Source organism: Aythya ferina, assembly GCF_964211825.1.
Source record: "Aythya ferina genome assembly, chromosome: 29".
In the NCBI taxonomy this organism is placed as follows: domain Eukaryota; kingdom Metazoa; phylum Chordata; class Aves; order Anseriformes; family Anatidae; genus Aythya; species Aythya ferina.
In genome coordinates this window covers 1696484-1761111 of record NC_140326.1, presented here as the reverse complement: position 1 = coordinate 1761111, position 64628 = coordinate 1696484, and the positions used below count along the sequence as shown (strand labels likewise).

General features: G+C 65.3%; 6 protein-coding genes across 10 annotated transcripts; 3 read left to right on the top strand and 3 right to left on the bottom strand.

The window, feature by feature from the left end:
* Nucleotides 1-13917: 13917 nt before the first annotated feature.
* RHBG (Rh family B glycoprotein) lies at nucleotides 13918-19507 on the bottom strand. Of its 2 annotated transcripts, none has more exons than XM_084500288.1 (10): nucleotides 18865-19507; nucleotides 17574-17760; nucleotides 16683-16833; nucleotides 16438-16585; nucleotides 16033-16199; nucleotides 15710-15850; nucleotides 15424-15557; nucleotides 15189-15310; nucleotides 14952-15025; nucleotides 13918-14419 (listed from the first exon to the last, which is right to left on the bottom strand). In XM_084500288.1, the coding sequence occupies exons 1-10, from the start codon at nucleotides 19046-19048 to the stop codon at nucleotides 14354-14356; spliced, it is 1374 nt and encodes a 457-aa protein (XP_084356414.1). In that variant the 5' UTR covers nucleotides 19049-19507; the 3' UTR covers nucleotides 13918-14353. The 2 variants fall into 2 exon arrangements, with proteins under 2 accessions (XP_084356414.1, XP_084356413.1); XM_084500287.1 differs by having other exon boundaries at nucleotides 15710-15847; nucleotides 18865-19272.
* A 979-nt stretch (nucleotides 19508-20486) lies between these two features.
* HAPLN2 (hyaluronan and proteoglycan link protein 2) lies at nucleotides 20487-22675 on the top strand. 2 transcript variants are annotated; one of them, XM_084500804.1, is made up of 6 exons: nucleotides 20487-20671; nucleotides 20872-21092; nucleotides 21267-21617; nucleotides 21816-21932; nucleotides 22106-22291; nucleotides 22387-22675. In XM_084500804.1, the coding sequence occupies exons 2-6, from the start codon at nucleotides 20888-20890 to the stop codon at nucleotides 22668-22670; spliced, it is 1143 nt and encodes a 380-aa protein (XP_084356930.1). In that variant the 5' UTR covers nucleotides 20487-20671; nucleotides 20872-20887; the 3' UTR covers nucleotides 22671-22675. The 2 variants fall into 2 exon arrangements, with proteins under 2 accessions (XP_084356930.1, XP_084356929.1); XM_084500803.1 differs by having other exon boundaries at nucleotides 20487-20785.
* Nucleotides 22676-23686: 1011 nt separating this feature from the next.
* Nucleotides 23687-36979, bottom strand: BCAN (brevican). 3 transcript variants are annotated; one of them, XM_084500791.1, is made up of 15 exons: nucleotides 36801-36979; nucleotides 32415-32510; nucleotides 31914-32306; nucleotides 31558-31732; nucleotides 31277-31404; nucleotides 30342-30635; nucleotides 28839-29282; nucleotides 28172-28345; nucleotides 27530-27997; nucleotides 25647-25754; nucleotides 25334-25492; nucleotides 24797-24879; nucleotides 24340-24484; nucleotides 23970-24152; nucleotides 23687-23867 (listed from the first exon to the last, which is right to left on the bottom strand). In XM_084500791.1, exons 2-15 carry the CDS (start codon nucleotides 32500-32502, stop codon nucleotides 23842-23844), a joined length of 2868 nt encoding a protein of 955 aa, XP_084356917.1. In that variant the 5' UTR covers nucleotides 32503-32510; nucleotides 36801-36979; the 3' UTR covers nucleotides 23687-23841. The 3 variants fall into 3 exon arrangements, with proteins under 3 accessions (XP_084356917.1, XP_084356918.1, XP_084356919.1); XM_084500792.1 differs by having other exon boundaries at nucleotides 28172-28333; XM_084500793.1 differs by lacking the exon at nucleotides 28839-29282.
* A 2549-nt stretch (nucleotides 36980-39528) lies between these two features.
* On the top strand, nucleotides 39529-47544 carry NES (nestin). The gene is made up of 4 exons (XM_084500559.1): nucleotides 39529-41289; nucleotides 42231-42355; nucleotides 42950-43023; nucleotides 43672-47544. The coding sequence occupies exons 1-4, from the start codon at nucleotides 40411-40413 to the stop codon at nucleotides 47073-47075; spliced, it is 4482 nt and encodes a 1493-aa protein (XP_084356685.1). The 5' UTR covers nucleotides 39529-40410; the 3' UTR covers nucleotides 47076-47544.
* Nucleotides 47545-53272: 5728 nt separating this feature from the next.
* Nucleotides 53273-59933, top strand: LOC311425020 (dnaJ homolog subfamily A member 1-like). The gene is made up of 8 exons (XM_084500486.1): nucleotides 53273-53333; nucleotides 54475-54622; nucleotides 54721-54925; nucleotides 56214-56318; nucleotides 56416-56643; nucleotides 57291-57521; nucleotides 57663-57763; nucleotides 59047-59933. Exons 2-8 carry the CDS (start codon nucleotides 54491-54493, stop codon nucleotides 59272-59274), a joined length of 1230 nt encoding a protein of 409 aa, XP_084356612.1. The 5' UTR covers nucleotides 53273-53333; nucleotides 54475-54490; the 3' UTR covers nucleotides 59275-59933.
* A 3426-nt stretch (nucleotides 59934-63359) lies between these two features.
* Nucleotides 63360-64361, bottom strand: LOC311425213 (cellular retinoic acid-binding protein 2-like). Its single transcript, XM_084500820.1, has 4 exons — nucleotides 64321-64361; nucleotides 64014-64192; nucleotides 63627-63743; nucleotides 63360-63522 (listed from the first exon to the last, which is right to left on the bottom strand). The coding sequence occupies exons 2-4, from the start codon at nucleotides 64179-64181 to the stop codon at nucleotides 63472-63474; spliced, it is 336 nt and encodes a 111-aa protein (XP_084356946.1). The 5' UTR covers nucleotides 64182-64192; nucleotides 64321-64361; the 3' UTR covers nucleotides 63360-63471.
* Between the last annotated feature and the right edge of the window lie 267 nt (nucleotides 64362-64628).

Here is a 64628-nt window from a genome sequence, read left to right as displayed (position 1 = left end):
AGTCCCCCACCCTTGCGCGTGGTACCAGCGACCAGCATTGTGCACCGCTCTCCAGCTCTGCTCGGCCTTTTGTCAGCCCCCTTTTCTGTGTCAATCAGATGGCTTTTGTCAGGTCCCAGACATGTTGTGTCCACACGCACACAAATATCCCCGCGCAGAGCGTGGGGAGCATGGTGCACATTCAGATCATGCACTGCACCCTCCCGTGCACGAACACACACACACGCGGGCGCACACGCATGCTAAAGAGCCGCCACCATCGCTCCCTCCCTGTTCTTGGGGGGATTTGGGGTTTGGGGACAATGGGAAGCAGTGAGGGTGCTACTCCAGGCGATGTGGCAGGTGTCCGTGCATCCTCGGGGGCTGTCTGTCCCCCTGGATGGAGCCAGGGGCTGCTGGCACCTCTCTCCCTCACTTGACTTTCCCCCCTCGTTTTTTCTGTTGCTTTTTTTTCATTTTTTCCCCATGTTTCTTGAGCACGGGGTAATGTTCAATCAAGTCCGGGTGGGTGTGTCAAGGTGTTCCTAGAAAATATATATTTTGCAGTGCTGTTTTTGTCAGTCTGTGTGTAATTCTTGGCTCCAGGTGACAGCAGCGATCTCAGAGAAAACAGAATTTGTGTTCAGGGCAACACCCCACATCTCTTCCCACCCAGACCCCTGGGCTCCACTCCCTCAGCTGCCCCAAACCTCCCAGTTTCACAGGCACTTTTGGGACCTTATCTTGCTGAAACTCAGGGAAATCTGGGGCTAAATCCCATCGCTTTTGGATGCTCTGTGATGTGGGGCAAGGCTGGGGACCTTCCTTGTGTTGCCAGCTCCATTCCTTGGCTGCTAAAACGGATCAGTTTTGCAGCTGGCCCCTCATAGCATGGTCCTGACCAGCTGGAATTGAGCCTTTTACCCCAATCCCCATGGTGTGGCCATAACCCCAAGCCACCCTAGACCCAGGGCGGCCATAACAACCACCCATGCCTTGACGGTGCCCGCAGGTCCCGATGGCACCCTCAGGCCCCCACGGCCTCCGGGGCCTGGCAGAGGACACAAGGGACGAGGAGGAGGCAGGAGGGCGGCATGGCAGCGGGCTCCGAAAACCCGCAGCAGCCGCCTCCCTCCCGGGGCATCCACAAAATGGCGGCAGGGGCTCCCAAATGGCGGCGGGGCCCCGGCGGGGAAGATGCCGGCGCGGTGCCAGGGCCGCTGCGGAGGGCACAATGACTGGCACATAACGGCCCCTCGCCGCGGCCGCCCCTCAGCCGCGGCGGTGCCAGCTGTAGCCCCCCTCCCCTCCGCCTTGGCACGGGCAGGCGGCCCCGCCATGGCCGCCTCTGAGGAGGATTAAGGCCGCAGTTGTGTCTCCCTCTTTCTTTCCCCCTCAGTGGCTGAGAACAGGAAACGTGAACCTATCTGAGACTAATTGACTTGCAAATTAATCGTTTGTCCCTGTGCCTGATAATTAGTGCTAACGATTTTTACACCCCCCCAACCCCCACCCCCCTTTTTGCCTCTCCTCCTCTTTATTTTCCATGGGGCCGTTTTCCCTTTCTTCTTCTTCTTCCCCCTCTCCTTTTCCATCCCCAGCTGCCCCCCGCCGTGGGGTGGGGATGGCAGGGGGTTCGGGGGGCCATGGGGCCCGGTGGGGCGGCCGCGCCAGCACCCACAGCTGCTGGTTCGCTTCCCACGACTCGGTGCCAGCCCCGCGTCTGCCCGCCAAGGACAATGAGCGGGGGGCCGGAGAGGGGGGCTTGGGGCTTTGGGGGGGCTGCAAACGAGCTGGGAGACGGGCGGCGGGGATGTGGTGCCGCTTTGGATGTGGCTGCAGGGCAGCACATGCTTCCCACCTTCCCAAATCAATGGGGAAGGGGCGTCAGAAAATATAAAGGATTGCATCAGTTCGCGAGGAAGATGCTGGAGGAGGGGGGGGGGTGTTGTTCCCCAGCCTTCCCTCTTGCTCTATTTGGGGGGGATACATCTCTTTTTGCACGTCGGGAGGCGTTGATCCTCAAGGAGCCCAGTGATGCTCTGGTTCCTTGGATCCGCGAGCAGCGGCTGGTGGGGCTTTGTCCAAAAGCCTCACCTGGACCAGGAGTCCTGCAGGGCATGGGTGATGCCGCTGCTGGAGCCTGTGGTTAGTAGGGGATAGAGGGAGAAAAGCGTTTTTTGGGGTCGTTTCCATGGTCCACAGTGCAATGACTCCTCTTGGCGCTGTCTTGTGCCTGAGCCTGGGAGCAGCATCTGCTTAGGGCTGCAGGGAGAGACATGCTCCAGTTCGCTGGTGATATTTCAATGGAAAAAGCAGTTTTGCTGGAATCGACACATTTTACAAGAGCGTTTTTCCTGTCAGCAACAAAACAACCCTGCTAATATATTGTTCTAATTCTTTTATTGAGGACTGGTAACGTGAAATGCCACAAAGTACCTTTATTTTGATTGTTTCGTTCCAATAAACTTTTGCTGGGTGCTGTATCTCTAGTCAGACTGCACTATGTAAATCACTGGGATTTCTGTATGTCGTCTTCTGATACAATTCAAACCAAAATGCCCCGCTGCCTCTACACGGGAATTCTTGAGAAATCCCACGTGCCAAATTTCATTTTCTTTTCCCTGTCATAGGGAAGAAAGAGATATCATTTTGGGGGAGTGCAGGGGGCTCCCCTTTCCCTGCTGCTGGACAGGGTCTGTGCCCTCCCCGCTGCTGGCTGCGGGTGGGAGCCCTGTGCCCACCTTCCCCCCGCTCTCCTCCAGCCACATCCTCCTCTGCTGCCCCACCGTAGATAATTAAAGGGATCCTTTTCCTTGCAGCTTGCCTCCCCAAGTGCTTCTGGTGCCTGACACGATTTGTCAGCTCTACCCCTGCTGTAATCCTATTTTTGCCACCCCCTCCCTGCCCTGCTTTGTGTCCGGGGCTCTCTTCCCCTCTCGTCTTGCAGCTCCTGCTGCTCAGCCGTTCCCTCTCTGGCCGGTCCCTTCCCTGGGAGCCTGCAGTCTATCAACCCCAGTGCAGCTCTTCAACTCGGCGCTTATCAACTCGGCGTGTTTGGTTTGACCAGAGTTAATTGCACACAAGCCCCGGCCGTCGGCACACAGGGGCTCTTTGTTCCTGCAAGAATCGCCTGCCCTGCAGGGTCGTGGTGGCCACGACCTGCCATCCCCGAGGGTCGCTCCACCGACGTGCACTGTCGATTCAATCGGGCACCGTGGCGGAGGGTGGGATGGTGTGGATTGCTGCGGTGAGAAAGCCGAAATAGGGAGAGGGACAGCCAGGAGCGGGCATTGGAGCCTTTGGGGTCAGGTTCATTGAAGTAATGCAATGATTAGCAACGACCATCGAGCTTTATGGCTGAGGAGAGAGGGTGACAAAGAAGTTCAGGGTGGATTAACCCCCGTCAGACCTGTACAAGAGGTCTCCCAGATTAAGTTGAAGTTCAGTGGTCTGTGAAGGCTCCCTTTTCACCGGGGTGCTCTGCTGGAGCAGCTGTGGGGCTGGGGATTGCTCTGCAGCCCTTGGCTGTGGACCAGGCTGTTGTGGCATCTCAGTTCCCTGCTCCTGCTCACCAGGTTCAATTCCCCTTAACTAACACCCTGTGTCTTTAGGGACCTGAGTCCCCACGTGGCTTTCCTGGGGGGCTTTTCAAGCTGCTCGGAAGCATCCAGTGAACTCTTATCTGTCTTGTGCGTTTCCTCCAACAGCCTCGCGTTGTGTTCTCATCAGTACGGTGCTAACAACATGAGGACCTTCGCTGTAAAGCACCTGGCAAGCCATGGCAGCCGGGGCCTAAGGCTCCTGGGTGGCACTTGGTGCTGCTCAGAGCCAAGGGAGCTGGTCAGGGATGAGCCACTTTGCTCTCCTGCCATCCCTTGGGGCTGGGGTGCCTGGTGGTGGCTGCTAGGAGGTACCAATGCAACCAGCACTCATACTGGTGAAGTCTTGGTGCCCCTGGGCCAGCAGAGCCCTCCATGGGGACCCTTGCTGACCTTCCTCATCCAGCCAGGTCCTCCTCTGCTGCTGCTGGGGAAGAAAACCTCATCAACAGCCCCTGGGCTCCACCTGAGTGAGCTCCAGAGAAAGGTCAGGCTCATTTCGGAGGGCGCAGGGGACGGTGGCTGGCAGCAGCAGTGGGGATGAGCCCCTTGTGAGCATTTCCTTGGCCCTTCGGAGCATTTTCTTAGCCCTTGTGAGCCTTTCCTCGGGCCAAGCCATGGCTCAGGCAGGTGGGAACGGCCCCGGAGCGGCGCGGGCTGGCGAGACGCTGCCTCGAGGCGGTTTCCCAATCCCGCGCACCTGGTACTCCGTCAATGCAGCCACTTGGCTAAATGTGGGTCATTGTAGGAGGGTGCAGCCACTCGAGCAAACAAGCCTCAATTGCCCACTGATTGGGGTGGCTGAGAGCACCATCGCTGAAATTTCTGAGGGGGGAGGCATTAATAATCCCCATTCTGTCTCTGCAGCCCTTGCCCCCTTGTTATTTCTCTCTTTGTGTCTTAATTTGGCCCATTATTATTATTTTATAAAAGGGCCCTTTCTCCACCCCCTCCCTCTTGAAGACACTCCTTAGACCGATGGGAAAATGGCAAGGAATAATTATGAAAAACATCAGTGGAGAGAGGGCCATCTGAGAGGGATTAAAGGATTACAATTAAAACTCATTTTAGGGAGGTGATGTGACATTAGCGTTTTCATTCTTCCCCCCCACCCCCCTTCCCCAAACACCCTCCGGGCTATCTGGGTCTAAGTTGATTAAATGACAAACTCCAGCTCAGAGGGAAACAACAACAAATTAAAAAGAGAGTAAAATGAAAAACAACAACCCCCCCAAAAAAAAATGATTTGCGAAATTAAAGCAAAATTGAGGTCACTGAGAATTACGGCAAGTCCTGGCAGCAGCTGGAAACGGGGTGGACAAAGCACCTGCTGCTGATCGCGGGTTCCTGGCGGTGGGAGCATCTCCCCTCTGCCTGGTCCAGCGGGCAGGGGGAGGTCTGCGAGGGGTCTTCCCCAGGAGCTGGGCTGCAGAAACGCCTCGCAGGCTTGCGTCGTGTTTTTGTGCCCACCCTCTGCTCCACGAGGTCTCGTCCCCACGAAGGGGACACGGGGTTTGGCTGTGGGACCCTGCGCTCGTGGTGCTCTTCCTCCGTCAGCTGCAGCCTTGCAGCAGGGAGCACGGCCCGGGAGAGGCGAGCGTGCAAAATGCTGCCGAGGGCCGTGGAGCCCTCGTTTCTGCCTGGGTGCTTTCCCTCCTGCCATCGCTGCCTGGCACGTTGTTCTCTGCTCTGGCTGCTCAGATTCGCACTTTGCAGCTCCTACTAGTGGCTGGAGCCAGCCAGACCCTGCCTCGCTCGGGTGGGCTTCGTGCCGGCCGCGGCATGGTTCCGACCCTTGGAAAAAAAAAGCAGAAAGAGTGGAGGGCAATGAGACCTTCCCTCTCCTCCTCGCCCATGGGTTTCCTGCCCCTTCCTCCTGCTGATGGTGTTCCTGAGAGCAGGAGCTGCTCATCGTGTGTTGGCTCAGTGCTGCCGTAAATCAGGGGCGGTGGGAACGCTCTGGGGAGCTGGCGTTTCCCCGTGCTGGGACTTCATTTCGGCAAGGAAAAGGAATTATAGGCCGATTGCAGGCCATTTGGGCTAATGGTGATGAAGCTTGGGATGGGGGATTTCCCTCCATAAATCAGAAATGCCTACGAATCAAGTGATTCTGATGACGGGGGCACCTAAACCCGTGCTGGCAGCCCCATTTGAAGGGGAGACGATGGGAAGACGCGAGGCAGAGCTGTGCAGCTCTGATTCACGATGCTTTTTGGGCTGCAGGGCCCCAAGCCCACGTCCTCTGCCCTGAAAACACAGATCCCACTGCTCAAATTAAGGCAAGGAGGCCTGCGAGCACCCGAGCTGAGGTTGCTTCTCCCCAACCCGTGCGTTTCAGCGGTGGGAGCAGGGGTCGGGCACGGAGAGGCTGCGTCCCACGGCCTGGCACGGCGGGCGCCCCATCACGTGGATGCACACGTGGGCACGAGTCCTTGTCATGTGAGGTGCCACATCGTGTCTCGTACGGGGAGGCAGGGAGAGCTGCAAAAAGCTTAACGGAAGGGAAACTCCCCCTCCTCCTCCTCCTCCTCCTCCTCCTCCTCCTCTCTCCCCCCCCACTAGATCCAGCCTATTTTCTTTCCTCTCCTTTTGTTTCTGGTTTCCGGAACTATGCGGCAAAGCAAAGCGTGGGGAGAAGAAAGAGGCTGAAGAGAGCTGGCATCTGGCAGGGAAAAGAACAAAATAGCGGAGCAGGGCTCTGGGCGGAGGTGCAAAGGGCCCCGGACCTCGCCAAGCAGCGGCTGCCCAGGACCTGGGCGAGCCCCAGGAAAAATCAGGGTCTGAACAGGGGACAGGCTCCCGGGGAGGTGCAAAGCAACACGGGGTCAAGAGCTCGATGGGTGATGGTGGCAGAAAGCCAACCCTTGTATTTAGGGGCCGTGTGGGCACCTCTCTGGGTGCCCCCCTGCATCCATCCCCCTGTGCCACACGCCTCCCCCAGCCCAGCACCCTTAGGTGCGCCCCCAGCAGCTCATTTTTGGGTGCTCCCAGCACCAAGGGGCCGGTCTTTAGGTGGCCTCATCCTGCACCCGTGGCGAAGCAGAGGAGGAGGAGGCGGAGGCGATGCTGCCGTGGTCGCTGCCTCGGCTGCGATGGTCGGAGCGGCGTGCGTGCCTCCGCGATGTCCCTTTTACAGTCGGGGTGAGAGATGCCTGAATTTGTTTGATTCCTGTTTTTTTTTTTTTTTTTTTTTCCTCCGTCCCGGCCAGCACAGAGAGGTCTTTGCATACAGCCCCAGTGAAGATAATGTTAATTGGGTAAATTAATTAGAACCAAGATGCAGTGTTTTCCCCCTGAGGAGGAAATACAGTAAACTCCATTTTTTTTTTGTGAGCTGTTTTATTCAGCCAGGGGGGTCGCGGCAGAATAGCGGTGTCAAAGGAGCTGCCACTTCCAAGGTCCTTGTGTCCCCCCCGTGCCGCCCCAGAAAGGGAACAAAACTCTGTTGACAGCAAAGTCCCAGCAGGAGCCCTGGGCTGAGGGGCACGGGGCGGCGAAGCGGAAAGGGTGCCAGGTTTCCGAGCGCCGTGAGGGAACAGCCTTTGGTCTCCGGCATTTCAATGGGGCCGGGGGAAGCAAAATCAGCCCTTTCAGGGCCGATCGCGCTGTTCTCTGTCCCTACAGGGGACAACGTGCTGCTGGCAGAAGGATGGGGTGCAAGGGATAAAGGGGGAACGGGGAGCGGGCACGGTCCCACCTCGGGATGCTCCCGGAGGCACCCAGACCCCGGTGGCTGGGCACGGGGAGCAGCCCCGGGAGTGGTTTTGCAGCACCCATGGGTGTTTCTGTCCCGACACCTTTGTTGTGCTGTCCTTCGAGGTGCACAAAACACCTCCAGTGCATGGGCACGGCTGCACCACGCTCGCTCACTGACCCTCTCCTGCTGCAGCCCTCAGATTTGCAGCTTTTTAGGCATTGGACCCCAAAATCCCCCGACCAAGAGAGCCCAGCCTGGACATGGGGTGTTTCTGAGTGCCTCCACCCCCCTTGCTGTGGGACGGGAAGGTTTGGGGCTGAGCAGCGGTGGGTTTGGGGATCTTCACACCGGGCGCTGCTGCACCCTGGGGATGCTCAGGACTGGTCCCAGTGGTGCTTTCCCAGCGCTGCCCCAGCACCACCGCAGCATCACCTCCCGACAGCATCCTCTGGCTCACAGGGAAGTGCATCCTGGGAATTTCCTTCCCCAAATACCTTCACCCCAAGCCCGGTCGGGCAGACAACCTTCCGTCATCATATTTAACTCCCCCTCCCACTGCTGACCAAAGCCAGGATGAAAGCAGCTTTTTTTTTTTTCTTTCTTTTTTTTTTTTTTTCCCTCTTTCTTTCTTTCCTTTTTTTTTTTTTTTTTTTTTTTTTTTTAATGGCGTTTCATTAGCCTCCAAATCAGACAGGCTAAACAATGGCGTTCTGTCAGCGATGGGCTTTCGTGCTGATTTCATCTCCTCTCTCATCCGTATGCAAACCAGGCTCCAGCAGGCTTTGGCCATGCCATGGAAACCGAGGTGCAGGCCCGGAATGGGGGTTCTCGGAGTGAGAAATCTCCCGGTCGCTTTTTCCCATTTGCATAATGCAACTTTTCTTCCTGCAGACACTGAGGCGCTTTTGTTTATAGAGAGCCCAGGGAAAGGGGGGTGCCGGGGCCGGAGGGGGGCCTTGGGGGAGCGGGGAAGAGGAGGACAGCGCTCGCCAAAGGAGAAAGGAGCGGGGAGACTGGAAGGGAATAAATATGAGGATGGGAACCGGGAGATGGGGCAGGGACGGGGCCCCCCTGGGTGCTCCTTTGGCCTCTCGGTGGTGGCTGAAGGTTTTGGGGTCCTTGGGGTGCCGGGGAGCGGGGTGTGCGCTGGATGAAAGCCTCTGGTTGTGAGAACCCCTAAAAGGGAGCAGGAGCCTTGTTGAGCCCCCCGTGAAACGCCTCGAGGGGTTCGTGCAAGGAGCCTCCAAACCTCAGCTGGGGGAAACCGGAGAAAGCTCGGGGAGCGGCGACCTGGGGGTGAAACCGTCCCAGGTTTACGCCCAGGGATGTGTGGGGACAGAGGTTAAGTGCACAAAACCGCAGCCCTTGAAGCGCAGCAAGCTCCAAAGTCTCAAGAGGAGGTGGAGGAGGCAAGGATCCAGCCCGAAGTCTGCTTCCCAGCGGTGTCCCTCGTTTTTTTGGGGGATACTTGGAGCAGTTTGCGTCCTGTCGTGCTCCTCTCCCTCTGCAAAGCAGCAATCCAGACCTCCTGAGATCGAACCGGGGAGCAGGGGGTTGCTCTGACCGCTCTCATCGTCCCCGATAGCTGCGTCCCCTAAAAACGAGCCCAGGCTCCATCCCGGCCATCGGAGCATCTGATTTATGGGTGGGATGGGTGCGTGTCTCACAGCAATAATGCCAGCAATAATCGCAGAGAAACGTATTCATCAGCGACACACGACAGACGTGGAACCTGCAGTTAGGAGTGTTTGGAGAGGTGTAAAAATCCCTGGGAATGATTCTGAAATGGGGCGCGGGAGCTGAAGCAGGCATCGGTGGGGATATTTGGGGGTTTAGCCTCAAAGTGGGGCCGCGCTGTTTTTAAGGTGATTCGGTGCGAGTTGGGTGGAGATCAGGGGAAAGTCCATGATAAAAATGGAGTTGGTGCTCCGAGGACGGGCATGGGACACGTCACCAGAGCCAGCGAAGCTGCCGGCAGGAGCCTCGGCAGCACGTGGGCACCACACGGCTTTGATCTGGAATTGGATCCAGCCCCAATACCAGGGCCGTTTGTGCTTTGGGGTCTGGTTGCACACACGAGGGGGGACCCAGCGCTCCTCCATCCCCTACAGAGAGCAGCTGGGATCCATCTGAGGTGACCCACCTGATGTAAAACACCAAATCTCAGGTGGGCAGCACCTTCGTTAGCGCAGCCGCGTGTCACCGGCGTGGCTGCGATGCTGCTAATGCGCTGTAAGAGGGATGGGGATCTTGAGGAGGCTGGTCTGGGGCTTTTGTTTTTGTTGTTTTCAGTCTGATTCCTGCAGAAAGTGAGATCTCTGCGATCGCAAGGACGCATCTGTCGTTTCTCACCTCTCTCCCAGGAGTTTCTGAAATGGGGCGACTTCAGCCCCATTCAGCTCGGTGCCGTTTCCCGATCCCCAGCCAGCAAGGACTGTTTTGGGGATTCGGTTGGGTTTATTTTTCAGAAGCTGGTGTCTGGTGTTAGCTCTGAAAAGCAGCTTTTGCTTCCACACACAGGACTGGTGAAGGTCTCAGCCCAAGGAGGCTCCTCGGGATCTCACCCCAGAGGATCCCTGCTTTTATGGGTGCTCCTGCCCGCGCTGAGTGCCCTCCTCGTGGAGCAGGGAGGTTGCCCGAGCACATCACGGGCAGTGACACAAGGGGAAAGGAGCCCGCTGGAGTAAAACACTCGGCTTGGGTGCAGGGGGAGCTGCTTCGCACGTGGCCGTGCCAGCAGGGGAAGGGGCAGCTCGCTGCGGCGCGCCGGGCTCCGCCGGAGCAAGGAGAGGGCTCCCCGGCATCGCTTCCACCCTCCGGCCCACTGGTCATGCCAATTTGTCACCAAGCTGGGATTTCAATTAAACCCCCAAAGGAGGGGTCAGGGGTTACGCAAACACGGTGGCAAAGGCCACTCGCCTGGAGGGGGCTTCCCCGGGGCCGCCGCTGCCGGCCCCTCGCTTTACACAGCCCCAATTGACCCGGGCTGAGGGCCGGCATTGTTCCCCCGCGCGCCATTCAAGAGGCCGTTTGTCAATAAAATTGACCTCTGGGCTCCCAGGGATGCAGCCTCCTCCTCTTCCTCCCTCTCCCAGCGGCTCGGAGCGGAGCCACCAGCACCTCGGCCGCGTCCCCGTGCCCGGGGGGGAGCAGAGAGGGGCGAGCTGGGGGGCACGGCAAGGCCCCCAGTGTTGTGCCGGGCTCTGCCCTTTGCTCCCTCGCGTTTGACCAAAACCATTTGGCGATTTCCAGACAGAGCAATGGGCGAATTCATCTCAAGCACCGGCATCACCCGTCCCCAGCACCGGCATCATTCACCCTCTCCGGTTCTCCTCTCGCAGCCGTTCCTGCGCCCCTTCCCCACGAGCACCCCGTGATGGTTTCCCACTCCTCTCCTCCCGTTGACGCAGGGACCCAGCTTTTTTTTTTTCTTCCTCCAGCAGAGCCTGGTCCTGTTTCACCCCCAGCAGCATCTCTCCGTACCTGCCTCACTCCCCTCTGTTTTTTTGGGGTACCACGGGGCTCCCTTTGGGTTTGGGCCCTGCTTGTGCCAGGCAGCGTGGCGAACAAGCGGTGCTTGAACCTGCAGCCGCTCGGACAAGCGGGTATCGCGGAGCAAGTGGCAATTAGCGTGGGTAAAGAGCCCCTTAGTGCCTGTCCCTTACATAACACCTTTGTTCCCAGCCCTCCGCTTCGTATTCGCCCCGTAAATAGACTTGACTCCCGTTTTTTTTTTGTTTGTTTTTTTTTTTTTTTTCCGGGGGCCTTTATTCCCTCTTGATTTTATTTTATCGTTCTCGGGACCTGGCGGAAGAAGGAGCCGATTGTTCGCCCGGTGCCACCAGCGATTTTAATTGCTCTGCCCCCGGTGCTGGCACCCGGGGGCTCGTTACGCCGCTGGCACCGAGCAAACGGAGCTCCGTAATTGCAAGGGGTCAAAGGGGTGCTCCTGCTGGGGGGGGGGTTGGCAGAGGGTCCGGGCTTTGCCCCCCCAGGGTTGGGGTCAGGGAGGGATCCTGGGTGGCTCCGGGTTGGGATCAGTTCACTCCGTGCCCTCTTGCCGCCAGATAACGCAGGGGTCCAGGGGGATTTGCACCCATGGGTGGTGCCGGGGTGCCATGGGGCGCTTTGGGGTGCTGGTGTCAAGCACCGGGGGTGCTGTCGGGGCTCCCCCTTTGTCACGGCACCGCTGGCGTTCCCGAGGCCCCGATGCCAGCACCGGCGGTGCCGCGTGGCCGCGGGGAGCCCTCGGGCGCTGCTCTTTGTTCGGAGCGGGGATGCTCTGCTCGGGCCCCTGCTCCTCTCCCGAGCCTCCCCTCTCCCATCTGGCACCCATTATCGGGCGCGTGCCCCAGCCCCGTCTGACACGGAGCTTTACAGGTGTCGCTCAGATAACGATTCACACTCCCAGGAAGGTGGGAAAGATGATTAGCTGGCTTTCTATCAACCCGCACACGGCATCAGCTGGGCCTGGGGGGGGGGAGGCGGCGGGGGCCGCCGATGTGTAAGGACACGTCGGGAGCCCGGGCTTTGTCCTGCCCCTAATTCCAATGCACTCGTGGGCACCCCTTTGTGTGCCTTAGTTTCCCCAGCTGTAGCGGAGGGATGTTGTTATTGCCTCGCCGTGTGAAACACCCTCGGAGCAGCTGATTGAGCTCAAAAAAAAAAAAAAAAAAAGAAAAAAAAAGGGGAAAAAAAAGAAAAAAAAAGAGGTGATTCAGGCAGGGCTCTCGGCAGCTGGCGCAGTCGGGGCTCCCGGGGGACAGGGCTGGGAGCAGGGGGGGTGATGTGAGTTAGATGAGCCCGTGGCTATGGCAAACAGCAAAATCAGCTTTTTTTGCCCCATTCTTTGTGTGCCCAGGCCTTGGGGCATCCCCCCGGGCTGGGCTGCGGGTTGTGAGGGGTGGCAGAGCACAGCGTGCCCTGCCAGGTGGGGAAACTGAGGCACGAGGGGTCTCGGGGCTGGAGAGGCATCGGGGTGAGGATCCAAGGCTGCTCCCCGCGGGGCTGTGACCGTCACCCCAACATCACCGCCCGTCCCGGGGCCCCGGTGCCGAGGGCAGCGCCGGCGCTGCCTCTCCCCGCAGAAGCGGGGCTCCGGGATTATCCGCTCAGCCTCGCCATCTGTTCGCCAAACTGCCATCATTATGTTCGACTTGGGAAGAAAACGGCCCCTACAGAGAAGCAATTTGTTCGCTGACGAAACCTTTCAGGCTCTCGCCGTCCCACCCGACCCTCGCCGAGAGCGCGCGGGCGAGCTCTCGGCGCGCTCGCCGGGCTTAAACAATCCTGCGGGGAGCGCGGCGGCGCGCGAGCCGGCCGTGGGGAGGGTGCAGGGCTCCCTAATCCGATTACCAAACATAACAGCCCTCGGAGGGGCCGGGGTGGGCGAGGGGAGGAGGAGGAGGAGGAGGGAGGTGGGCTTCGCGCCCGACCCTTGCGTCGGAGGGTCTCGCAATGATCTCACTGGAGGGGCTTTTCTTCCCCTCGCGGTGGGTTGCTTTTGAAACGTGGCGGGAGGGGATGAAAAAGGGGCGAGGGGCTGCCTGGGAAAGAGAGGGGGGGTGGGAAGGTGGGGTGGGAAGGGGCTGGGGGCTGCCGGCCGGAGCCCTGCCCTGTTGCTGCTTCTCCATCCCATGTCCCTGCGTGTGCCGGGGGGGTCCTGGCCATGGGACGCGTCCCCCCTGGTGAGCAGAGTGGGGCCGGGGTCTCTGCGTGGAGCGGGGGCAGCAGAAGCCCCCCAGTGGCCGTGGTGGCAGCGGGGATGGAGCCGTGTGCCCCATTGCCGTGCGCTTTTTTGTGGGATTTCGGTGGCACCGAAGCACCAAACTGCCACGGGGTTTCACCGGGTTTTCTGTAAGGAACGACCCCAAACCCACGGGAAGTTTGGGGCAGGGTTTGATGTGTGTCAGAACCCAAAATTGGGAACTCCTGCTCTGAAATGATTCCTTTCCTTCCACCTTTGACGCAACCGTTTCAGGTGCTCCGAGAGCAGCAGGAGTTAACAGACAGCGGGGCCGTGCCGGGTGGGCAGCAGGGCGCAGAGCCCCGTCTCCCACCGGTGTCACCCCCCCTTCCCGCTGCCCCCCACCCGGGTGCCATCCCTGGGTGGGATGGAGCTGCCCCCCCAGCACCTGGCGAGCGCCAGATTCTGGCACCAGAAGCGTGAAAGTGCCTGGAAGCTGCCAGCAGGATGAGGCCCCCCCAGGCACCCTCCTGTGGGGGACCCCGGCACGGCCACCACGGCCCCCCCAGGAACCCCCGGATGGCCATGGGAGCAGCCCTGTCTCCAAGGGGGGGCTTTTTTCTGGTTTGGAGGTCTTCTGCTCGGCCACAGCCCCTGTTAGAGGTGCGGGGTGGGAAGGGGGACTCAGGGGCCACCTTGGTGCTGGGGCCCCTGGTGTCACCCTGGGCTCTCCGGGCCCGTCGCACCCTCTGGTGGCGAAGCTCTGGAGGATTCCCCCTGCGGGCGAGGATCAGAGCAAGGCACAAAACCCACAGGGCCTGACTGGGACCCCACAGCATCGTCATATGGGGTGTGGGGGGGCGCTTGGGGGCCTTGCTTTCCTCCCCGGAAAGAAACCCGAAGGCAAATCCGCCAGCAAAACCGATGCGTGAATTTATGGGGAACGCCTGAAGTTACGAAAGGAAAAGTATTTTAATTGTGGCGTTCCAAAGCGTCCATAGAAAAAAATCTCTGCTGCTTGCCTTTCCCCTAGGCACACCCCTTCCCCTAAAGAGAAGCCCCAACCCCGTGGCTCTCCTCTCTCCCCCACGTCTCAGAGAGCAGCGGGTGGGGAAACTGAGGCACGGGAGCGACACCTCTCACGCTGAGCAAGGTCTGGCTCCGTGTCACCTCCCCGGAGCGAGCTGGGCCGTGCCTTCACCCCCAAAAATGCTGCAGCATCTCCTCGCCACGCACCCCGCTGCTCCCCAGCCGTAGGGACCGGGTGCTGGTCCCATAGGGGGACGAGCCCGGCTGCCGGGGCCGGGGATTTGGGGCCACCCGGTGCCGGTGTTGCTGCTGGAGGCGTCAAGCCCGGTGCTGCAGGACCTCAGCGTGGCCTCGGGGCCGTCAGGCGAGGGTGCTGCCACCCAGCTCCTCGTCGCTCGCCTCAGGGTTGAGTCCGTCCTCGGGCACCTGCAGTGATGTGGAGACGTGGAGAGGGATGTGGATTTGGGGGGGGCTTTAACGGAGCTGCCTCCCACCCTGGGAAGAGGGAGGGTCCCCACCCCAATAAACCCACAGGGTCCCTACCCCAATAAACCCACACAGAGGGTTCCCATGCCAATAAGCCCCCACGGTGCCCCCAAATAAACCAACAGGGAGTCCCCACCCCAATAAAGCCCCATGGAAGGTCCCCACCCCAATAAACCCTCAGGGAGGGTCCCCACCCCAATAAACCCATAGGGTCCCCACGCCAATAAACCCCCAGAATTCCCCCAATAAACCCCTAGGGAGAGTTCCCATCCCAATAAACCCCCAGGATCCCTCCTAATAAGCCCCCAAGGAGAGTCCCCACCCCAATAAACTCCCCAAATCCCCCCCCACTAAGCCCCCAGGGAGGGTCCCCACCCCAATAAACCCCCAGCATCCCCCCAGGAAACCCCCAGGACGGGTCCCCCACGCCCCCAAACCCACCGTTCCCCCCCCCAGTGACCCCCCTCTTTACCTCCCTCAGGACCTTGCTTTCCATCTCCGGGCTCTTTGGGGTCGATCTCAGCGCCCTGGTTCCCAGGAGGGCTCCTGGGGACGGTCGGAGCCGGCCGGGGGCGCACTGAGCGCGGGGGTCTCCTTGCGCTCCCCGGGCTTCCCCTGCCACCTAGCGGCTACCGGGGGTGCGCACGGCCGCGGACACGCGTGGGGGGGGGGGGGTCCCGGGGAAGGGGTTCCCGCAGGAGAAACTCACCCGTGAGGCTGCCCCCGAGGGCGGCCAGGATTAGGGTGAGGGGCAGGGCGCAGAGCTGCCACCACGCCTGGCCGCTGGCCGTGCGGCTGCCCTGGGCCACCAGCGGGAACACGCTCTCCATCCTGAGGGTGGAGAAGGTGCGGGGGGGGGCTCTGCTCGTGGCCGGAGAAGCCCCCAGCTCGGGGGTGGTGGGGCAGTTCCCTCCCCACCCACCCAAAATTTAGGGTCTTCTCACCTGCCGCCGTAAGCGTCGGCGGTGGCCAGCCCCGCCAGCAGCGTCCCCACCAAGGTGCCCAGGACCCCCGGCAGCCCGTGGACGTTGTGGACCCCGCACGTGTCCTGGATTTTCAGCCTGGAGCTCAGGATGGGCTGAGGGGGGGGCACAGAGAGGGGGGTGAGGGGGGATGCTCGCCCAGGGAGGCTGCGCTGCCGCTCGTTTTGGAGACGATGCAGCCCCCCCAGCGCACCCAGAGGGGGTCCCCCACGTCCCCACGTCCTTGGTGTCACGGAGGGGGACTCACCGAGAGGAATCTGGAGCCCAGCAGGGAGAGGTGGCTGGCCAAAAACCCCGCCACCATGGCCCCGAAGGGGGTGAGCAGCATCTCCCCGGCCATCCCCATCACCGCCGCGCCGACCAGGGCGGCGTCCTGGAGCTGGGCCTGCTGGAGGACACGGTCAGGGCACTGCTCCCGTGGAGAACGTCACCTTTGGGCCGGGATTTGGGCTGCTTCAGGGCTCAAGCTGGGTCTTAACGAAGCCGAGGGAGCCAACAGCATCCCCTTGCCCCTTTACGTGCCCCGCGGGATGGGACAGGGGTTTGGGCTCGGCTCGGGAGCGGACCTACCGCCTGCAGCGTGCCCTCCTCGTAGAGGATGGGCGAGAGGACGAAGGCGGCCAGGGTGCTCGCTGCCATCGAGAAGTAGACGTTCAGCACTGCCCAGGGCTCGGCGCCGTCCTGCGCCGTGGTGGCCGAAGCAAAACTGGGCCAGAAGATCCAGAGGTAGAGGGTCCCTGCGGGGAAGGGGGCCAGGAAGGTTTTGGCACCGAGGCCGCACCCTCGGGACGCAAAACGGGACCAGGGCCCCATTTGGCAGTGCAGGAGGGTCACGTTGGGCAGGAGGAAAAGCTTTTTCCCCCGTCCCCGGAGAGGTGGAGGCTCCTTATCCTCGGAGATTTGGTGGCCTCAGGCTGCCCCGTCCTCCCAGCACCGTCCCCGTGCCCCCGGTGCCGTCGGGCTGGAGCTCCGTACCCAGCACAGCGAAGGCATCGGGCTGGCGCCCCGATTCCTGCTGCTCCCCCCACTCATCCACACGGGGCTGGCGCAGGGCTCGCGAAACCATCAGGCCGAAATAAGCTCCGAAGGCGTGGACGGTCAGGGAGCCCCCGCTGTCGCTGATCTGGTGGGTGCAGGAGACACGGACGGGGTGCGGGATGGGTCCCGACGGGGGAGGCAGGAGGCCCGCGGCCAGCCTGGGTTTGGGGGGGGCCACTCACCCCCAGGAGGCTGAGCAGGATGAATTCGTTGCAGGCGAAGAGGGGAACCTCCAGCAGGGTCATCAGCAGCAGCTGGATGGGGTTTACCCTGCCCAGAACGGCTCCGGATGAGATGAGGACGGCGGCGGTGCAGAAGTCGGCGCTGACCATGCTGGGAAGGAGAGGAAAAGGTGTGGGGATGGATCCGGGGCTGCTGGCTGCGAGTGTGGGCACCACAGGAAGGGCTGGAGGTGAGCCCGAATCCTGCATCCCAAACCCTGAATCCCAAATCCTGCATCCTGACCCCTACATCCCAAATCCTGCATCCCAAACCCTATATCACAAATCCTTCATCCCAGCCCCTACATCCCCCATCCTGTGTCCCAACCCCTACATCCCAAACCCTGAGTCCTGACCCTGCATCCCAACTCCTACATCCCAAATTCTACATCCTGACTACATCCCAAACCCTGCGTCCTGACTCCTGCATCCCAAATCCTGCATCCCAAATCCTGCATCCCAACCCCTACATCCCAACCCCTACATCCCAAACCCTGCATCCTGACCTCTATATCTGAAATCCTGCATCCCAACCTGTATATCCCAAATCCTTCCTCCCAACCCCTAAATCCCAAACCCTGCATCCCAACCCCTACATCCCAATCCCGCACCCCGCACCCCGCTGCTCCTGCAGGCTGAGCAGGTGTTGGTGCCAAGGGGACAAGGTGGCTCGAGGCAGACAGGACCCCCCCGTGCCCCCTAAAACCCAGCTGGCGGCTCCCAAACCAGGTCCCTCTTGGCCTCCCCATCCTCCGGAGCACAGCGGTGAGTTTTACAGAGGAGGGAGCCAGCGTGCAAGGGATGGAGCCGGCATCGAAACCGTCCCGGTGGCGGCACCCTTCCCCGCCTTACCTCTGTGCGCCCACGTAAATCTTGCCCTTTGGGGAGAAGTAGAAAAGCCCCTGGGCCAGGAGAGCCCACTGCACGGCGAAGGCCACCACCAGGAGGCTGGTGGCCACGCTGCCCGGCCCGTAGCGGCCGAGGAAAGCCAGCAGGAACCCGAAACCGAGGAGAGCCTGGAGGTGGGCATCGCGGAAACCTGGCGGGGAGAGGCACGAGGGGGGATTTGGGGCACAGGGGGGCAGGCGCGGGGTCCTCTCCGTGGGCGGTAGCGGTGCTCGCCCAGCCTGCTCGGTCACCTTTTGGGGTTCAAACAGGTTTTGGGGTGCTGGAGCCTTCAGCCTTCCCCGCCCACGTGTCCCAGCGCCCACGGTGGATGTGTCACCGCCCTTGGAGGTTTCCGGAGGGGACCGTGGGCGAACGCCTGTCCCTGCCCGACGTGTCCCTTCCAGCTCACCCCACGTGCGTCAGCCCCACGCAGACAGCAGCCTAAACCCCACGTGGGATGCCCCACAGCCTGGAAGCTTCCCGGGGCGGGTGACACGGGCGCAAAGGTGACCAGAGGAGAGGTGCCGGCCACGGCTGGGGACCCCCCTGCTGCCCCTGGAGACATCAGGGGGGGACGAGGGGACCCGAAATGCAAACACCCATGGATGTCACCCCACAGCTGGCAGCAAAACCCAGCAGGGGGCACCTGGGTCTCCCTTGGGGGATGCGTCCTTTTGGGGCTGGGTGCTGTGCCTGCCCCGCAGGGACCGGTGACTCAGCGCCGGGTGCGGTTACGCGGTGGAACTGGGCAAACCGGCCAGCTGCCATGGGGCCGGGGCAAAGGGCTGGGCCCCTGGGTGAGTTTGAATCACCCGCCTGGCCCCGCTGCTGCCCCAAAGGGGCTGTGCAGGGTGCTGAGCCCCCCCTCCGTGATGGTTGAGGGGTACGGTCAGGATCAGCCCCTGTAAAGACGAAAACCCCATGGCGGGGGCTTGGGGCGGTTCCCTCGGTGCTACGAGCCCTGCGGGTGGTTTTGCAGCCCCCCCAAGTGCTGGGAGCAGCCCCTGGGCTTCCCATCAGGGGGTTGGGGGCACGATTGGGGCCACCAAGATGTGGGTCCCCCACCAGCCATCCCTGCTGAGGGCTTACCCACCTGGGGACTTGTGCCGGGGTCAGCAGGTGCGCCTCCCAGCCCCTTGGGGAGCACACAGCACCCCGGGGAGCCCCACGTGCCCCCTGCTCCCCTTTTAGGGTCCGGTTTGGAGCATCCAGCAGCACCAAGAGGTGCTGCACCCTTTGGGGACGGCGTACTCACGGGGGTACCCCGACCCGGGCTCGGGGTCTCTCCGGCTGCAGTTGGACTGCGGGGAGCAGAGGCCGGGGTCGCTCTCGGGGCCGTACCGGACAAAAGCGGCGAAGAGGATGATGGTGAGGAGCTGGAGGAAGAAGCACAGCCCGGCCAGACGGAGCCTCGAAGAGGCAGCAGCACCCTCAGCCATGCCGGGGGGGGCAGCAAACCCCGAATGGGGCAGGCAGCTCCCTGCAAACCCCTCCTGCGGGGCCGCCGGCTCCTGCCCGCACCCGGAAGGATCGAGGCAAACAAGGGCGAGGAGAGGAGCCGGAGGCTGCTGTTGGCAAAGGAAAATTGGGGGGGGGGTCCCCTCCCGGCCGGGCCAGCTGGAAGGCGAGGGGTTTGTTTGCTTTGCTCTCCTCCGCTCGGCTTTCCGTTGGCTGCCGCCGCCGGGACGTGTTTGTTGTGCGCCCGGAGCGCAAACCCCGAAAAGGAAGAGGAAGAGAAAGAAAGGAGCCAAACGAACGCCTCGCCTTTGGGAAACGGCTGCGGTGGCTCCCGGCCCTGCCAGGCTGGGACTTTGGGGACCCGGAGCCAGGCTGGGGACCCTGCACGGGGAACGATTCAGGGCTGGGGTTGTGGTTGTGATGGGGCTGCTGGGTGCTGCTGCTGGGACCCTGCGAGCACTGACACAGCCCCTTCGTGGTGCCGCGGCTCCGGGAAGCAGCAGCCGGCCCCAGACCTCAGCCAGGCACTGCCCAGGGGGGATTTAGGGTCTGTTTTGGCAGCCACACACACGGCACAGAGCCCGCAGCAGCCCGGAGAGGAGCGTGCCGGGCTGACCCCGTTGATTTTTCCTTTCTTTGCGCTTTTCTGTCCCCCTCTAGCTCGTAAAAATCACCGAATGCTTTGAGCTGCAGGGGGGGACATGGGGAGCTGCTCATGCAGGCAGCTCCGAGGGGGTTACAGAGAGCCAGGGAGGGGGCACACAGTGCTGATCCCCCCCAGGAGGGTTGTTTTCTGTGCCATATGAGGCTGGGAGCGCTGTGTCCTCCGGGGACAGACAGCCACTTGTCTCGCCCTTCGTTTGCCATGAGCTTCGTCCCCCCCTGGAGCTGGACCCAGGGGTGGGGAGGGAGCTGATAAGGGGGGGGACCAGCACACAGCCCCATTGTGCCCCCCTGCTTTGTTCCCAGCCCCAAGGTGACAGCAGGGGAGCCTCTCGGGTGGCTTTTGGGGTGGCAGGGGGGACCCCAACCACAGGAGCCCCGCAGGATGGCATCGGAGAGCTGGGAACTCGCTGTGGGGGGGCAGGAATTTAATCCGTGAGGCAGGGAGCAGCGTCCCCAAGGGGGACTGGTGCCCAGGGGGGTCTCTGCCCGCAGCAGGGGGCTGCGGAGCCTTGCGTGGTGCTGACATTTTCCCCTGAATTCCCCGGCTCTGTGGCCTGCGAATAAAAGCACGCTTGTTAGCCGGGAGCGCTGTGTTTTTGCCCAGCAGAACAATAAAGAGAAAGATGCTCACAATGGGAAATTGTGCTTCCTCCTCCCCGTGCGTTCCTCGGGGAGGTGTTTTTGGGAGAAAAAAAGAGAAAAAAAGAGAAAAAAATAAGAGAGGAGAAAGCAGGAAGAGACGGGGACGGGGCAGGGAGCGAGGGCACGGCCATGGGAGCAGGCACCGAGGGGCCACGGGGCCGCGGGGCTGCCGGGACGCTGCCAGCACACGGACGGTGACGGTGACAGGGACACCACGGGGAGGGCAGGGGCCAGCTGGGAGCACCCCAGGCCACCCCTGCACCCCTGGGTCCCCTCATCCCAGCAGCACGGCGCAGGTTTGAGCTTCCCGGAGCCCTCGGTGCCACCGGTGCCACGTCGGGGTGGTGGTGACGGAGCCGGGACGCGGGCGCTGGAGGGGGTGGATGGGCACGGTGGCTCCCCTGGGGACGGTAAGAGGTGGGGTGGCGCTGGGGGGGGTCCGATCCTGCCCGGCTCAGTGCTGGGCTCATCCCACGTGGAGTTGTCCCCTTGGCAGGGCAAGCGTTGAGCCGATGGCTGCGGATGTCCCCACGGCGTCCCCTGGTCCCCAGCGAGGCCGGGGGCCGCCCCGCTGCACGTCCCTGAGCCCATCGCTCCCCCCGGGCACCCTCCTGCCCCCAGCTCCAAAGATGCCCCGGCTTCTCCTGCTCAGCTCCCTCTGGCTCCTGGCAGCGTCCCCGACCTCCAGCACCTTCCAGCGGCCCATGGGGAGCCCGGGTACGGAGCAGGGACGGGGACGGGGGGCGCAGGGCGCTGCTGCTTGGGGACGGCACCGGGGGGCTGAGCTAGGCTGAGCCAGGCTGGAAAGCAGCTGGAGGTGCCGATGAGGGCGGTGGGGAGATTTTGGGGGGGCCGTGGAGGTGCCCTGAGCCGGTGCCGGGTGCCCCGCAGCCACCCCGCGCCTTCAGTACCTGCTGGAGCCCCTGCACGGCGCGGTGCACACGCAGCGCGGTGCCACCGCCACGCTGCCCTGCGTCCTGCGTGCCCTGCCCCGCAACTACCGGGTGAAGTGGAGCAAGGTGGAGCCGGCCAACTACGGGGAGAGCGTCATCATCATCACCAACGGGCTGTCCCACAAGAACTACGGGCCCCTCAGCCCCCGGGTGCGCCTGCGGCACAGCCACCGCTACGACGCCTCGCTCACCATCACCGATGTGGCCTTGGAGGACGAGGGGCGCTACCGCTGCCAGCTGGTCAACGGGCTGGAGGACGAGAGCGTCTCGCTCACGCTGCACCTCGAGGGTGAGCCTCGGCTGCTTTCCCGGGGAGGGGAGAGGGTCCCGGGATGGGGAGAGGTGGCCGTGGGTCCCCGCTGTGCCCCGCTGTGTCCCCCTTTGCAATGCCCCTTGCTCCTCAGCACCAGGTTCTTGGGGGCAATGAGCCAAAACCCTCTTGGTGAGAACATCTCCGTCCCTCTCCATCCCTGTCCCCCCTCCCCAGGCGTCGTCTTCCCCTACCAGCCCAGCAACGGGCGCTACAAGTTCAACTACCACGAGGCCAAGCGCGCGTGCGAGCAGCAGGACGCCCGCCTGGCCACCTACCAGCAGCTCTACAAAGGTACCACCCCGCTGCTGCGGGGACCCCAAAAAAAAAAACCCTTCCTGCCCCCAAAACACACCCTGCTGGACCGCGGAGAAGGGGATAGCTGCACGGTGACGCTGAGGTCCCCAGGGGCAGCGCGTCCCCGGCCGTCAATTTGTCAATTTGTCCCCTTTCTGCTCTCCCTGCAGCCTGGACGGAGGGTTTGGACTGGTGCAACGCGGGCTGGGTCCTGGACGGCACGGTGCACTACCCCATCATCAACTCCCGCGAGCCGTGCGGTGGCCGCCTCCTCCTGCCCGGCGTCCGCACCTACGGGGCCAGGGACAAGCAGCGGGACCGCTTCGACGCCTTCTGCTTCACCTCGGCGCTGCAAGGTTGCCTCCAGCATCCCCCGTCCCCATCCCCGGAGCCCACCGGGGGGACCCTCGTGGGGCTCCGCTCACCCTCCGTGTCCCCACGCGTCCCCCAGGCGAGGTCTACTTCATCCGGGGCCACCTGAGCTTCAAGGAGGCCGGGCAGGCGTGCCGAAACCACGGGGCCACCGTGGCCAAAGTGGGGCAGCTCTACGCCGCCTGGAAGTTTTCCGGGCTGGATCGCTGCGACGGGGGGTGGCTGGCGGACGGCAGCGTCAGGTACCCCATCACCGCCCCCCGGCAGCGCTGCGGGGGGGTTCCCGAGCCCGGCGTGAGGAGTTTCGGCTTCCCCAGCAAGGAGCAGAGGACCTACGGCACCTACTGCTTCGCGGGGGCGTAGGAGAGGTGGGCTGAGAACCAGGGGGGGGAACGGCAGCCAGGTGGGGAGCTCCAGGTGGGGGCCGGGGGTCTCCGGGTAGGGGTGGGTGGTTTGTGCGTCCTCCTGGGGAGCAGTGGGGGTGATTTGGGGGGGCTCCTGCATCCTCTGGTGGAGCTGCTCCCCCCATCCCTGCTGCGCCGGGGCTCGCTGGGTGCCGGGGGCTCCCCAAAAAAGCCGGTCCCATTGCCAGCCCAGGAAGGGGGGCTCCAATACCCCCCGATCCCCCCGCCCCCGGTGTGTTTCTCGCCCCATTTTTGCTCCCCGCAGCCGCGAGGACCGTGGCCGGTGCAGGCGCGCTGGAGAGCTGGGCATTAACGAGCGTGACTAATGGAGTTTCGCTTTCTTAATTAATAAAGCGACGGTAAAGCTGCACGCCGAAGCCGTGCCCTCACCTGCCCTCTGCCCCCGGGACCTCCTGGGCTCTCAGCGATGGGGATCTGCCAAGGACTTCTTGTTTCCAGCAGTCCCAGCTTTTAGGGACCCCCCCCCTTGGGGCGTCCTGGCGTTATCGGTGTCCCTGGCACCGCACTGGGGGGGTTTTGGGGTTGGTGACACCGGGATTTGGGGACGCTTTGGGCTGCGCCTCCCCGTTTCCGCGGCCGTGGGGACACCGCGGTGCCCGCAGCACTGTTGTGCACCCCACGTTCCCAATTTTAGGGCCGGGTACCCCTGCCTCTGCCTCTGGGCTGCCCCGTTTATCTGCTTTAATCCCACAGCAGCACCCAGGGGGCTTGGGCGACGCGCACCCACCCCCAGCAGCATGGCACTGCCTCGGTGTCCCCGTCCCACTGCTATAGGGTGAGGACCCACGGGGCAAAGGTGCTCCGAGAGGCTGGAGATGATGCTTCCACCTCCAAGCCGTGACCCCCACCCCAGGATTCCCCCCCCCAACCCGATTTTTGGCTCTGTGGTCCCTCCAGGACCCCGACAGCCCTCGTGCGAGGTGAGACGCCACGCGGGTGGCTGCCGGCTCCTTTTTGGGGGATCTTTAGTTATCGGGGTTTCTTTGTACAGATATAAAACAAGCAGAGGGCGGGCACCCACGGGGCAGGCTCCTCGCCCCGCCGGTGCCCCCGTTGCCATCCCGGTGCCGTCCCCATCCCCCGGGGACCCTCCTGCTTCGGGGACCCCCTCAGTCTCCAGGGTGCTGAGCCAACCCTGGATGAAGGAGCAAAAAAAAAATACAAAAAACAGATGAAGGGCGAGATTCTGGGGTGCGATGCAAGGGGAGGGGGTCGGGGACCCCCCCCCGGTGCTCACCAGGGCGGCAGGAGAGCTGGGGCTGCTCCCAGGTCCCGTCCTCGCGGCAGCGGATGAGGGGCGAGCGGCGGGGGGCGAAGCCGCGGCGGCACTGGTAGCGGGCGGTGGAGCCGACCTCGTAGCGTGGTTTGGCTTTGCCGAAGGCCTGGGCATTGCCCACGGCCGGGGGGGGCCCGCACTGCACTGCGGGCAAGGTGGGGGGCAGTTGTGGGCACCCCTGTGCCAGGCGGACCCCCCCCCTTGATGCCACCCCCAAGGTTTCCAGCGTAAACCCCGAGCAAGGGGAGGGTGCCCCCAGCCCCTCTCCTCTCCCCGTTTTGGGGTCGGGGATGGGGAAAAGGGGGGTAAGGGGGGGGGGGGCAGGGCTTACCCAGCCCCATTTTGCAGGTGTAGGAGAGGTGGTAGTTGCAGGGGACGTCGCTCCACTGCCCCCCGTCGTGCCACACGATGACCACGCAGTTCTCCCCGGAGAGAAAGTAGCTGTCGGGCTGCCCGGGGTGCCAGTTCTCGTAGAGCTGAAACGGGGGGGGGGGGGGGGGGACAGGAAGGCACATGGGGGTTGGGGACAGCTTTTTTTGGGGGTGAGTGACACAGGGCCCCATCCCTTTGCTGCCAGCCCCAGGACCCAGACACCCGGGGGCTGCTGTGCCCAAGGCCGTCGCGCGACGCTCGGCGCCGCCGCGGTTTTGGCAACGGCTTCAAAGCCCGGCACTGACTCACCCCAAAGGATCGGTCCCAAGGGATGGAGAAGGACGAGGAGGTGCCCGGGGGGGGGCTCCTCATTTTTTGGGGGGGGGGGTGGAGGGAAGGCTGGCAGCCTGACTTACCAAGGGGCTCCCGTCGGACCACTGGAAATCCCCCTCGATGGTGCGGTCGTTCAAGCCGATCCATTGGTACTCCCGGTACTGGTCTGGGGGCACGGGGGGGGGGCTTGGGGGGCACAGCCGGCCCCCAGCACCCCCAAACAGGGCTCAAGGGCTGGAGGCTGTTTTTGGGGGGTGTGGGGGGGGCTTGGGCGAGGCTGGGAAGTGGGGAGGGGTCGCCGGGAGAGGGCAGCAGAGCCCCGGTGTCCCCTCCGGTCCCTGGTGGCTTTGGTGTCCCCAGCAGTGAGCCCTGGTTCCCTCTGTCCCTGCTGTCCCCTGTCCCTCTGTCCCTCTGTCCTTCTGTCCTTCTGTCCCTCTGTCCCTCTGTCCCTCCTGTCCCTCTGCCCCCGCTGTCCCCTGGCCCCATAACCCAGCGGAGCGAGAGGAGCTTGGCCCCTTTTTTGGCTTAGCTTTCCGACCCTAAACCCAGCGGGGCGAGGGTCCCGGCGTGCCCCCCCTTTGGCTCCCGGGGTCTGTAGGGTCTGTGCCGTCCCCACGTACCGTTGATGAAGTCCTGCTCCTCGGGGGTCAGGATGGTGGCCAGGTGGCCCCCGTAGTGCCTGCACTGCGTCTCCGCGTCCTCCCAGCTCCTCCGGGTGGAGAAGTGCTTGTAGCAGGCTCCCTGGAAGCTGTCCCAGCCGGGGCTGCACCTCCTCAGCGCTGAACCACGGCGGGGAGCAAGCGGGGAGAGAGGACAGGGTCAGCACCGCGGAGCCCAGCCCGCGAGCAACCCCAAAAAATACCCCAAATCCCCACGTTTACGCCTCTGGGGTGCTGTGTAGGGTCGGCATGGTGCTGGCCCTATTGGACTCACGTCTCTCGCAGCTGCTCCCTCCGTAGCCGGGCAGGCAGAGGCAGGCGAGGTGGGCGCCGTCCTCGGTGCAGGTCCCTCCGTTGAGGCAGGGGTTGGGGACGCAGCCACCTGCAAGGCACGGGCGGCCCCGCTCAGCGCCGGCCTTTCGGGAGGGCAGCCCCCCCGGCGAGGGGGTGAGGGATTTGGCCACCCTGTGCACAAAGTCTGGGACACGGTGGCGTGCCCGGAGGACTTGTATCTGGCTGGGTTTTGGGGATTTGGTGTCCCCCGGGAGCACGAAGCTGGGAGCTGGGCGCATCCCTCGCGCCGGGGGCTCGCCGCCGTGCCAAGCCCTGGGCTGGGGACAGCGCGTGCTGTCGGAGCGGCGCCGCGATGGCTCTTTTGGAGGGGACACTAAAAGGACAAGCTCTTGAGCCCGTCCTGGCCACACGTCCTCAGCCTGGGGGCGAGGCGAGCCTCGTGCCTGCCCCCCAGCCCTGCTGCTCTCACCTTCAGCCTGGCCGGGGCTGAGAACTCGCCCGGCGCTGGCGCCAGCCCCCAAAGCCCTTCCCTGGCTGGCACCAGCTCGTTCCGGTCATTAAGGCACGCGGTCATTAACCCGTCCCCGGTTCAAGAGCATGATTAAGGGCTCCAGCGGAGCAGGGAGCGAAAGTCCTTGACACCCCCCCAACGCCTCGGCGGCCGCCACCGTCCCCTCCGTGCCAGCCCCGCGGCGCCGGGGACGCGCGGATCAGCTCCAGCGGAGCGCAGCGGGGCAAGGGACGAGCTATTTAGGGCTCGGGCACGTCCGGATCTCACTGAGGGCATCTCTCCTTGCCAGGACAAATGCAGCCGTCCTGCAGGGTGCAGGGGTCCAGCAGGACCCGGGCACCCAGTGCAGAGGATCATCCGGGGAGGGGGCACAAAAAGGGACCCTGCTTGGGATGTGGGGCTGCGCCTGATCGCAGAGCTGAGAGCATCCTGGGGTTAGGGGCCAGGGGCATTTGGGTTGAGGTCACAGCTCATGCATCCAGCATCCCCCCGCAGCGTGGGGGTCCCACCTCAGCCCCCAGGGGGCTCGGGACTGCCCCCGTGCACCCCACAACCCCCTAAAACCCTGCAGCGCTTTGGGGCGCTTGGCTGCGTGCACTTTGGGGGTGCTCCCTGGCACGAGGACGTGGGTGTCGTCCCCCCCCCAGGGCATAGGGGACGGGAAGCCCCCGGCTCACATCATGCTCAGCCCCCAAAAGCCCTCGTCCAGGGCGGGGGGCGCAGGGCCGGGGGGATTAGTTCGTCAGTGGGGAACGCGAGTGAGGCAGCAGGCGCGAGGACGAAGGGAAGAGCTAGCCGAGGTGCGTGTTCTAGAAAGCTTTTAATTCCCTTTATTAGTACCACTGTTAGTCAGAGGAGGGTTCGGGGCCTTCTTTTGATATATATATATCGCGGTTTTTTTTCATGGAAACAGTCATTAAAACACTTCACAGAAGTAGAAGAGAATTAAGTGCATGCATAGCTCGGACCAATTTGTTTGACAAATATGCGCTTCTCCGGACCTTTAACCTTCCCTTACCCAGCCGAAGAGAGGAGGAGGGAGAGAAAAAGAGAGAGGAAAGAGACAGACGGACGGACGGACGGACGGACAGAGGGAAGCACAGCGTGAAGGAAAGGCGTTGCTGTCGCCTAGTGCCAGCGCGCAGCCAGCAGCGCTGCCCCCAGCGCGAGGGCGGCGCGGTGCCGGGGGTCCCCGGCCGAGCTCGCCCCCGCCCCGAGGCTGGCACGCTCGGTGGGGAGGGCGGGCAGGGGGGCGGCCGTGCTGGGGGCCGCGTCCCCCAAGGGGGTCCCTGCTGGAGACACCCCGGGGACACCAGCACGGGGAGAGGTGAGGCCATCCCCGAGGGTCCCACCTGGTTCTCTGGGAACGGCTGGAAGGAAACCCTCCACGGTTGCGACAGAGGGCATGGGTCGCTCTTCCTCCTCCTCCTCCTCTTCCTCCTCCTCTTCCTTTTCCTTCTCCTCCTCTTCTTCTTCTTCCGAAGACGCAGCGGGGGTCCCGCGGGCAGTGCCCGGGGTTTGCGGCACAGCCTCGTGTCCCGTGGCCGGCGCGTCGCTGCCGCCGGGCACCTCGGCGTGCCACGGGGTGACCGCCGTCGCCTCCACCGCAGGGACCGTGCCCCCGTCCCCTGGGGCCGTGGGCGAGGGGAGCCACAGGGCCCCCGACTGCTCCTCGCCGTCCTCCTGCAGCTGCGAGGGGGGCAGCGGGGACGCCCCCCGGGGGCTTTCGGCCACGTCTCCGGACAGCTCGGCGTCCTCGGCACCCCCCGCGGCAGGGCCAGACCCGTGGCCGTGCGTCCCGGGGGCTGGCTCTTGGCTGTCTGTCGAGGTGGCAGAAGCGGCACGGGTCGGAGGTGTCACCTCTCTGTCCCCATGCCCGGGTGGCCCGGGGCTCCTGGTGTGGGCCGGACGCCCCACGGCTTCCCGCGGGCGGCTGGGGAGGCTCGAGGGGGCCACGGGGGGCTGGGGCTGTTCATCGGGTGGCTCTGTGTCACCTGCTGAGGCCACCGCTGGGGACAGGGCATCGGAGGGTCCCTCAGCTCCTGCTGTGTCCAGCTCTGTGGGCTGGCTGGGGTCTCGCCATCCCTCTGGGCTCTCTGCTGCGGTGTTCCTGGGGTCCCCACCCAGTGCAGAGCCCACCGGTCGCTCCACGGCTGCTCCCTCCTCCCCTGCAAAGGGCAAAGAAAAATTGGGGTGAGACGCCTGCGCCCGCACCGGGTGCTTCAGTGATCTGGGAGGGAGACGCGGCACAAAGATGCTCAGGGAGGCACAAACAGCCCCGGAGCCACGGGATGCTTCCCCCTCCGAACCGGTGCCATGCTCCGGCTCGGCCACCTCGTGCTGCAGCACAGCAGGGTGGGTGCTCAGCCCCTCGCCACCTCCTTTCCCTCCTCAGGCTCTTGGCGTGGCTAAAGCACCGGCCGGTGCCGACCCTGCCCAACGCACGGCGCTGCCTCGGCCACGACATCCCCGAGCCGGCGACGTGCGCGCCGGAGACGTCGCCTGGCACCGCTGCGCCGAGCCAGCCCGGCCCTGGGCGCACCCTGAGGGGGCAGAGGCGGCTCGGCCACCCCCGGGCACCTCGGGCGAGCTCCATGCCTGCATCCCTGCGGCTCCTCTCGGCTCCCCAGCCCTGAGCGCCGCGGCGGCCGCTCCACCTACCCGTGCGGGACGGCTCTCGCCCGGCCTCTGCGCACTTTCCACCCGTCCCTGTCGCCCCTTCCTCGTCTGCGGGGGACGGGCTCCCCGCTTTTGCACCGCAGCTAAGCGGGACGCCTGCCTCGGGGACGGCCGGGGCCGTGGGGAAAGGGGCGGCCGAGGCTGGGTGACGTCCTCGAGCCGAGGACACGGAGGTAGCTAGCGGGGGGTGCCGGGCCCCCGGCCCTGGAGCATCTTCGGGGGCCGGGCTCGGCTTTTCCAGCTCAGCGTCAGCCGCGTCCTTAAAGAAAGGGACGGCGTAAATAGCCCCTCGCGACTCAATCTCCACTTGCGCTTTGGGCAGCTGCAGCTCCTCCAGCTTTTCTGCCACTGTAACAATCTCCTGGAGGCCCTCGGGCTCTCCGGCTCCGTATTTTCCTGCGGCCTCAGGGTTAGAGTTTGTCCCTTCTGTGGGCAGAAAGAAAGCGGGGTATTACTGCCCTGTCCTGGCCCCGCGGCAGCTGGGGACAACCTGGCACCCGCTCGGGGGGGACCCGCTGCTCCTCGAGCCCCTCCGCAAAGGGCAGGATCAGGCCCCCCGTGATCAGCCCTGACCGAGCTGGCAGCTCCCGGGAGTTAGTGGGTTTTAGTGGGTTACGGGGACGGCGGCGCGGTGCTGTGGGACGGCTCCATCCTGCCTAACCCTGCCCTCGGAGGCAACGGGATTCCCGCTGGGAGAGGGGGAAACTGAGGCACAGAGGCACGCGGCGGCCGCTTGATCCAGGAGAAGTCCTGCGAGCCCCCACGGCCCTGAGGGGACCCTCGGGGAGATGGGATGGGGAAGGTTCAGCAGGAGGGTGGCTTCGTCCCTCTGCCTGCTGTCCCTGTCCTCACTCGTCCCCTCCTGGGGCACCGCAGGCGTCCCCCGGTGGGCAGGGTGCCCTCGGCACCCCGGCTGAGCTCACGGCTGCTACCCATGGGTTTCATTCCCTACCCACGACCATGATGTGTGGGCCCTGCAGCCTGGGCAGGCTGTGCCCCACAGCCCACAGGGAGCCCCAAAATGCCCCCAGCAGCTGTGCGGGGCCAAACCGTGCCCACGCAGCCCCCTCACCCCAAGGCTGGGGCTGGTGGCACTGACCTGGGAGAGCCTCTGCCCCCCAGAGCTGACCCTGAGCTCGCGCAGAAGGACGGCACCACGGGGACATCCCTGCTCTATCGCGATATAGCGGCATGCAGCGTTCAGGCCAGCCCCACCGTGTCCCGACACACTATTAGGACCATGCAGAGCGCCCGTCCTCCGTCACGACACATGCAGCGCTGAGACCATGCGGGTTATCCCTCCCTAACCCAGCTCATGCAGGGCACCCCTGTCCTGGCTCCTCATGCACCACCGAGGCGGCACCGACAGCCCTGCTCCATCGCGACCCGGCGGCACGGCGAGCGCACGGGGGACCCCCGTGCGAGGCTGCACCCCACAGCCCTGTCCGAGCCCCTGCCCTGCACCCCCGGGGCTGCCCCGGTTACCTCGGAAGCAGTACGCATCGTATCTGCTCTGGGCATCGGGGAACCCCGTCTGGTTGCGGAAGAGGAAGATGGTTTTGACGCCGGGCAGCGCCCCGCCGCAGCGCTCCCGGGGGGTGACGATGGGGTAGCGGACGCTGCCGTCGGCCAGCCAGCCGGGGCTGCAGGCGTCCAGCCCCGCGCTCCAGGCGGCGTAGAGCTGCCCCGGGCTCGCCAGCTCCGCGCCCCGCGCCCGGCAGCGCTCCTCCGCCTCCTCCAGCGTGAACTTGTCTGGGGCCGTCTCCAAAAAGATCTCCCCTGCCAAGAGAGGAAGGAGGCGGGCGTCAGGAGAGGGGCTGGGTGCGGGGGGCACGGGGTGTCCTTGCTGAGCGTCCTGCTCTGCTTTCCCCAGCTGCCTGCGCTTTTCTGAAGCCCGCTGAGGACCCAAAGCTTCCCAAAACCAAAATGTGACCAACACGGGGGCTGCTGCTTCCACCTGGCACACACGAGCAGCTCCGCAGCGGGGACGCGGCCCCAGGTCACCAGCAGTCCCCTGGCCACACAAAACATCAATGCTTTGCTACAGTCACCTCTAAAAAGGACCTCAGAGGAGCAAATCCTTGCCCTGCACGGAGCAAGACGCACGTGGCACATTTCTCAGAGGACCTGCAAGCCACCAGGGAGAGCCCAGCGCCGTGCTGGGAGCTGAGTGAGGCAAAACCACCCCAGAAATGCTCCCGCGTGGGGAGTGGCACGGCAGCACCCAGCTCCCGCGCACACCGGAGAGCCCAAAGTCTCGGGGAGGCTTCGGAGACACGAGCAGTGCCTACAGCTTGGGGAAATTTCTGCCAGTTCTTGGCCCCGCGCGCTGGTGCCCGTCGGGTTGTGGGATGGGGGGGTTACGGGGCCGGGTTAGTGCGGGGCCGCAGGGAGGGGAAGGGCGCAGGGTTGGTGGGCACCTGGCAGGTCCTCGGCGTAGCAGTAGACGTCGTACATGTCCTCGGGGTCCACCACCCCGTAGTTCCTCACGCCGGGGAAGCCGTTCATGTCCCCGTAGCAAGCCTCGCGGGGCGTGTGGATGGGGTACCTGGGGCACGAGAGGAGAGAAGGGGGGCTGGTGATGGAAAGAGGGGCACAGGGGGGCCCCAGGAGGTGCCAAACATGTGCCGGGGGTGCCAAACATGTGCTGGGGGTGCCAAACATGTGCCGGGGGTGCCAAACGTGTGCCGGGGGTGCCCACCTGACAGTCTGGTCGGCGATCCAGCCGGCATCGCACTGCTCGTAGCCGCCCAGGTAGGCAGCATACAGCTGCTCGGGGGTGGCGATGCGGGCGCCGATCCTGGCACAAGCCTCCTGCGCCTGGGCGAAGGTGTAGGCGTAGCGCATGGAGCCCTCGCGGTAGTGAAACACAACCCCTGGGGGCAGGAGGGAGGCACGGGGTGGGCGAGGGGCTTAACAGCAGCCCCCCACCCACCTGGGTGCACCCGCGCGCGGGCGCAGGAGGGGTCTGCTGAGCCCCACCGTGAAATGGGAGCTGAGGTGTGGATGTCTGTGCCCCCAGCCCACCAAAAAAACCCCCGCTTCTCCTCCGGGTACCTTTGACTCTGAGGTCGAGGATGTCGTGGCCGTCCTCGATGCCGTGCTGCACGTCGCAGCGGTAAATCCCCGAGTCGTTGGGGCGCAGCTCGGTGAGCAGCAGCGAGGCGTTGGTGTACCGCTGGTGGAAGATGGGCAGGGAGGCGCGGAGCCGATAGTCCTCGCTCACCTTCACCCTGTCCCCCCGGGCTACCAAGATCTCCACCTCCCTGCCCTCGGAGATGAAGGTCCACTTGACCCGGGGGGCGCCCAGCACCGCCCTGCGCCCGGCCGTGCCGGCGGTGGGCAGGGGCCCGAGGTAGGTGATGAGGCAGGGGATGGTGACATGCCCCGCCAGCACGGCGTCCAGGGCAGGGTACCGCGGGATGGAGACCTGCAGCGCCTTGAGGTCATCTGGGAGGGGAGAGGAGAGGAGATGTGAGAGGGGTCGGCGCGTGGAGACCCCCCCCAGGAGCCTGGTTATGGGGTAGGGGTAAGCGCAAGGCGCGGTGACGCCGTTACCTGTGCCATCTCCGGGGCCAAGCACCTCCGGGACCACCGCGGGGGTAAAGGCGCAGAGCAGCAGCAGCAGCAGGAGGGCTGAGGCCATCCTGGGCCCTGCGAGGGGGAGGCAAAACCCAGCGGCGGTGCTTAAAGTGGGGAGGAGAATTAAAACACCCCTTCCCTGCGCGAGGGGAAAAATGGGGGTGAGGGCGAGACCTCGGCCCGCAGACCCCCGGGTCCTTTGGGGACGGCAGAGCCCAGCCTGGCCCTGGTGGCACGGAAAATCTGAGCGCAGCCGGGCAGGAGGCGATGCCAGAGCCGGAGGCACCGCAGTTAGAAACCTCAGGCAGGGTTTTAATAACTGGTGTCAAGCAGGGCCGAAGGAACGAGCCGCCGAGCCCCGGCGTGGGCAGCGAGTGCGCGTGCACACGCGTGCAAGGGGGGATTTTCGGCGTGCCCACGCATCTGCGTGCCCCGCTGCACGTGTGCGTGCCCGCCCATGGGTGCACACGCGTGTTTGCACGTGCGCTTGTGCACGTGTGGGAGCGGGCTTTGGCCGGAGAGCTGCTGGAGGGGGGGGGATGCCGAAGGGCGCACAAAAGCGCGGGGCGGAGGGGGAGGGACGGAGCAGGAGGGCTTCTCTTTGCCATTCAGCTCACGGCAGAGGTTCCCCGCGCTCAGGCTGGGAAAAGCGGGGCCGAGCAAAGCAGTCATTATGTCCCGGGCCTCTCTCAAGGCTGCCTGGCACAAAGGGCTCTCCCCCGCCGGCTGGGGAGCGGCTCTGAAAGGAGAGCCCCGCCGCTAGCGCCGCCGCCGTCGCCAGCCCCGAGAAGCAGCCCCGGGGACGCTGGGGACGTCCCCGAGGGGCTCTGGCCACCCCGTGGCACCTCGCAGCTGCGTGGAGAGGATGCGGAGAGGCCCCTGCGTAGCGCCTGGCTCCGTAGGAGGGCACGGCCCCGTTATCCTCGCACCCTGCTGCAGAGGCACGTCGGGGCTCGGTGGGTTCCCCGGCTCCCCGTAACGGTGCCGCACCGGGACGGGTGCGCAGCGCCCCTGAGCCTCGGAGCGGCTTTGTAATTTACGAGCTCTTTGTGCCGAATCGATTTTGGCAGCCGCCGAAGGGGATTTGGCACCGCCGCGGGGAGCTCTGGCCTGGGTCGCCGGCTGCCAGAGCCAGGCTGCCGGGAGGATGGCCTCGCTGCCCACAAACCGTGCTGCCGGGGTTCCCATGGGGCCGGTGCATCGGGAGCTGGGTGTGAATACAGCACGGGGACCAAGGGCAGGCAGCCCAGCACCATGCCCCGTGCATAAACAGCCCCTAGCACCGTGCCCCATGCACATCCAGCCCCTAGCACCGTGCTCCATGCATATATAACCCCTAGCACCGTGCACCATGCAGATCCAACCCCTAGCACCGTGCACCGTGAACACACAGCCCCAGCTCCATGTCCTAGGCATATAGAGCCCCTTGCACCATACCCCATGGACATCCAGCCCCTAGCACCATGCACCATGCACATCCAGCCCCTATAACCATGTCCCATGCACATCCAGCCCCTATAACCATGCACCATGCACATCCAGCCCCTAGAACCATGTCCCATACACATCCAGCCCCTAGAACCATGCCCCATGCACATCCAGCCCCTAGAACCATACCCCATGAACATCCAGCCCCTAGCACCATGTCCCATACACATCCAGCCCCTAACACCCCCCCCTCCCCATCATGACCTCCCCCAGAACCCGGCCGGCGCTGCCAGAGCCAAGCCAGGGGCTTTTTTCGGCTGGGGCCGGATCATTTGAATTCAGCCCCACGGCTCCGCAGCGAGGGACGATCCCCCCTGCCCGGGGACGGTGGCCGGGCTCCAGGACGGGGGCTGGCCGCTGTCCCCCAGGGCGGCGGAGCGAGGCAGGCTTTTGTCACCGGCTCCTTTTCTCCCCGTTCCCAAGGCGCCGCGGTGGCGTGAGCGGCGGCCGGAGCAGCCCACGAAGCCCCAGGGAGGAAATTCAAGGGATAAAAAAGTCGGCGGGGAGGCAGCGAGCCGGGGACACCGGGGCGTCTGCTCCCCTCCTACGGCTGGGACGCTGCGGGTCCGAGGGACTGGGGGATTAAACCTGGCCTCGTCCTGCCCGCGGGGTCCCGTGATGGCAGGAGACTCTCAGGCGTCACCGTCTGAGGTTTGGGGTTTGAATCTTTCTCTTTTTTTTTTTTTTTTGCCACAAACGGAAAAAATTTCCAGCCCACACGTCAGGAGGGGAAAGGCTGGGAGCAGCACCAGGGGCCGGTGGCCAAAAGGCTCGGCGGGCAGCGAGGGGGACTCGGGCACCCTCCAGGATCCCGGCCCCGCGGTGACAGCCGGGGGACGGGGACGGCGACGAGACGCTGGCGTGCGCACGGCCGCCCTCCAATTCCGTGGGAAACCGGGCGGAAAATGGAGCTGCAGCCTCCTTCGGGACGGGAGCGACCTTTCCATCCCTCTCCCCCCCCGAGCTCAGCCCCGCTTTCGGCTGCGGCGAAAGCGCTGGAGACGCCGCGAGCGGGCACCCCGCTGCCGAGCCCCTTCCCCTCCCCGCCACCACCCCTTTCGGGGGGCTTTGTCCCCAGCTCTGTCCCCGCACGTGCTGGCTCCCAAGGTGCCCTGGCAGCCCGCAGCGAGGCAGCGCGGCGGAGCAGAGGCTTTCCAGGGATGCTCAGCTGCAGAATGAGTCAGCAGCCGCGGACGGAGCCTGGCCCCGCTCCAGCCTGGCCCCACGTCCCCACCGGCACCGGGCTGCGGGCACCCCGATGGCCCCGTGCACGTGCCCAGCCTCCCCCATCCCCGTCCCATTTCCTAACTGCAAAGCGCTCCCGCACCCTGCGCCGCCCGCTGCGCCCTGCTCGGGTGCTCGGGGGTCTCCAAGCGCCGAGCCCCCCTATTTGGGGTGGGCATCAGGGTCGCCTTCGGTGCGGGGGGTGCTGCGGGAAGCACCCGGCAGCCTCTTGGCAGCGGCCGCTGGCAGAGCCCAAAAGGCAGGAAGCAGGTGGGGAGGAAAAGGGGGGGTCCCTCCGGCTGCCGGAGATGCCCCCCCCCCAAAAAAAAAAGTCTGTGTGGGGAAAAAGGGGTCCTTGTTGTAGGGTCAGGACGTGCCACTGAGGCTCGGGGAGGCTCCGAGGTGGAGCTGAGGAGTGCAGCCCCCCCCCGAGGGACCCCCCCAGGCACGTACGTGGAGGTTTTGTGCACCCCCCCCCCTCCGCTGCAGGGCTCCGGTGGGGAAACTGAGGCACAAAACGGGGCAGGAGCAGCGGGGGGGGGGGTGCCCCAGATTTCGGCGGTGCCGCCCGGCCCCTCAGCACCCTCCCTGGAGATGCTCCCTCGAAGATCGCGGCACGCCGAGGAAGGAGCCAGGCTCCCAGTTTGCCCAGTTCAACCCAGTCCCTGCAGAACAGCCCCAAAATCTCCCGAGCGCCCTCGTGCCGTGGTGCAGGGAGTGGGCGAGGACCTTCCCGGAGGGGGCAGAAGCCCCCCCAGGGGGATCAGCAACAGGTTCTGGGTTTTGCCGGGGCTTTTTTTGGCCGGGGAGCAACGAAAATTTGGTGGGATGGGGGCAAGGGGAGCTCTGCCCCCGCCCCCCAAGCTGGGGAATGCTCAAGGGCAGCGCCCTCACCCCGGGGTTTGCTCCGCCTGGGGAGGGGGCTTGCAGGAAACCCCCCCCCCAGCCCTGGGTGCTCTGCGCGCACGCCCTGGGGCTGCCCGGTGGGGAAAATCCTTAAAAATGCTGCAAAATGTTCCCCTTCTCCCCCCAGCCCCCCCCGTCCCCTTCGGGACACCGGCAGAGCCAGGAGAAAAAAAAAAAGGAAAAAAAAAGGAAAAAAAAGGAAAAAAAGGAAATCCCTGCGGTGCTGCAGCCACCCCTGGGGGGCAACTTTGTCCCCCTGCGCCCCCGGGGAGACGCAGCCGGGCCCCTGCCCAGCTCCGTGCCTCAGTTTCCCCCCCTGGCGCTGCCCCGACCGCAGCCTCCTTGGCACGAGGAGCCGTGCGGAGGCTCTGCCACGGGGAGGGGACCCCAAAATGGGGCGCTCGGGGGCTGCGAGACCCCTGCCCCCCCCCCCCCTCCCTCCCCAAAACCTCTTCTCCATCTCCGCTCGCAGGACCCCTCCCCGAGCCCTGCAGAGCCGCGCGGATAAACTTGCGGAGCGCACGCACGCTGCCAAGGACAAAGCAAGAACCGGAGCATCCCCACTTGGAGAGGGGGGGTTCACCCCCAAAACCTGCACCCCCCCGGAGAGAGGAGCGAGCCCGAGCCCCCCCCCAAACCCCCCTCGCTCTCCTCCGGCGCAGAGGTGAAGGGAGCAATCGCTGTCCCTAGCGCAATACGGCAGGCGCACCGCCCGGCTCCCCAGCGCCTTTGCCCGGCTCCCACCTTGCTCGCTGCTTTCGGGGGGGGGTCCGGGGGTCCGGCACGGGGCTGAGCTGCGGCTTGTCGGGGGCAGAGCTGGGCAGCAGGTTGGCAGCGGGGCTGGGAGCGAGCTGCACCGGGCATAAGTGCAGGCGGGGAGAAGAGAGGAGCCCTCTGTGTGCGCGTGTGGCCGTGGCCGCGGCTCCTTTTTTTTTTTTTTTTTTTTTTCTTCTTCTTTTCCCTCCTCTTTCCCTCCTCCTTTTATATTTTATTCCTTCCCCTAATTAAAAAAAATAAAATAAATAAATCTATGTTACCGTGCTGGCAGGCGCCTCGTCCCCTCCCCTTCCCTCCCTCCTGGCGATGCCAGCACGGGACCCGTGCGGCGGATGCGCCGGGCGGGCACGAGGTTTAACCCCTGGATGCAAGGGGCCCCCCCCCCAAACTGCCCCCCCCCCCAGCCTCCCCACCACAGCCCCTCGTTTTTTTGGGGTGTTTATCCCAATATTTGGCATTTTCAGCTGGATAGGGGAAGGGGCTGCAGGCAGGGGTCCCGGTGGCTGTGGTTTTGTCGTGCGCCCCCCTCCCGTGCCAGCTCCATGTGTGGAGCTGGGGGGGGTCCGGGGGGGTCCTGGCACACGCCGTGCCTCAGTTTCCCCACCTGCAGCCCATGGCTCGCAGATTGCTCCTGGGGGGGTGCTTTAAGCTGGCCAAGCCCCAAATCCTCCCCGCGGAACAGGATGGGGGTGGGCTGCATTCGGGGCCCTGGGTGCAGCTGGGATCGGGGTTCCCCCCCCCCCCCCCATTAGGGAGCCGAGCTCCAAACCGGAGCTTTTTTTAACCAGATCTCGCTCAAAACTTTCTCCGGCGTGCGGCATCCTCCACCCCGGGGGGGCTGGCGCGGCGCCTGCCGGATAATTGCTCGGGTGAGTTTGCAGAAAGCCGCAGCTCCTGAGCAGAATTAATCACCCGTCGCCCTGGGAAATAATTAGCAGCGGCGGGGAAGGGCTCGTCAGCGAGGCACGGCCGGCGGGCGATGCGCACGGCGTGGTGGCACGGGGCTGGGATGGATACGGGATGGACATGGGGACGGACAAAGGGACAGACACGGGGACAGACACGGGGATGGACACGGGGACAGATGTCCCAAGGGGTAGGGGTGACGCCGGGGCCCCCCCAGCGGATCCTCGCGGGTCCTCGTGGCCATGAGCTCACATCCTGCGCCCGGGATTTTGTGGCCGAAATCTCGGGAATGGGGGAAAGGCGAAGTGCCTGCTCAGCAAGGAGCCTTACCAGCCCTAATTGGGAACAAATGTTCCCCTCCAGCTCGGCAAAGAGGCTCCTCCACGCTGCGCCACGGGGCCACCGCCTTGTCCCCAGGGTGTCCTGGGGAGAGGGGACAGCCCCGGGGACAGCCGGTGAGGCAGCGGGGCACAACCCCTATCAGCCATCAGAGAATCCCCATCCCGTGCCCCACAGGAGGTGGTGGGGCCCTCCCAGCCCTCCCCATGGGGCTCCCCATCCCAAAAATGACCCCGGACACCGGTGGTCCCCAGCTGCGTCCCCTTCGTGGTGAGGCTGGAAGCGTCCCCGTGCCCAGCTGTGCTTCCTCCTCCTCTTCCTCCTCCTCCTCCTCTTCCTCCTGCTCGGAGCCACGTAGCAGCACCCCGTGCCAAGCCCGCTGGCACCCCGCCGAGCCCCGGGACATCAGGCACCGGGGGGTGGTGGCCCCCCAAAACCTCCTGCCCCCCACTGCCACCCCCAAGCACCCCGCAGAGGGAGGGACATCGCCGTCCTGAGGGGGGAGCTGACCCCACAGGGACAGGGATGTCCCCGTTTAGGGCCAAATCCCAACCCCAAGCATCGCCCAGGGATGTGAATGTTCCCTTCCTGGGGGCATCCTGACCCCAAGAACCCCCCAGGGACCCCGATGTCCCCATCCCAAGCAGCTCCAGGCCCTGAGCACCCTTGGGGGGCACGCAGACGCCCCCCCACCCTGGGGCACCCTGCACACCACGGGGGTTTTGGGGTTTTGGGGTGTCCCGCTGAGCCCTGCCGGATTGCCACGGGGACCAGGGGATGGGGGGGCACAGCAGGGAAACCCACAGGAGAGCCTCGGGGAGGAAGAGGAGAGCGAGGGCAGGGAGGAAGGCAGCGCTCCGTCCCCACATCCCGTGGGACCGACACCGGGGAGGCCCCAGAGGAGGAAAAATCTCAGCACGTCTGGCTGCAAATTAGGTGGAAAAATGACACTTTTGGGGACCCCAGCGTCCCCCAGGCCATGGCACAGGGGCTGTGGGGTCCCAGCCAGCCCCTGGGTGGCTCCGGGTGGCTCCGGGTGGCTCCGGGTGGCTCCGGGTGGTGTTGCCAGCAGAGGGGACTGTTGCTCGCCTCTCCTTGGAGCAGGGTGGGAGCCGGCCGGGAGCCAGCTGGGGAGGGGACGTTGCCTTTTTTTTTCCTTTTTTTTTTTTTCCTTTTTTGCCCTTTTCCTCCTCGGAAAGGGGCCGGCGGGGACCCTCCCCACCGCCTCTCCGGGAGAGGAAGGGCTGGGAGAGAAAGAGCTGGCAGCAAAAAGTCTCTCCCCGGATGGTTTTTATGATTTTATTTTTTTTGTTCCTTTTGTTCGCAGCAAGCTTGCGCCCTTAACTCCCTCCCCCCGAACAAATCAGCTGGGGGAAATAAAAAGAAAGAAGAAGAAAAAAAAAAAAAAAAAGGGAAAACAATCCCCACGACGCAATTCCTCGCCCCGAGGATCGGAGCAGCCCGGGGGGGTGGACGACCGCGGGGCACGGCCCCAAACTTTGGGCTGCTCCAGGGGAACCCTGTGGCCATCGGCAGCCCCCGTGGGGCTCCCAGCTCCAGCAGCACATCTGGAACCCGAAACGGGCACAGCTGGAAGCAGGGGGGGCTGCTGGGGGGGCTGCTCTGCTCGCCTCCTTCCCCCCCCAGCAGTTTGCCCTATGCCCTTTGGGGTGGATCCGGGGTGCTGGGGCAGGATCGGTGCCGAAGTGGTGCCTGGGGCTGTGCCAAAACCCCCCACAGCCCCATAGGGGTTCACTCAGCCCCGGTTTCGGAGCATCCCCATGGGGTCTTCTCCTCCCCGGGGCACCAAACCCCCCCACGGCCCCACAGGGGTTTCCTCACCCCGGGTTTTGGAGCAGCACAAAAGGGTCCCCGCGGCCAAGCCCTGGGGGACAGGTGTCTGCCAGCCTCCCTTGGAAAGCCCCAAATAGCTCCGCGCTGAGCACCACGGCGGCCAGCCCAGCACCTCGAGGTGCCAGGGACGTGACGTTTTTGGGGAGGGCGGGGGGCTCCCCAGCGGGATCTGAGCCAGAGGGGGGGCACCGCAAACTGTGCCGAGCTCGGTGGGGAAACTGAGGCACGGCAAAGCCCGACCCCACCCCAGGCACATCCCGAGGGCACCCCCCTGCAGCCCCCTAATCCTCGCCCTCCCCAGCGCGGCGCTTGAGGAGTGCCGGGCATCCCAAGGGGACACGGAGGGGGGCGTGGAGAAGAAGGGGGGGGGACACAGGAGACACGGGGATGGTTTGGGCAGCAGCTGCGCCGGCTGCGGAAGAGTTAAAGCCGCTCCTCTGCCCGGGTCTCGGGGGCCTCCCACTCGCCCGGGGTGAGTATGAATAGCTGCTGCGCTCGCCATCGCCGGCACCGCTCCTGCCGGCGTCGTCCTCGGGCTCCCCCGATGCTGAGCATGGAGGGCTTGGTGGGGGCCAGGCTGCTGGGCGAGGAGTCGCTGCAGATGTGGGACCTCAACAAGCGGCTGGAAGCCTACCTGGCCCGCGTCAAGTTCCTGGAGGAGGAGAACGAGGGGCTGCGCACCCAGATCCGCGGCGCCAAGAGCGGCCCCGCCGCCGAGCCCTGGAGGGCCAAGTACGAGGAGGAGCTGCGAGCCCTGCGGGCAGCGCTGGAGAGAGCCTTCAGGGAGAAGTGCTCGGCCGAGCTGGCCCGGGACAACCTCTACGAGGAGGTGCAGCACGTGAGGAGCAGGTGCCAGAAGGAGAAGGAGGCGCGGGAGGAAGCCAGGAGGCAGCTGGCGGCCGGCAAGAAGGAGCTGGAGGAGGAGAGGAGGGCGCAGATCTGGCTGAAGGAGCGAGCGGCGCAGCTGGAGAAGGAGGTGGGAGCCCTGCTGGAGGTGCACGAGGAGGAGAAAGCGGGGCTGGACCGGGAGCTGGCCGGCTTCTCACAGAGCCTGGAGAGCCTGCGCTGCGCCCCGGCGGCGTTCCAGCCGCTGGAGGTGGAGGATTACTCCAGGAGGCTGGCGGAGATCTGGAGAGGGGCGGTGGAGACCTACAAGGCGGAGGTGGCGCAGCTGGAGCGCTCGCTCGGCCAGGCCAAGGAGAGCCTCTGGAAGGCTGCGGAGGACGGGCAGCAGAGCCAACTGCAGCTGCAGCACCTGGACAAGGAGCTGGCGGCGCTCCGAGCGCGCAAGGAGCTGCTGGAGGACAACCTGGCCCGGCAGTGGCAGGAGCAGCGCGGAGAAGCGGAGAAGTTCCAGGTGGGGAGACGCAGAGAGAGGCAAAGGGGGAGATGGAGGGGAAGGGGAAGAGGGCAAGGAGGAGAAGACCCCCAAAACGGGTGGAGAGGGGCAGCTCGGAGCCCCCGCGGGTGGGTTTTTTGCCGCCGGCGTCCTGCCGGTGTTGGGGAGGAAAAAGTTTGTCCGGCTGCAGCGCAGCTGCGAAACTCATCGAGGAAAGGGAGGCTGCGGGGGGGGGACGGGGCTGGAAATGCCAGGAATGGCCCCCGGCTGGCGGCTGGAGCTGCAGTCCCCGCACGGGGAAGGGTCCCCTCTTTGTTCCAGGGTGGGGATGGGGAAGGGGGTGTCGCGGCCGCCCACCCCCCCCGAGGACGCATCCTTCCCACGCCGGCATCACCGGGTCCTGAGCCCCCCTTCCAGCCTCTCCATCCCTCCTCCAGCAGCTGCTGCCCACTCGAATTTCTGCCCGGCTCCTTTCCTCGCCCACCTCTCCCCTCTCCAAACCCCCCACCCTGCAAAAACCAACCCCCCCTGGACACCCGAGGGGTGCTGAGGACCCAGGCACCCCCAGCACCCCTCTCCCTGTGACCCCCTGCGGGGCGCTGGGCACCCAGGGGTGGAAACGGGGGTCACCCCGTGGGGTGCAGGGCTTGGGGACGGACCCGGGGGACCCTCTCCATGCCGTGGCTCTGGCTGCGGGCGGCTCCCGGAGCCAAATCCCAGCCTCTCCCCCCCCCCATCCTCCGGAAGGAGCCGGAGCAATGATTTCCCCTCATTTCCCACGGGAGCCGAGGGGTCAGGGCCGGGAGGAAGAGCGGCGATGATGAGGGGGTGGCAAACACCACTGGGGGATGGAGCCCTCGGTGCCGCCGGAGCTCCCGGCCCCATCTGGAAAGGGATGTGTGTTTGGGGGGGGGGGGGTCCCGGCGGTGCCGTCCCCGACCCCCTGCTTGTCCCTGCAGCTGGCCATCGAGGCCCTGGAGCAGGAGAAGCAGAGCCTGCGGGCGCAGATCGCCCAGGTCCTGGAGGACAGGCAGCAGCTGATGCACCTCAAGATGTCCCTCAGCCTGGAAGTGGCCACCTACAGGTGAGCTCCCCGGGGTGGGAGGGCACCCACGGGGCACCCTTGGGTGGGAGGGCACCCATAGGGCACCCTACAAACCCAGGGGGGCACCCCGGTGGCCTCCCAGCCTGGTCGGACAGCGGGGTCGGGACCTTTGCCCCCCTTTTGGGGCCGAACCCTGCGGCCCCCAGCCCCGATCCCAGCCCCTCCAGATGGCCCCAGACAAAGGCAGCGGAGGGCTTGGGGGGGGGGGGCAATTAGCATGACAATAGGGGCTGTCCCCAGCCCGGGGGCCTCCCCGCCAGAGCTGATGTCACCCGGTGGCTTGGAGGGGACGGGAGGGGGGCCCAGGAGGGGCGAGGGGAGACCCAGGAGGTGGGGGCACCTTTGGGGTCCCCCCCCCCGTGCCCGCGCCGAGCTGGGCGCACGCAGCGAGGTTGCCAAAGGGGTTGGCGTGAGCGAACCCCCCCCCCCTCCCGGCCACTTTGTGCCTCAGTTTCCCCACTCTCAGTGTGCTGGGGGGGTGCAGGGAGACCCTGGGGTGATGGGGGCTGTGGGTGCAGCCCCCCCCCAATTTCGGGTGTCCCCCCCCAACCCCGGCACCTCGTCTCCTCGCAGGACGCTGCTGGAAGCGGAGAGCACCCGGCTGCAGATGGCCCCCGGGGAGTTCAAGCTGGCCAACGGCTTGCGAGGTAAAAGGGGGGGGTTCCGAGGTTCCAAGGCTGAGGGGGGGGCACCAGCACTCTCCTGGCAGCGCCACTCCCCCCCCCAAGCAGGGAGGTGTGATGGTGGGGTGCTGGCACCGTGTGCCCCCCCTCCCGGCACCTCGGAGCTGATAAGGGCTTATCTCTCTTTGTGATTCCATTAAATTCCTGCACGGGGGGGGGGGGGGGGGCGAGCACAGGATCCCGGGCTCAGCAGCAGGCTGAGAATTGTGTTTTTTTTTCGTAAAAAGTATAAAAAAACAGACACCCCCACCCCCACCCCCACCCCATTTGGTGCCCCAGCGGCGCGACCCCGCTGCGCTCCCCACCCGGCCCCCCGGCGGCTCTCCGGGGAGGAATTTCCCACTTTCTGGGGAGGAATTTCCCACTTTTCCGTGGCGGGGCTGTTTTAAAAATAGGATTGGGGTCACCGGGAGGGGAGAGAGGAGCCGCTGGGATGAAATTCCCCCAGCCAAACACCCAGCGTGCCCCCCAGACCCCCCCTCTTCCCTTCACCCGGCGCCTCCCCGCGGTGTTTCGGGTGCTGCTGTGCCCCGTTGGGGGCCCGTTGGGGCCGAGCCGTTTTTTTGGGGCTGTGCCCCCCCCTCCACCGCGCTCCCCCCTGGCTCTTTGCAGATGTCAAGCTGGAGGCGAGCAGCAGCAAGCACCGCGCCGGCCTCACCGCCTTCCCGTGGCCGGAGGGGACAGCGCAGCCCCCCCGGGCCCTGGGGGACACCCAAAGGGCTCCGACCCCCAAAACCAAGAGTCCCGGCGTCAGGGAACCCCAAAAAATCACCTCGGCCCTACAGGCACCGATCTCTAAGGAGCCGCCTACCCCTCCCCACGCCGCCCCGCTGCTCTCCCCGGGGAGCCTGGGCGCAGAGGGTCCCATCCAGCCGGGGGGGGACCCAGGGGAAAGGAGCCCGGAGGAGCCCCCCGAAGGTCCCGAGGAGCCCCCCGGGACGCCCCCCGCCCGAGGCCAGCTGTACCCCGAGCAGCTGGTGAGCCACGTGCTGCAGGATGCGCTCAGGGAGGTGCGGGACGATGACGCCCAACCCAAAGAGGAGCCCGCGCTCGGCGCCCCCCGGTCCAGCCCCTCTCCGCCCGTGGAGGTTTGTGAGGCCGGGGAGGAAGGGGGAGAAGCGGCCCCGAAAGCTGGGGATGGGGGCCCCGAAATGGAGGAGGAGGAGGAGGAGGAGGAGGAGGAAGGAGATGAAGGAGCCGTCCCCGAGGGGCTGGGGGGGGAGCGCAGCGCTCGGCACCGCGGCACCGCTCCCGCTGCGCCCGCGTCCCCCAGCGACGCGGAGAGCCAGGAGGAGACAGGACCCTGGGAGGAGGAAGAGGAGGAGGAGGAGGAGGAAGGCAGCAAGGAGGAGGAGAGAGAGAGCCCACCGAGCACGGGGCAGAGCGGGGGGCTGCGGGGGGCACCCCGGGAAGGGGACGTGAGCGGTGCCATCCGGGCAGGGAGCGGCCAGGAGGAGCCGGAGCCGGGGGAGGACGACGTGGAGGCCACCAGCACCGAGGCTCTGCACCTCTCGGAGGACGAGGAGCCGAGGGGAGCCTGGAGCCCCCCCAGGGAGGACGAGGAGCTCCCGGGGGAAGAGGGGGAGAGGAGAGAGGAGGAGAGCCCGCAGGGGGACATCGGAGCCGCCCGCGCGCTGCCGCTGGGAAGCCGCCCGGGTCTCCCCTCCGAAAGCAGCCTGGAGGAGGAGGAGGTGGTTGGGGGAGAGCAGGAGGAGTTGGGGCAGGGGGAGATGCCCCCAGGGGGGGCGGCTGCAGGAGGGGAGAGGGAGCAGGAGACGTGCCCAGAGCTGGAGCCCCCCGGCACAGAGGAGGCCGGGCTGGTGGAAGAAGACTCGGCGGGGGCTGAAGGAGGGGAGACGGCAAACGGAGCAGGGGATGGTGAGGAAGAAGAGGGAGAGGAAGGAGAGGAGGAGATGGGGGGAGAGGAAACCCGGGCAGGAGAGGCCTGGGGGGGCGAGGAGCTGAGGCAGGAGAGAGGCGGCTCCGAGGGGCTGCAGGAGGACGGGCAGGAGCAGGACACGGAGCTGCAGCCGGGAGAGGACGCCTGGGGCAGGGGGGACGAGGACAACGGCCGAGAGCAGCGAGCGGAGGACTGGGAAGGGGCTGCGGAGGGGACAGGAGGGGACACCAGCGTCACACCCCGAGAGCCAGCTCGGGTGGATGGCAAACAGCCCAGCATGGGGACACCAGGAAGCCAGGAGGGAGCCGCGGAGATGAAGGAGGCGCAGGAGGAAGAGGAGGAGGAGGAGGAGGAGGAGGAAGAAGCTGCCGGGAGCGAGGTGCTGAGCCAGCTGCAGGCACCAACGCAAGGAGAAGAGGAGCAGGAGGCTGAGCCAGCCCCGGGGCTGGAGGAGACCGAGCAGGGGGGCACCACGGAGGCACCCGGGGACGCCCAGGATCCGTCCGAGGAGCTGGAGGAGGTTTGGGAGGCACAGGGAGCTGGAGGAGAGCTCGGCTCGGAGCCAACGGAGCTGGAGAACGGCAGCAGAGACCCTGAAGCAGCTCAGCAGGAGCCAGGCAGCGGCGTGGGGGGCGCCGAGCCCGTGGAAGAGGATGCTCAGGAGTTGGGGACGGGCAGGATTGAGCTGGAGGACACCCTGCCCGACAGCACCCCGCTGAGCGCATACCAAGGGGGGAGGGTGGCTGCAGCCAGCCCAAAACCCCCGGCGGGCGAGGAGGGCACGGAGACAGCTCCCGGAGCTGGAACGGAGCTGGAGGATGAGGAGCAGCTGGGGGGGAGCCACGAGGAAACGGCCGCCTCGGTGCCGGAGAGACAAGAAGAGGAGATGGAGCCGGAGCTGGCCCCTACGACGGAGTGCGCCGAGGAAGAGGAAGGGTATTTCATGGTTTCTGCTCCCAGCCAGGAGGCGTCCAGCTCGGAGGAGGCTGAGATCTCGGAGGACTTTGAAGAAATTAAAGTTGAAGCTGCCCAGGATGATCTCAAGGCTCCCGGAGACGCTTCTCCGGAGCCAGAGGCCGAGGAGCGCTCGGAGGCTTTTGGGGGCAAAGAGGAAGCTGTGGAGATGCCCCCAGAAGAACGGGAGGTGCCAAAGGATGAGGAGGAGGAGGATGCTGGGGGCTTTGCTGCCCAGCTGGAGGAAGGCTCGGCCGTGCTGGGGGCACAGCCCAGCTCCCCGGTGACCGAGGGGCCGTCTGTGGGGCGCGCCGCTGCCGAGGCACCCCAGGGTGACGAGGGACAGGGCTCCACCACCGAGCCAGAGGAGGAGCTGGATGGCACGGACGAGCAGGAGCAGGGGGCCAACGGAGATGCCCTGGGGCCACAGGGACCAGTGGAGACCCCCCCGGGGCCGCAGGGACCAGCAGAGACCCCCCCGGGGCAGGAGGATGAGCGCATCCCCCCGGAGGAGCCCCAGCCGCCGGCGGCTCCGGTGTCTCCACCACCCGAAAAAGCACCCGAGGAGGAGCTGCCCCCCGAGGAAGACACCCGGGATGGGGACAGCCCCCCCGCCAAGGAGCCCCCCGACCCCGAGCCGCCTTCCCCAGGCTCCGTGCTGGAGCAGGGAGGGTTGGAGGAGACCGAGGACAACCCCGAGGCGCCCGCTGTCCCCACGCAGCTGCCGGCGGACGTCCTGCAGGACTCGGATATCCTGGAGCTGGTGGAGCAAGCCCTGGAGCTCAACCAGGAGCTGGTGCTGGGGGCCAGGCTGGCGGCGAGCGGCTCCGAGCCCCCCCAGGAGGACGAGGGGGGGTCCTCGTCCAGCGAGGAGCAGCCCACGGTGCAGGAGGCGCCGGCGGAGCCGTGCCGCGCCGAGGGCGGCGAGCTCAACGGGCTGCACCGCCAGGCCAGCCTGGAGGACCTGCCCGAATTCGCCGAGGAGGGGCTCAACGGCGTGGCCCCCCCGGGCCAAAACGACTCCTCCAAGCCCGCCGACGCCCCCCAAAGCCTCCCCCTGCCCGGCAAACACGGCGGGGCCGACGCCATCCCCGCGCTGTCCCCCCCCGGGGACCAGGTCCCGCGCCTGGAGCCGGAGCCTTGGGCTTCGGGGGACGAGTGAGGGCGGCGAGGTGTCCCCCCCCCCCCCCAAATATCAGCCCCGCTCCCTCTCGACAATCGGACGCCTCCCGTAGCCCCCCCACCCGCGTAGCACGCCCGTTCCCTCGTGGTTTTTAACCCTTTTCGTGTGGATTTTGCCTCTTTTCTCAGATGCCCGGCACAAGGGCGCGTCCCGGGAGCGGGCTCACCCCGTGCCCCCCCAGACCCCACGACCCCCTCGTTTCGTGCCCCCCCCACACCCCCCAGGTGCGCTCTCCACCGCAGTATTTAATTTAAACCCTCTCATCTCCCCCTTCCTGGCCGGGGAGGGGGGCACAGTGGGGTTTGGGGACGTGTCCCCCTGTCACCTCTGGGCGAGGGCACCCAAGGGTGCCCGTCCCCGAGCCGCCCACGCTCGCGGCGCTGCCCCAGGGCGGACGCATTCGCTGCCTCGACACTAATTTAATAAAGCCTCGTCCCCCCCCCTCCGACCTGCTGCCTCCCTCATTCCTTCGGGGGGGGGTGGGAGCGCGACGGGAGCCCCCACGGCTTCGGGACCGGGCTGGGGGTGCGGGGAGGGCGCAACGGGGGCTGTGAGGCGAAGCTGAATGCCCCCCCCCGAGCCCTGCGGGGGTGTTGCTCGGGGTTTGGAGCTGGCACAGGGCGGGGGGGGGACGGGATGCCAGCCCTCCCCAACCCCGTGCCAGCACACTCAGCGATGAGACAGCAGAAAAGTGGCTGCGAGCCCTGCCCGGCCCGGGCACGGTGCCCGCGGGGCCGCCCTGCCCCGGAGCTACCCGGCACCCGAAGCTTCCTGACCCCGAGCACGGCGACCACAAAATGTCCCGGCCCCAAAGATTCCGATCCTGAGAATCACGGCCCCAAATATCCCGACACTAAATATCCCGATCCGGAGCATTCCGAGCCCAAGCATCCCGAGCCCAAGCATCCCGACCCCGAGCATCCCAACCCTGAGCATCCCAACCCGCAGAATCCCAACCCTAAGCACCCTGACCCCAAGAATCCTGACCCCAAACATCCCAACCCCGAGCATCCAGACCCCAAGAATCCTGACCCCATGAATCCTTACCCCGAGAATCTTGACCCCAAGCACCCCAACCCCAAGCATCCTGACCCCGAGAATCCCAACCCCAAGAATCCCAACCCTGAGCATCTTGACGCTGAGCATCCCAACCCCAAGCACCCCAACCCCAAGCACCATGACCCCAAGCATCCCAACCCTGAGCACCCCAGCCCCGAGAATCCCAACCCTGAGAATTCTGACCCCAAACATCCCAACCCTGAGAGTCTTGACCCCAAGCACCCCAACCCCAAACATCCCAACCCTGAGCATCCAGACCCCAAGAATCCTGACCCCAAGCATCCAGACCCCAAACATCCAGACCCCGAGAATCCCAACTCTGAGCATCTTGACCCTAAGCACCCCAACCCCAAGCACCATGACCCCAAACACCCCAACCCCGAGCACCCTGATCCCGAGCACCCCAACCACCGTGACCCCGAGCACCCCAACCCCGAGCCTTGCCCCTTCCCACCCCTTTACGAGGCCCCCCCACGGGGTGCGGGTTCCCCTCAACCGCCCCATTGTGCGCCGGGCACCGCGGGCGCCTTTCTGCCGGCACGGCGGGGGCACCCAGCACCCACGGGTGCCCCCAGCACCGCAGCTCGGCCGCCGCTCGCCCACGTGCCGGATTTGGCCCGGCCGTGCCCTTGGCACCGCGCGGGGCCTGGGGGGGGGCGCGGGGGGGGGGCTGATAAGGGCACTCGGTTTCTCTGATAAGGGCGCTCCGTCTCTCTGATAAGGCCCCTCCAATTTTCAGCCTTGGCCCCGTGAAGCCCCCCCCCGGCCCCCTCCCCTGCCCGCAGGCGACGCTTTCCTTTTAAGGCCAAACTCGAGCGGATCCCATAACTCCCCCCCCCCCCCCAAAAAAAAAAAAATTAAAAAAAAAAATCCCCGCTGATTACTTTAATCAGGCGCCGAGCCTGCGTTCAATCAGCCCCTGGCCCCCATCCGGCCCCACAGGGGGGGGCCTGGGCAGTGTCAGCCAGCGGCAGCTCCGGGTGTCCCCCCCCAAAAAAAAAAATAAAAAGCGGGGTCGTGGCCGTGGGGGCGCAGAGGGATGGGGCCGGGGGGGGTCTGGGGGCCTCGCCGAGGGGCTGGGAGCCGAGCGAGGCGGGGGGCGGCATTCCTCCCGAAATGAAGCCGCATTCCTGGCGGGCCCGGGGGGCTGCCAGAGAGACGAGGGGGGACAGATGGTTGGGGGGGGGGGGAGGCAGCCCCCAGAAGGAGGAGGAGGAGGAGGAGGAGGAGGAAGAAGCGAGGGCTGGGGGGCGGCGGTGAGGGGGGGGGACACGGCCACGGGGCGCTCGGCGATGCTCAACTTGAGGGTGCGCAAAATCCTAAATCGGGCGTCCCTAAACAAAACGAGAGTGCCCCCCCCTTCCTACACTCCTAACCCCATCCAGCGCCCCCCCCCAACCCCTCCAACCCCCCCCAGCCTCCCCAACCCCCCCCAGCTCCCCCAACCCCCCCCCCAGCACCCCAAACCCCCCCCGGTGCCGGGGTCCCCCCTGTGCCCACCAGAGCGCACCGGGGCGCACCGAAAGCCACCGACCCAATTTTGGGCCCCCCCACCCCCCCACCCCATTTATTAAACCCAGCCAGACGCAATTTCATTGTGGGGGGGCTTTTGGGGTGCTGGATGTGCCAGAAGTGCCCCCCCCGGAGCCATTCACCCCCCCCCCTCTACACCCCAAGGTGCTGGTGCACGGCTCACGGCGCGGTGCCGGCCAAGTGGGAGCGTTACAAAAAATGCTGCCCCCCCCCCCAAAAAAAAATAAAAAATATTAAAAAAAAAGGCTGCCCCCCCCCCAATCCTTGCGGCCTGGCCCCCCGCCAGACAATGCCGGGTTTTGTTTCCTCGCAGCCCGGGCCGAGAGCGAGGATTTGAATGGAGCCCACACAAAAACCTCCCCGAAGCTTGGAGAGGGGGGGGGGGGGGGAAACAAAAGGAAATATGGGGGGGGGGGGCAGCGAGTTGGGATGACCTCAGCGATGACTTCACTCGGCTCGCAGATCCCAAAAAAATCACGGAAACCTTATAAGGGAAGGACTAAAAATAATAATCTCCCCCCCCCCATCCCCAACGCCGAGGGGTGCAGGCGGCCCCCGCCCCCCCCTCCCCAAAATAAGGGATGCTCAGAGCGGGCAAGCCAGGGATGGGGGATATTTAGGGAGGGGGGGGCACGGCGATCCCATAAAGAGCCCTGATCCCAAAAGGGGTGTGCAGCAGGTGCCCCCCCACACCCAAAAATTGCCACCCGTGGCGGCACGGCCCCATCCATCCCCCCCCCGAGCCCCCCAGGGACGTGCCATGGGGTCCGGCCCCACCACCCTATAACGGGTCCATTACTGGGGTCGTGCCCCCCCCCGCCCCAGGAATAGGTCCCGGTGGTTATAATAAGCTCGGTCCCGTTTTTGGGGGGGTCGCCCAGCTGCTGGGTTGCCCCCCCCTGACAGCTGCGGGATGCCGGCAGCCAAACCCCGCGGCTGGAATGCGCGGCTGGGGCCGTCCGTCAGAGGGGGGGGGTCCCAAATCTGGGGAGAGGAGACCCCAAATCCAGGGAAATGAGACCCCAGAGCAAGGGAAATGAGACCCCAAAAGAGGGGAGCTGAGACCTCAAATATGGGGAGAGGAAACCCCAAAAGAGGGGAGATGAGACCCCAAATCTGGGGAGATGAAACCCCAAATCCGGAGCAATGAGACCCCAGAGCAAGGGAAATGAGACCCCAAACCCAGGGAAATGAGACCCCAAATACAGGCAGATGAGACCCCAAATACAGGCAGATGAGACCCCAAATCGGGGGAGATGAGACCCCAAATATGGGGAGATGAGACCCCAAAACAGGGAAATGAAACCCCAAAACAGGGGAGAAGAGATCCCAAATATAAGAAGATGAGACCCCAAATCCGAGATGAGACCCCAAACCTAGGGCAATTTGGGGTGATGAGACCCCAAACCCATGGTGATGAGAACCCCAAATCTGGGGCAATGAAACCCCAAAACGGGGGCAATGAGACCCCAACCCCAAAGCGATGTAAGCCCCGTTCTCTCCCCAAAAAAATGGAGGGGGGGGGGGGCAGGACGGGCTCTGGGCCCGGGGGGGGTCCCGGTTGGTGCCTCAGTTTCCCCCCCCCCCGCAGTGGGGCCGGAGGTGACGCGGCCCCGCAGGAAACCCCAACAAAGCGGCTCCTTCCCGGCCCCACAGGTGGCACGGGGACAATATAGGGACACCCCAAAATGGGGCCGAAACCCCATAAATCGCCCCCCCAGCCCCGAGCCACCACGGGGGGCTGGGAAAGGGATCGGGAATGCCACGGCCCCAAAGAGCCCCCCCCGTGCCCCAGTAGCCCCAGTTTGGGGACTGGAACCCAAATTTGGGGAACTCAGCCCCGTTTTGGGGACATCAGCCCCGATTGGGGGCTGAATCCCAAATTTGGGGTCCTCAGCTCTGATTTGGGGTTTTCAGCCATGTTTTGGGGACCTCAGCTTGGATTTGGGGGCTGAATCCCAATTTTGGGGTCCTCAGCTCTGATTTGGGGACCTCAGCTCAGATTTGGGGGCTGAATCCCAAATTTGGGGACCGCAAACCGCTTTGGGTCAGCATCCCCGATTTGGGGACCTTGGCCCCGATTTTGGGGACTGTATCCCTGCTTTGGGGACCGCAGCCCCTTTTTGGGGTCCACAGCCCCAATTTGGGGTCAGAATCCCTGATTTGGGGTCCACAGCCCCAATTTGGGGTCAGAATCCCTGATTTGGGGTCCACAGCCCCTTTATGGGCTCAGAATCCCCGATTTGGGGACCGCACCCCCAATTTGGGAACCCCCTCCCAGATTTGGGGACCGAATCCCCAATTTTGGCCCCCCCCCCCCCCAGCTCCTTCCCCCCCCCGCCCCCCTCCCCCAGGAATTCGCCTCCCCCCCCCCCGGGGCAGGTGGGCGGGGGGGGGGGGGGCGACAACTGCGGCTTGGGGGGGGGGGTGGAGGGGGTCGTGGGGGGGTCGTGGGGGGGTCGTGGGGGGGTCGTGACCCCCCCCAGGAGCTGCGGCTGTGCCCAAAAATGGCCTGGGGGGTGAGGGACCCCCCCCCGGGACCCCCCCTCCGAGAGGTGGGGCGGGGGCGGGGGCTCCCAGTAAATCCCAGTAAATCCCAGTGACACCCAGTGACACCCAGTGACTCCCAGTAACGCCCAGTAACGCCCAGTGACCCCCCCCAAAAAAAAAAAACCGGGGGGGCCACACCCAGCACCCCCTGCTGGACCCCCCCCCCCAAAAAAAAAACCCAAACCAAAATTTTGGCCCCCCCCCCAGCCCCCCCTGCTGGACAGCGCCGTGCTCTCCCCGTGTCCCCCCCCCAAATAAAAACGCCCCCAAAACCCCCATAGAAAACCCCACCCCCCCCCCAAAAAAAAGCAAGGCCCCCAAAGACCCCCCCCAACCCCCCCCAAAAAAATCCCAACCCCTCCAACCTCCCCCCAACCCCCCCAAAAAAAAATCCCAACCCCCCCCAACCCCCCCCAAAATCCCTTAACCCCCCCAACCCCCCAAAAAATTCATAAAAACCCCCCCAAAAATCCCAAAGCCCCCCCAACCCCCCCACAAAATATCCCCCCCCCCAAAAAAAAACCCCAAGACCCCCCCCAAGCCCCCCCCTCTTGACCCCTGAGGTCGGGGCCCCCCCCAGCTGTGCTCCAACTCCTCGGGGGGGTCCCTGGGGGGGTCCTGGGGGGGTCCTGGGGGGTCCCGGCCCCCCCCCGGCATTTTTGGGGGGGTCCCGGCCCCCCCCGCTCCCCCCCCCCCCACTCCAGGGCGCCCCCTGGCGGCGAGGGGCGGAGCTCCGCCTCCCCGCCCCGCCCCCTCCTCCCTCCCATTGGCCGTCCGTCTCGACCAATGAAAAAAGGAGGGCGTCGCCCGGGCGCGGCCGCCTCAGCCAATCAGCGCCCGCCTCCCTCCAGGCCTGCCCGGAAGAAATCCGCGGCCGGCAGTGGGCGGGGGCGGGGAAAGAGGAAGGGGGCGGGGCTTGGTAAATGGGCGTGGCCTCGGGAGGGCGGTGGAGGCGGGGAGAAGGGAGGGGACAGCCAATGGGAGACGAGAGAGGGGCGGAGGGGGCGGGGCCGGCGGGGCGGGCGGCAGCCAATGGGGCGCGAGGGGGGCGTGGCCGGGCTTCCAGAGAGTTCGGAGACGGGCGGCGGAGCGGCGGTGAGTGCGGGGGGGGGCGGCCCCCCCGGGACCCCCATCACGTGACCTCCCCCCGGGGGACCCCCCCGTCACGTGACCTTCCCCCCCCCTCCCCGAGGACCCCCCCCAAGCTCGGGCCCGGCCCCCCCCGCCCCCCCCCCGCCCCTTTTGGGGGGGCTCCTCCGGCACCGGGACCCCCCCAAAAAAATTTTGGACCCCCCCCAAATTTTTTGACCCCCCCAAAAAAATTTTTTAGGCCCCCCCCCGTGAGCTCCGTGCGGTGCCAGCCGGGGGGGCGCTGCCCTGCCCCCGTTGTGCCCCCCCCCTAATTTTTGTCCCCCCCCTCCCCTAAATTTTTTGTGTGCCCCCCCCTCCTTCAAAATCTGCCCCCTCCACCCCCAGGGGTCCGTGGGGTGCCCGCGGGGGGGCCCTCGCTGTGCCTCCCCCCCCCCCTCGCTGTGTCACACCCCCTTTGTGGCCCCCCCCCTCACCCCTTTACCGACCCTCCCCTGACACCCCCCTGTGACCCCCCCCACGACTGACACCCCCCCAAACCCCCCCAGACCCTCTCCAGGCCCCCCCAAGACCCCCCCACGACTGACACCCCCTTTACGCCCCCCTATGACCCCCCCATGACCCCCCCCTCACTGCCACCCCCCCCCCAACCCTCCCCCATTTACTCTCCCCCCCTTTCCCCCCCTATTTCCCTTACACCCACAGGACCCCTGGCGGGGGGGGGGGCAGCACCCAAAGTTTCGGGCCCCCCCCCACCCCCAATCCCCATACCCCCCCCCTTTGTATTCTAACCCCCCCCCTTCATGTTCCTACCCCCCCCCTTGTGTTTTTACCCCCCCTTCATGTCCCTACCCGCCCCCCTCGTGTTCCTACCCCCCCCCTTGTGTTTTTACCCCCCCCTTTGTGTTCCTACCCCCCCCCTCCTCCTCCTCCCCCCCCCATTTTGCCCCCCCCCACCCCTTTGGGCCTTATCACCGCCCGGCACGCTGCCCACACCCTCTTATTTCGGGGGGGGGGGTGAAGGGAAACTGAGGCACGGCCTCAACCACCCAGAGTACTACAAGGAGGACGAGGAGGAGGGAGGGGGGGGCTCAATCTCCTCGTTGTGCCCCCCCCCGCTTATTTATTTTTAAATTCCCCCCCCCAGCGCGGCGAGGAAGAGGATGGTGAAGGAGACGGGCTACTACGACCTGCTGGGCGTGCGCCCCGCCGCCAGCCTGGACGAGATCAAGCGGGCCTACCGCCGCCTGGCGCTGCGCTACCACCCCGACAAGAACCCCAGCGAGGGCGAGCGGGTGCGTGGACCCCCCCCACATCACCCTCGGACCCCCCCCGATCTCATATTTTCCTCTCACCCCCCTTTTTTGCCCTTTTTTGGTCTTTTTTCCCCCAGTTTAAGCAGATCTCGCAAGCCTACGAGGTGCTGTCGGACGCCCACAAACGGGCGCTCTACGACCGCGGCGGGGAGCGGGCGATGAAGGAAGGGGGCCTGGGGGGCCGGGGGGGCGGCGGAGGAGGCGGCTTCGGGTCCCCCATGGACATCTTCGACCTCTTCTTCGGCGGGGGAGTGAGGATGAGGGGCAGGGCGGACCGGAGAGGTACGGGGTGAATGGGGGGTGGGGGGGGAACCCGCTGGGGAAGGGGGTGTGGGGATCCTAAATGGTGGTGGTGGGGGGGGTGGGGGGTGGGGACCCTAAATGGTGGGACCGGGGTACAGGGCACAGACCCCAAATGGTGGCCCTGGGATATGGGGTGGGGACCCCAAATGTTGGCACCAGGGTACAGGGCACAGACCCCAAGTGGTGGCAGTGGGGTGTGGGGTGGGGACCCTAAATATTAGCACTAGGGCACAGGGCACAGACCCTAAATGTTGGCATTGGGGCATGGAGACCCCAAATGGTGGCAGCAGGGTACAGGGCTCAGCCCCCAAATGGTGGCACTGGGACGTAGGGCATGGAGACCCCAAATGTTGGCACTAGGGCACGGGGCACAGACCCCAAATGGTGGCCCTGGGGTATGGGGCAGGGACCCCCAAGTGCTGGCACTGGGGTACAGGGCACAGAGACCCCAAATGGTGGCACTGGAGTACAGGGCAGGGACCCCAAATACTGGTGCTTGGGTACGGGGCAGGGACCCCAAGTGTTGGCACTGGGGTACAGGGTATGGACCCCAAATAGTGTCGCCAGGATACGGGCCACAGAGACCCCAAATGGTGGCCCTGGGGCATGGGGCAGGGACCCCAAATGTTGGCACTAGGGCACGGGGCATGGAAACCCCAAATGCTGTCAGTGGGGTGTGGGGCAGGGACCCCAAGCGATGTCACCAGGACACGGGGCAGGAAGACCCCAAATTCTGTCAGTGAGGCACAGGGCAGGGAGACCCCAAATGGTATCACCGGAATACGGGCCACGGAGACCCCAAACACCAGCACTAGGGCACGGGGCCGGGACCCCGAGCGCCGTCCCCATCCCCTAGAGGTGCCCCCCCCGGGGCCGCCGCCGCCGCGCTCTCCTCGTCCTCTCCTCCCCTCGCTACTTTCCCCGTCTGCCCCTCTTCAAAGCCTCGGCCCCGGGGGGGGCTGAGTCAGCCCCCGGGGAGCAGACGCAGTGAACGCAGTGAGTGCAGTGAACGCAGTGAGTGCAGTGAACGCAGCGAACGCAGCGCGTGCAGGGCGGCCCCGACCCCGCCGGCGTGCTTGGGGCTTGGCTCACGCTTGGCGCTGAGCTGGCAGCGCTTTTAATTAGCAGGCAGAGCAATTAGCAGGGCCGGGGCACCGCCGCCTCCCCGCGGGTGGGGTGGGCACCTCGAGGGTGCTTCCAAACCGGTCCCACGGTTTTGGTTTTTTTTTGGGGGGGTGTTAATCTGTCTGTTCCCCTCCCCACGCAGGGAAGACGGTGGTGCACCAGCTCTCGGTGTCGCTGGAGGATCTGTACAACGGCGCCACGCGCAAGCTGTCCCTGCAGAAAAACATCATCTGTAGGAAGTGTGGAGGTGAGGGGGGGGGACACGGGGGGGGGACAACGCGGCCAGGAGCATCAGCGGGGCGTCCGAATCCAGCCCTGAGCTCTCCCCACCTCCTTCGGCGCAGGTTGTGGGGTGCGGGAGGGGGCGCAGCGGCGCTGCCCCAAGTGCCACGGCTCGGGGATGGAGGTGCGCATCCACCAGTTGGGGCCCAGTATGATCCAGCAGATCCAGACCGTCTGCTCCCAGTGCCAGGGCCAGGGCGAGTGGATCCGGCCCCGCGACTGCTGCCTCACCTGCAACGGCCGCAAGGTCGTGCGGGAGAAGAAAATCCTCAGCGTGCACCTGGACAAAGGTGAGGCTGGGGGGGGGAAAAAAAAAAAGGGGGGCGGGGGGGTGCCCCCCGAGCTCCCCATGCCCCCCGAGCTGTCTCCACGCCCCCCCCCGAGCTCCTCCTGCCTCCTGAGCTCACCCTGCAGCCCCCCACAAGGTCTCCATAACCCCCAAGCGCTCTCCCTGTGCGCCCCCCGAGCTCTCCCCGTGCCCCCCCAAGCTCTCTCCCTGTGTTCCCCAAGCTCTCCCTGTGCCCCACAAGCTCCCTCTGCCCCCCAAGCTCTCCCCACACTCTCCCCATGCCCCCCACACTCTCCCCATGCCCCCCACGCTCTCCCCGTGCCCCCCAAGGTCTCCAAGCTCTCTCCACGCCCCCCAAGCTCCCCCTGCCCCTCCCCAAGCTCTCCACGCTCCCTGAGCCCCCTGCAACCCCTGACCTCTCCCCCTGCTCCCCTGAGCTCTCCCCATGCCCCCCAAGCTCTCTCCCTGTGCCCCCCAACCTCTCCCCACACCCCCTGACCTCTCCCCCTGCCCCCCCCAAAGCTCCCCACATCCTCCAAACCCTCTCCCCGTGTCCCCCCAAACTCTCTCCCTGCACCCCCCGAGCTCTCCCCACGTCCCCCCCGGAGCTCTCCCACCCCCTTTGACCACCCTGCTCCCCCCCCAAAGGCATGAAGGACGGGCAGAAAATCACCTTCCACGAGGAAGGCGACCAAGTTCCCGGCCTGGAACCGGGGGACATCATCATCGTCCTGGACCAGAAGGAGCACCCGGTGTTTCGGCGCAGCGGCGACGACCTGATCGTGCGGAGAGAGATCAGCCTGGCCGACGCGCTCTGCGGCTGCCGCCAGGTCATCCGCACCCTGGACAACAGGACCCTGCTCGTGGCCTCGCAGCCAGGTGGGACGGGGACGCCTCGGTCCCCATCCTGCCCTCGACGGGGTCCCGGAGAGCTCCCGGGGCTGTGGGGTTGTGGGGTTGTCCCGTGACCCCCCCCCCCGGTGTTGGGGATGGGGTGGTGATGGTGCTGTTCACTTTCAGGTGACGTTATCCGGCCCGGGGATATGAAGTGTGTCCCCAACGAGGGGATGCCCGTCTACAGGAGCCCCTTCCAGAAGGGGAAGCTCATCCTCAAGTTTGAGGTGAGGGGCTGGGGGCGCACGGGAGGCGGTAGCTCCGTGCCCAGATCCCCGTGCCCCAATCCTTGAACCCAAATCCCCGTGTGCCACAATCCTCGTGCCCAAATCCCCGTGTGCCACAATCACCGTGCGCCCACCCTGTGCCCAAATCCTCATGCCCAAATCCCGGTGTGCCCACCCTGTGCCCAAATCCCTGCACACCTCAAATCCCTGTGTGCCCACCTGCACCTTAAATCCCCAAGTACCCCAATCCCTGTGCATCCACCCTGTACCCAAATCCCCGTGCCCTAATCCTCATGCCCAAATCCTTGTGTGCCCACCCTGTGCCCCAATCCCCGTGCACCCCAAATCCTTGTGTGCCCAAATCCCCATGCCCAAATTCCAGTGTGCCTGCCATCCCCATGCTCCCCAATCCCTGTGCCCAAATCTCTGTGTGCCCCAATCCCTGTACGACCACCCCGTGCCCCAATCCTTGTGCCCACCCTGCACCCCAATCCCCTTGTGCCCCAAGTCCCCGTGCACCCACCCTGTGCCCCAATTCCTGTGCCCCAATCCCTGTGTGCCCCAATCCCTGTGCCCCCACCCTGTGCCCCCACCCTGTGCCCCCCAATCCCCATGCACACCCTGTGCCCCAATCCCCGTGCACCCCAAATCCCCGTGCCCCAATCCTCGTGCCTGAATCCCTGTGTGCCCACCTTGTGCCTCAAATCCCCGTGCACCCCAAATCCCCGTGCCCAAATCCCCATGTGCCCAAATCCCTGTGTGCCTACCCCATACCCCAATCCCTGCATGCTCCAACCCCCGTGCCCAAATCCCTGTGCCCAAGTCCGTGTGCCCACCCTGTGCCCCAATCCCTGTGCCCACATCCCCGTGCACCCTAAATCCCTGTGTGCCCAAGTCCCTGTGCGTCCACCCTGTGCCCCAATCCCCATGCCCCAAATCCCCGTGCACCCACCCTGTGCCCAAATTCCTGTGCCCCCACCCTGTGCCCCCCAATCCCTGTGCGCACCCTGTGCCCCAATCCCTGTGCCCGAATCCCCGTGCCCGAATCCCCATGCACCCCAAATCCCTGTGCCCATCCTGTGCCCCAATCCTCGTGGCCACATCCCCATGCCCCAAATCCCTGTGCACCCACCCTGCGCCCGAATCCCCGTGCCCAAACCCCCTGCGTGTCCAAATCCCTGCACGCCCCCCCATACCCCAAATCCCCGTGCGCCCACCCTGCGCCCCCAATCCCCGCTCCCCGCGCCCTAACCCCTTCTCCTCCCCTCTCTCCCACCCCACAGGTGAAGTTCCCCGACCCCGGCTGGCTCCCCCCCGAGCGCCTGCGGCAGCTGCAGGCCTTCTTCCCCCCCCAGGAGGAGGTGATGGCCACGGAGGACACGGAGGAAGTGGAGCTCAGCGACTACGCCGCGCACGCGGGGTCCGGCCGCCGACCCTACAGCGCCGACCCCTACCACGAGGACGACCTCGAGGACGGCTCCCGGCAGCACGTCCAGTGCCAAACCTCCTAGCTGGGATTATGGGGGGGGGGTCTCACAGCCTCCCCCCACACCCCCCTTTGGGTTTTTTTTTGGGGGGGGTTGGGGGGGGGCGCAGGCAGCAGCCGGGTTCGTCCCCGGGGTTGGGGTCGGTGTTGTGGGGAAGGGGCTCGGAGAGCCGGCACCTTCAGGGATTGTACATAGGTCGCCTTCCCGCAGCGCCTCGACCCCCCCCCCAAAAAAAAAAACACCCTGGGGAGGGGCAGAGAACCCCCCCCACTTGGGACTGATGGCGAGGGGGGTGCACCAACCTCGCCGCCTGCCTCAGTTTCCCCACCCGCAGCCCCCCTATGGGGGCACCGGGTGGTTCCCCAAATTTGCACCGCGGAGAGGATTTGGGGAGGGGGGGGCCCCCCCCTCTGGTTCCGCTGCCCTCTGCCCCGCTGGGGGGGTCGCCCCCCTCCCCAAATCGGCCCCCGGGGGTGCCGCTGCCCCCCCCCCACGCCCCCCGGGGGCCTCGCTTTGCCCGTTTCTTTCCTTGCTGGAGCTGGGTCTGGCCGGGGGGGGGCTTTTCTCTTTTCTCTTTGCACAGAATGGGGGCTGGGGGGGGGGGGGGGAGTGGGGGGGGGGCGAAAAACCCCATCCCTTTAATTTATTTTTAGAAGAATTTTAACCTTTTTTTTCTCCTTTTTTTTTTTTTTTTTTTTTTTTTTTTTTTCTGCGGGGGGTGGGTGAAAAAAAGCCGGGAAAAGGGTTTTTTTTCGGGGTGGGGGGGGGACACTTTGTACGTGGCATTAAAAGCAAAACCCGAGTCCGAGCGGCGTCGCCTTCTGGCCCCCCCCCGCCCCCCCCCCCCTTTGATGTGCGGGCGTGCCTCAGTTTCCCCAAACCTTGCTCACCGAGGGAGGGGGGCCCCGGGGGGGTCCAGGGCTGTCCTGACCCCCCCCCGGGCACCCGGGGCCCTTTGAAGCCTCCCCAGCCCCGCGCCCTGTCATTACCGGGACCGCAGACGGGGAAACTGAGGCACGGCCCCGGGGGGGGTGCGGGGGGGGGGGGCTCTGAGCCTCTTTCAGCTCTGCCCCCACCCCAAATCCCCCCCCCCCCCCCCATAACCCCAGGGGCTGGGGGCTGAGCGCGGCGGGGGGGGGGCAGGGAGGTGACCCCAAAGCTGTCGCCTCCCACAGGCACCCAGGGAGCCCCCCCGCTCACAGCACCGTGTCCCCAACTGACCCCAAAAGGGGGCACCCGAAATAAGGGACCCCCCCCACACCCAGCAGCTGCAGCACCAGGCATGGTGACCCCAAATAAGGGGACCCCAATGACCCCAAGGGGACCCCGGTGACCCCAAATAAGGGGATCCTGGGGGCCCCAGTGACCCTAAGGGAGGGAACTTTGGTGACCCTAAAGAAGGGGACCCCAGTGACCCTGAGGAAGGGGATCCCAGTGACCCTAAAGAAGGGGACCTCGGTGACCCCAAGGGGATCCTAGTGACCCCGAGGGGACCCTGGTGGCCCCAAGGAAGAGGATTGCAGTGACCCCAAGTAAGGGGACCCCGAGGAAGGGGACCCCAATGACCCTCAGAAAGGGGACCTCGGTGACCCCAATGAAGGGGATCCTGGGGACCCCAGTGACCCTGAGGGGACCCCGCTGACTCTAAGGAAGGGGACCCCAGTGACCCTAAGGGGGGGACTTTGGTGACCCTAAAGAAGGGGACCCTGGTGACCCCAAGGAAGGGGACCCCAGTGACCCCAAGAGAGGGAATCCCAGTGACTCCAATAAGGGGACCCCAGTGACCCCAAAGAAGGGGATCCCAGTAACCCTAAGAAAGGGGACCCCAGTGACTCCAAGGGGACCCCGGTGACCCCAAGAGAGGGGCCCTTGGTGACCCCAAATAAGGGGATGCCAGTGACCCCAAGGGGACCCTGGTGACCCCAAAGGAGGGGACCTCAGTGACCCCAAATAAGGGGACACCAATGACCCCAATAAGGGGACCCCAGTGACCCTAAAGAAGGTGACCCCAGTGACCCCAAGGGAGGGGGACCTCGGTGACCCCGAGGAAGGGAACCTTGGTGACCCCAAATAAGGTGACCCCAGTGACCCCGAGGGAGGGGACCCCAGTGACACTAAGGGAGGGGCCCCCGGTGACCCCAAATAAGGTGACCCCGGTGACCCCAAGGGAGGGGCCCCCCCCGCGGGGCAGGGCCGTGCTGTGCCGGGCGCTGACTCAATGGGCACGGCCCCGGCCCCCCCCCAGGGCGCACCCCAAAAAATCCCTGCGTGGGGGGGGGCGGTGGCAGGGAGCGAGGAGCTTCCGCGGGCAAACCCCAGAACCCGATTATTTTTTTTTTTGGGGGGGGGGGGGCCGAAATCTCTTTTTTGGGGCTGCTGCACCCCCTCCTCGAGGATGTTCGGATTTGGGGTCCGGGGGGGGGCGGATTTTAGGGCTGGGGGCTCCCCCCTCCCTCCTTCTCCCCATAGAGCTTGGCCCCCCCCCAAAAAAAAAAAAAACCTTTCAAGCCCTGCACCCCCCCGGGGGGGTCATTCCCAAAGCCCCCCCCCCACAGCACCAACCCACGGGGGGGGGGGGACACAAAAAACCCGGGGACCCCCAAAGTGGCCTCACCCCCCCCTTCACCCCCCCCACCCCCCCCCCAAATAAAAAATTGGGGGCACCCAGCTCCATGGGACCCCCCCCAGGAGCTGCAGCCCCCCCCCAGCCCCCCCCCAAACCCAGATTCGCCCCCCCCAGCCGGGCCCCCCCCCCCAAACCCCCCCCCCAACGCTACCGGGGGGGGGGCTCGGCAGGGAGGCAAACCCGAGCCGTCCCCAGGGCAGCCGTGGGGGGGTTTTAAGGGGGGGGGTGGAAAGGGGATCCGGCTTTATGGGGGGGGGGGGGGGGGGGCCGGAGCGGGTGGTTTTCATTCCGGGCTGTTTGCACAAAGTCTCTGGGGACAAAACCGGCCGTTTCGGTTAAAAAAGAAAAATCGTATTTTTTTTTTTTTTTTAAAGGGGGGGGGACCCCGCCCGGCCGCTGCCACCTGGTCCCGGTTACTGGGGGGGGGGAGTTGGGGGGGGGAAAAAAGGGGTTTTGGGGTGCTTTCCAAGGCTGGATTTTGGGGTTTTTGCCCCCCCACGCTCTGCCTCCTCCCCCCCCACCTCCCCTCCTCTTCCTCACCCCCCCCGAGGTGATTTCAGGCCCCCCCCCCCCCTTTTTGTCACCCCAAAGGCAGCCGCAGCCCCCCCCCCAAAATAAGACTTTTGTTTGCCCCCCCCCCCCCGGCACAGCCCCTATAGGGACAGATGTGGCCGCACCCCAGTCCTTTGGGGGGGGGGGGCACCCCAATTGCCCCCCCCCCAAAAATAAAGGGGGACCCAGCCCACCCCATCCCCTCCTGATTCTCCCCCAAAAGGGTCACAGGGAGCCCTGCTGGCACCCCCCCTACACGTGGGGGGGGGTACAAAGAGCCCTGTGCCCCCCCCCTTACACAGAGCCCCCCCAAACTGCCCCCACAGCCCCCCCCCCATCACGGGCTGCCCATCCCAGCACAATTAACCCCCCCCTGCGTAATTAGGATCAACGAGCAGGCAGCACCCATGGGTGCCCCGACCCCTGTGGGGGCAGGGACCCCCCCAAATTGGGGTGCCCCCCCCCGGGATTAGGGTGCCCCCCCCCGGGATTAGGGTGCCCATCCCGTTCCCACGCGGCAGCGCCCGGCACCGCCCTCGCCCCCGGCCCCTTGCGCAAGGCCATGGGATGGGTGCGGGGGGGGGACACACACAAAAAGCAAAAAAGGGGGGGGCAAAAAGTAAAAAGGGGGGGTGGGGGGGACGGATTTTATTTAAAAAAAAATAAGGGGAGAAAGGGGGGGGGCGGAGGAGGGGGTCCTGGGGGGGTAGGGGGAGCTGGAGGGGTGGGGGGAGCACCGGTGGGGGGTGGGGGGGGAGCGTTTTGGTGTTTTTTTTTTTTTTGCAATAAAATATTCACAAATAAATACCGGGGGGGGGGCACATGTGGAGGGGGGGGGCAGAGCGAAAACACAAACTGAACCAAAATTGGGTTGAAAAACGACAAGTTTGGGGCGCTCCCCCCTGCCTGGCTGCTCCAGTGACCCCCCCCAAAAAAAGCTGTAAGGGGGGGGGGCACAGGGGGGTGGAGAGGACCTGGGGGGGGGGCACGGGGTTGTGGGCAGGGCGGGGGGGGGAGAGGCTTTTTTTTGGGGGGGGGGGGGGTCACTCCCGGACGTAGACCCTGGTGCAGACGACGTCGTCGGCGGTCATGGTCTGTAAAAAATAAAGAGGGGGTGTCGGTCCCAAACCCATCGTGCCCCCCCCACCCCAAAGTTTTAAAATGCCCCCCCCCAGCCCCAAAATGCCCCCCCCCTCACCAGGATGAGCTCCCCGTCGTTGGTCAGCTCCCGGGACCAGGCGGTTTTGGGGCCGTCGCCCTTCAGCAGCCGCTGCTCGCACACCAGCTTGGCCTCGCCCTCCCACTTGGCCAGGCTCTGCAGGGACAGGGGGGGGCCCAAAAAAATCAGGGGGGGTCCCCCAAAAAAGGGGGGGTCCCAAATAATGGGGAGGGCCACAAAAATTAAGGAGGGGGCCCAAAAAATGGGGAGGGGCACAAAAAAATGGAGAGGGGGCACCCGAGCATCCGCTGCGCCCCGGCCACGCGGGGACACCGGTGACCCGGGCGCAGCTCCCCAAGGGGGCTTTATTTTTGGGGAGGGGGGGGGGTAAAATTTAGGGTTGGGGATGTGCCCCCCCCCCAGCACCTTGCAGGGCCGGCCGTCCACCGTCTGCTCCTCGAAGTCCTCGCCCACCCTGAAGCTGATCTCGGTGGTGCGCACGGGGGTGGAGGTGCGGATGAAGAAGCTCTCCCCGTCCTGGCGGATCTCCACCGCCGGCTTCGAGGCCGCCGCCACCGCGATCTTCCGCAGCATCACATTGACCCCTATCAGCCAGGGAGGGGTGGGGGGGGGCTCAAAAAATAGCCCCCCCTCAAAAAAAAAAGCAAAAAAAACGACAAAAAAACAACAAAAAAAAAAAACCATTCCCCTCGCAGCCCCGGGGGCCCCCGACCTCTCCATCCCCTCTCCGTGACCCGCGCAGGGGAGGTTAAGTGACCCCCCCCCCCGCGGTGCCCCCCCCTCAAAGCCTCATTTTAAAGCCCCCCCCCCCCTATTCCCAGATGGCTCCGGCTCAATTGGTTGCAGCTGGGGGGGGGCACGAGGTCACACAGCCCCCCCCCGGCGGTCGGGGCTCGGTGCCAGGAGCCCCCCGTGGGGTTGGAGCACGTGGCGACGGGGGGGGGGCGCGTGGCTGTGCCCCCCCCCTGCTTGGTGCTGGGCCAGCTCAGGGCAATGTTTTATTATTTTTTTGGGGGGGGG

Bases quoted from the DNA above. Each gene is read 5' to 3' on its own strand.
- RHBG (XM_084500288.1), bottom strand. From the start codon at position 19,048: ATGGCTGAGGGTGCTGCTGCCTCTTCGAGGCTCCGTCTGGCCGGGCTG. The intron at 15,851-16,032 runs GTAGGTCCGCTC...CGTGTCCTCCAG, and splicing joins AGGAGGGCACGCTGCAGGCG to CAGGCCCAGCTCCAGGACGC. The intron at 15,311-15,423 runs GTGAGAAGACCC...CTCCACCCTCAG, and splicing joins GCCGACGCTTACGGCGGCAG to GATGGAGAGCGTGTTCCCGC.
- HAPLN2 (XM_084500804.1), top strand. From the start codon at position 20,888: ATGGCTGCGGATGTCCCCACGGCGTCCCCTGGTCCCCAGCGAGGCCGG. The intron at 21,093-21,266 runs GTACGGAGCAGG...GGTGCCCCGCAG, and splicing joins GCGGCCCATGGGGAGCCCGG to CCACCCCGCGCCTTCAGTAC. The intron at 21,933-22,105 runs GTACCACCCCGC...CTCTCCCTGCAG, and splicing joins CTACCAGCAGCTCTACAAAG to CCTGGACGGAGGGTTTGGAC.
- BCAN (XM_084500791.1), bottom strand. From the start codon at position 32,502: ATGGCCTCAGCCCTCCTGCTGCTGCTGCTGCTCTGCGCCTTTACCCCC. The intron at 31,405-31,557 runs GTGGGCACCCCC...CTCGTGCCCCAG, and splicing joins ATCGCCGACCAGACTGTCAG to GTACCCCATCCACACGCCCC. The intron at 24,153-24,339 runs GTAAGCCCTGCC...CCTTGCCCGCAG, and splicing joins CACCTGCAAAATGGGGCTGG to TGCAGTGCGGGCCCCCCCCG.
- NES (XM_084500559.1), top strand. From the start codon at position 40,411: ATGAATAGCTGCTGCGCTCGCCATCGCCGGCACCGCTCCTGCCGGCGT. The intron at 41,290-42,230 runs GTGGGGAGACGC...TTGTCCCTGCAG, and splicing joins GAGAAGCGGAGAAGTTCCAG to CTGGCCATCGAGGCCCTGGA. The intron at 42,356-42,949 runs GTGAGCTCCCCG...GTCTCCTCGCAG, and splicing joins CTGGAAGTGGCCACCTACAG to GACGCTGCTGGAAGCGGAGA.
- LOC311425020 (XM_084500486.1), top strand. From the start codon at position 54,491: ATGGTGAAGGAGACGGGCTACTACGACCTGCTGGGCGTGCGCCCCGCC. The intron at 56,644-57,290 runs GTGAGGCTGGGG...CCCCCCCCAAAG, and splicing joins CAGCGTGCACCTGGACAAAG to GCATGAAGGACGGGCAGAAA. The intron at 57,522-57,662 runs GTGGGACGGGGA...GTTCACTTTCAG, and splicing joins GCTCGTGGCCTCGCAGCCAG to GTGACGTTATCCGGCCCGGG.
- LOC311425213 (XM_084500820.1), bottom strand. From the start codon at position 64,181: ATGCTGCGGAAGATCGCGGTGGCGGCGGCCTCGAAGCCGGCGGTGGAG. The intron at 63,744-64,013 runs GTGCTGGGGGGG...CTGTCCCTGCAG, and splicing joins TGGACGGCCGGCCCTGCAAG to AGCCTGGCCAAGTGGGAGGG. The intron at 63,523-63,626 runs GTGAGGGGGGGG...TATTTTTTACAG, and splicing joins ACGACGGGGAGCTCATCCTG to ACCATGACCGCCGACGACGT.